The sequence below is a fragment of the Coregonus clupeaformis genome, chromosome 2, assembly GCF_020615455.1.
Source record: "Coregonus clupeaformis isolate EN_2021a chromosome 2, ASM2061545v1, whole genome shotgun sequence".
Taxonomy (NCBI): Eukaryota; Metazoa; Chordata; class Actinopteri; order Salmoniformes; family Salmonidae; genus Coregonus; species Coregonus clupeaformis.
The window spans coordinates 32463865-32535953 of NC_059193.1; the positions used below are offsets into that span (position 1 = coordinate 32463865).

General features: G+C 42.1%; 3 protein-coding genes across 7 annotated transcripts in view; all 3 read right to left on the reverse strand.

Annotated features, from left to right (window-relative positions):
* LOC121534266 (fibroblast growth factor 18-like) overlaps positions 1-1149 on the reverse strand; it is an 11934-nt gene extending 10785 nt beyond the window's left edge. The window contains exons 1-2 of the mRNA XM_041840886.1: positions 475-1149; positions 266-302 (exon numbers count right to left, since the gene is read on the reverse strand). Of these exons, the coding sequence (XP_041696820.1) occupies positions 266-302; positions 475-506 (69 nt within the window). The 5' untranslated portion in view covers positions 507-1149. The remainder of the gene's footprint in view (positions 1-265; positions 303-474) is intronic.
* Positions 1150-22482: 21333 nt separating this feature from the next.
* Positions 22483-50005, reverse strand: LOC121534256 (nucleophosmin). 2 transcript variants are annotated; one of them, XM_041840879.1, is made up of 11 exons: positions 49921-50005; positions 49526-49608; positions 48480-48599; positions 47064-47157; positions 46819-46910; positions 44866-44927; positions 44681-44759; positions 42627-42725; positions 26708-26818; positions 24328-24402; positions 22483-22955 (listed from the first exon to the last, which is right to left on the reverse strand). In XM_041840879.1, the coding sequence occupies exons 1-11, from the start codon at positions 49970-49972 to the stop codon at positions 22902-22904; spliced, it is 921 nt and encodes a 306-aa protein (XP_041696813.1). In that variant the 5' UTR covers positions 49973-50005; the 3' UTR covers positions 22483-22901. The 2 variants fall into 2 exon arrangements, with proteins under 2 accessions (XP_041696813.1, XP_045061103.1); XM_045205168.1 differs by having other exon boundaries at positions 44860-44927.
* A 3369-nt stretch (positions 50006-53374) lies between these two features.
* Positions 53375-71766, reverse strand: LOC121534232 (T-cell leukemia homeobox protein 3-like). 4 transcript variants are annotated; one of them, XM_045206227.1, is made up of 5 exons: positions 70626-71766; positions 63974-64192; positions 63278-63512; positions 53992-54172; positions 53375-53589 (listed from the first exon to the last, which is right to left on the reverse strand). In XM_045206227.1, the coding sequence occupies exons 1-5, from the start codon at positions 71140-71142 to the stop codon at positions 53521-53523; spliced, it is 1221 nt and encodes a 406-aa protein (XP_045062162.1). In that variant the 5' UTR covers positions 71143-71766; the 3' UTR covers positions 53375-53520. The 4 variants fall into 4 exon arrangements, with proteins under 4 accessions (XP_045062162.1, XP_045062163.1, XP_045062161.1 ...); XM_045206228.1 differs by having other exon boundaries at positions 53375-53444; positions 63278-63515; XM_045206226.1 differs by having other exon boundaries at positions 63278-63515.
* Between the last annotated feature and the right edge of the window lie 323 nt (positions 71767-72089).

Sequence of the window (72089 nt, forward strand, 5' to 3'; positions counted from 1 at the left end):
TATTTTTATTTAATGAACAATAAACATCGATCTTTAATTAGGGAATTGTGTTAATCTTATCTAATTAAAGTAACTGAAATCTGAGAAAAATAACCAGCGCGTCTAACCACCGTATGTTAAAGGTTGCCAAGTGCCCAGAAGCTAAAATAGTGTATAGTTACAGTATCCAATTGTATGAGTACGTGTTCATAATAAATCCAGAATGGGTGCTGCAAAATCACACACACACACAGTGTTCAAAATCAGAACAATCAAATCAACCTACCTGGAGCTGGAAATAGAGGACCAGAAAATGTAAACACCTGGAGAGAGAAAAGGGAGGAGGGGGTAAATCACAAGCAATTACATAAAATATAAACGGCTATAGCCATACCTGAATGTCAACCGTAGCAACTATGTAGCTTTTAGCGACTTCTATTGGTAAGAATGTACGTGTTTTGAGAAACGAAAGGAATAGAAAGATGGAATCCTTACAGGTATATGAACCTCGAAGGCACAACAGACATCTTGACTTGCTGAAATACACCTGTTTCCACAGTTTTAAAGCCCCGAGAGAAGTTGAGGATAGACCCGCCAGCGTCCTTACGCAAACAATCCCGGAGGTGTCTTTGAATCCCAGTGTAATGATAAATAACTGGAGTGCAAAAATGTCACTGAACGCAACATTAGGTGCTTCCTTGTTGTAAGAAAATGATCCAGAGGGAAAAGGTAGCGTATTGTTTCTTGTCCGCCTCCAAATCTCCTAGCTCCGCTCTCACGGTCCGTTTAGACAGCGGTATCTTCCAGGCGCGGAAATATTCAATTTGCAACCATTGCTTAGTAGATTTCCCCTTGTTTAAAAATCCATTGCGCGCACACTCTTTCCTCCCAAAGGTGCTGCTCCAAAGATCAGAGGTACTTCAGTTCCGTCCGTACCTGCGGGTGATATCTACGTTGCATGGATCATTTTTAATCTTCCGACTCCACAGTGGGAAAATGGCAAAAGTGCATAAAATCGAATAGGAAAATTGAAAAGATGTTAGGCAGAATACCTCGCGTTCTGATAAAAAGTCAGTGTTATCCAGAAGGTAGCTATAAATATGAAACCTGAATCTAACTCAGCGGCAGATCTTCGTTGCAGGGGCGATGGTGTAATGCCTGTCAGTGGAGTATCTGCGGCTAAGGATTTGGGCACAGTGAGGTTGTTCTGTTGGTGGTGGGTGGAAACTTGTCAGCGGTTTGCACCTGATAGGGTAATCTTTGAGAGACCATCAGTATGGAGAATGTTTTCCTCTAGTCAGAAATTATAGTGCTTGGGAGGTAGTTGGTACAAGGAGGAACACACGAATTGATGGACTTGTTTTTACCTTTTTTAGAGACTTTTGTATATAGGTTAATTTTATATTCGATATTACCTTAAATGCAGGTGTAGGCCTATTTCAAGTTCAAAATAGCTTACTTGGGCGAATACTGGATTCCCATTGGAAGCTATTTTTTCTTAAATCATATTTTGTATTATTCATAAAGGCTATTTTTTAAAACATTTGTTCTTCATTATTAGTATTATTAATATCGTAATTATTAATGTTATTATTATTAGTTTATTATTGCAGTTGTGTTTGTTGTATTACCTTTGTAATGAGAAATAATGTATCATGGAGGCCATGTATTTTCAGAACACAATATTACAAAATTGAGTGCGGAGTTGGTTAGGCAGCAGTCAAGACTACTCTTTCTCGGCTTCCCTTGTTTTCAGGTTATGTTGGAGGCCACTTCGTTTGTGGATTGGGCTTTACTCTCCCAGACAGCATTGAAATGCAGGTTGTTGTGGAACACGATTTTTCAATAATGTGCTATAACTTATCCTGCATTTAAATGAAAGAGAGGTGTGAATGTGTTTACGAGGCCCTCTGAACTCGCAGTGGCCTCCCGCCACTTAGGACCATTGTGTGATTCCCCTTTATTGTCCTATTACAACGGGAATTACAGCATTCCATCCTCATTGCATTTAAAATGAAATTTCAAATTTTTCCCATAGGGTTAGTGGTAACCATTTAAACTATAGTTGATTGCACTTTGAATAGCCGGCAAGAATGAGGATGGCTGTGTGAATCAGTATAATGTCACAATATTATCCCCCAAATTGTGCAATTCTGTGCCTATGTAAAATACATATGTATTACCAGAATTCAAAACTCCTAGTTCCTCCATTGACAACATAAAAAACAAAAAACGAATTGCACAAAATATAATAATTTATGATAGGAACAGTTGAATAAACACAAGGTGTGCATGCCTGATGATTAGATTGACCTGGGGCTTCCATTTGGTGTACATCCAAAATACTTACAATCAACAAAATACAATATGTTTGAGGCATTGGCTGGCAGTCCAAAATGAAGCTTTTTGAAAAGTGATTAAAACCACAGGCATAATGAACAATAATTATGATACTGCACAAAGGAGCCAGCATTGAGTAGTCACTCATCACCTCCAAAGCACAGGCTGGTGACAATACCTTGAAGTATAAACCAGGAGCTATGGAACAGAGTGAACAGGGCTGTGTCTTTATTGTGCTGCTCACCTGTGTGACACTTGTGACAAGCTTTAAAAGCAGAAGCTCCTGCATACTGCTTACCTGCACATTTTCACTTTTTAATTTGAAGTTAACAGTTTTTCTACTGGCCTTGCCAGATGTCGAAAAGCTTGGTGGCACTTTGAAACAAATGATGAAGACTTGTAAAAATAAAAAGTCCTCGTTCACTGTTTTATGGCATTTATATGGTATCTACCCTTCTGGTAGAACCACGTTACAGCAGGTATAACACATTGAGAAACTTTTCCATTCCATAGTTTATTCTAGGATGGAGGATACATTAACCATGGACTCTAATCAGTCACATTAAGCCACAGGAACTACGGCTTATGTCAGATTTATTCTTAGAAACATTTACATTTAGCATGTAGACTAAGTGGCTATGAAGGTTGGTCAGAATTGTGATCAACAATTGAGAATTTTCTTGGGTGGAAAGTTGAGCCTACTGGTTGACAATGACTATAGTTGAGGTTTATGAATGGAGAGCTGTCTCAGTCCTTCTGAGGAGGGGGAGGTGGGCAGGTAAGCCAGCAACTCAAGAGTTAGGATTAGGTTACCCACAAAGTTTACCCACAGCGACTGACTGAGTGAAGAAAAGAACAAGCAAGTAAGCTAATGGTCTTGGGATAAACCCCACAGCTGCAAAATAAAGTTTGCTACAAAATGCACTGCGGCTTTCCACCATCATCGCTACCGGTAGATGTCTGAGACTGTGTCGTGACGGTCATTAGGAATGTGGAGAATATTTCATTGACGCTAGATAAAAAAAGGCGGGGGGGGAGCTATCCGAGGGCGGTCAGCCAGGGGTTCAAAGGGCCTAGCAGGCCTTTAAGCTTGACAAAAGAACTTGGAAGTTCTGTAAGTGAATTCCAATGCACTATATTAGTGTCAGGACCCCCCTGCCACCCTCCCCTCACTTCCCACTTTCATCTCTGACACGAACATATCGACTGGGGGGGTCGGGTGGAGAGTTTTGGGGGCATCTGCATCCTATTGAATTCTCAAGGTGAGGGGACGGCCGAGAAGGACCTAGTGGCTCGTATAAGCCGTCCAGACCCTTTTCACTCCAAGTCACAGCCCAACGAGTGTGTGAAGAGGCGGGGATAGCCTCTTCCTCTCATCTCCCAGGAATCAACCCAACCCCATTAGTATATTGGCGCCCCTTTCACACTGTTGGCTTAGCTCTTTGGCCCTGGGCCCCCGGAGTCCCGTGGCGTAATGTGGGCTAGTCAGGAGCAGGTCACCGCGGGGTCGCGACACCTCGGTGTGCAATAGGGTGACGGAGAGAGTGCTCAGAAGAGTGTCGCTGAGAGAGAGAGGGCGAGAGAGCCTTGGAGAAAAGCCGGGAAGCATTTTGTAATTTGTCCCCCATCACATGTTGTTTGCTTGGAGTCATTTTGGGCATCTTTGCCTTGAAGTTTGGGGCCACAGTGTGTGTGGGTGTGTGTGCCTTGAAGTTGGGGGCCACAGTATGTGTGTGTGAGAGAGAAAGAAAGAGGCCATGTGAGTGTGGGGTCATAATTAAATTGTTGCTCCTCGACAAATCATCTCGGAGCACCGCGATACATGCAGAACCTATTGACAAATCCATTAGCTTCAGTACCCAGCATGACACTAATGATGATATTTCCCCCTCTCAGTTCAACAGAGGTCCTAAGTACACACACAAAAAACAAACACACAATATGGCTCCCTCGCCGCTAGTTTCTAACATATGATATCATTTCATGATGTATTTGCACGCCTCACTAAACTCCTCTTACAATTACTCTCAGGCTCCAGGTTAATGGATGGTGAAAAACGCAACTGCCAAAAAGTGTCATGATGTAGTAAAAACAATCGTTTCATTACACTGATCAATGAGCCACATACCTCTAGTTTTCTGGTCCATTTTGTATCTTTGGCAGAATATGAAGAGTCACTTGGATAGCAGAGGCTAATGTTGGGGGCTCATTTATGCTTTCAAACCAATGCTGAATTATATGAGTTATGCGTTAACGACATAATAACTGCTAAGAATTGGGTGGACTGGTGAAAGACGTTTCAGGGAGCAAAATGACGTAAGTGGTTTGTTGTCAGCTGTTGAAGTTTTTCTGCATCGAAATGACCCCCTAATTGTTTGTTGGATTGCTGTAATTACCAATTTAAGGAGCTGGTTGTTGGTAATGTGGCATAAAATTGCTGCAAGACTTGGAGAACCTGGTCAGAATGCTTGACTCAATCCATACTCCCATCGTTCAGTTTTGAAGACTGGAAAGTGTAGAAAAAAGTTATACAGCTGTACATACACAACCATATATTTGAAAGAAGTGTCTGTGTCTAAATGCGTAACCATTTTGTAACTTCAACAACAAATTAAAAACACCTACAAAAAGAGGCTTCTATGAGATTGTACCCGTGTCGTCGCCACAGCCCTCCAACCTCATGACCTAGTCAACCCACCTAAGGCGGTAAATACTTTGATTTGAAGTCATTACCTTCAAGTCAGCGGGCGAGAAGTATTTAGTGAGTGTTTAAAGGTAAAAACCTGTCAACAGAATGGATCAACCCATCTAATTGCTATTAAACTGTGGGGTGGGCGAGTATACTTCCTCAGGTAGTGGTGGGCCCTGAGAATGTAGTCCCATTTCACTCCTAGAGGTCAGCTGTGTGGCTAGGGTTCGATACAATGCCCCTTCTGATGGACTGCCAGTAAGCCATGTAGCTTCTTAGCGATAGCAGCAGCCGCAGTAGGTAGGAGGAGCCCCCTCAGCGCAGGAGGGTACCCCTGCAGCTAGCCTCAACCTGCAACTCCACTCAGCCTAATGGTTGAGCCCAATCCATTCCCCTGTCTAGCACCTCTTTAGAGCCTCCTCACCCCTTTGTTCTGACAATACACAAATGGCCATTCAAATGAAGGGACTCTGTAATCAGTGAAATACTAGCCTCTGGGCTTTGTAGAGAGGAAAAAAGAGAGAAGAAGAGAGAGAGAAGGAGAAGGAGAGAGGGTGGGGGGTGGGGGGAATCCATCCATGACCAATCAGCTCTAACTACCTGTCTGGGCTTTTAGCTGCAGATGTTATTTGCAGATGGAAAAAAATGTGCCCGTTCCAGATGTAGATTTGAAGATTAAAAAGGTGAGCAGACTGATACCTCCACCCACTTTAGAACACTGAATTAGTCGACACCCTTGGAGTTTCTGTTGTTGTTGCTTGAGTGTCTTCATTTTTGAGGAGGGGAAACACTATGTTATAGACTACATTTTTGCTGTGAAATCTGCATCAATGAATTTCCTTTATGATAACTCACTAAACACTAGTTATTGACATCATGATATTCACTGCGGTGATGGATGAAGTGATGCATGTCAAGATTCATGCACAACACTGTTGCAAAAAAAAAGATCAATTCACTTTGCACAAATAGGCCGAGTCAAATAACACCTGGGTGTTTTGCATTGTCAGTTATAAATCAATTCTTCTCCGCACACCCCTTGAATAAAATTGTACATTTTCTTTGCAAGAAGACCTGTATATTCTCCTACCTTAGCAAAATGTGCAGGGGCGGACGTTAAGTGGGGCCAAACAGCAACTGATCCCTCTGCTAGATGAGTTGTCTTGGAATCATTGTTTTATGAGTGTTCAGAGTACATAGAGAAGACAGTATTTTCTTTTGTCAAAGAAAATGCTACATGTGCGCTACAATTTGTTCATGTTCTGTCCAAAAACCGCATTTGAAGCCTGGTGTGTGTCTTGTGTGCAAAATAAACAGATATGAAATGAGTTCTGAGGTGCACATTGACAATTAAGCTTATGGACGGGAGTGTAAACTGTGTGTCTATAACAATATACAATAGGGTGTTTAACATACAAAACAATCAATAATACTCTGAATATGTAGCAATTTAGATAAAAGTGTATCCCAAAATAGATATCAGAAGAATAATTTAAAAAGCACTGTACAAGTCCCCTGTAGCTCAGTTGGTAGAGCATGGTGCTTGCAACGCAAGGGTTGTGGGTTCGTTTCCCACGGGGGGCCAGTTTGAAAGTGTATGCACTCACTCTGGATAAGAGCATCTGCTAAATGACTAAAATTTAAATATACACATATACATATCCTTTAAAAAATATATTTCCCTTTATTACTTTCCAACCTCACCACCCCTTCCCTAATTGGAGTAAACTAGTGAACAACAATGCTTAGGCCTCTACTTCCAGCTTATACATACTATATACATTTTATGGACACAGTCAATTTTAGACTTTTATTCAAGTAGTATTTTTGTTGGTGACTTTCACTTTTACTTGAGTCATTTCCTATTAAGGTATCTTTACTTTCACTCAAGTATGGCAATTGGGTACTTTTTCCACCACTGTAAACTACATAGGTTGTGCGTTGACAGACAGATGTACCTTACACAATATATGCAGAACCAATCACATTGGCACAGAGTGAGGCAGCAAATCATAGCGCTTGTCACACACCATTTAGCTGTAAATGGGTTCAACTCATCTTGATAAGAGCTTCCAGAGGAGATACGCTTTAGCTGAAAAAAAGCTACCATCATTCTTTGAATACTGAAGGTTCCCCCATTACAGTTAAGTGAGAGAACATCTGAAGTACTAAATGCCCTCACACCTCGGGGGCTACACTCACAGATATAATCATATTTTTGGAAGTGTTTGGGGACTGACAAATTGCTTTATTCAACTCCACTGTTGTGAGTGAGGCATGTTAGCCAAATGTCTGCTTAAATAACCTACAGCCCAAGGCTTGTGCTGGGGTTGGACTGAAATGGAGGGAAGCAACAGAACACCTTTATGAGGAAAATGAGGGCTCTCAATTGGGAGTATTTTCGAGACAGCATATCTCACCTTTGCCTGTGTTTACTCTAATTGGAGTTATTGCATTAGAAAACAGTGACACTAAATAACCACATGAAGAGTGTGGTTACGATAAAATGTCCTCAAATGGGCTGTTGTAGGGCACTTCTGAACACTCACAACATGATATTACTTATTATGGGTTCGCTAATAGCTTTTGTCGTCCAACTCTAACAATTTGCATGAATTCACAGGCACAAAATGACCAATAGAAGGGTCACTCATTCAAGAGCCAAGGTCTACAGAGCGGACATGTTGGGGTATGTGTCACTACTAATGGTGAATCACAACACTAATTGATTGTTTAAAGGCCCAATGCAGCTGTTTTTATATCAATATCAAATAATTTCTGGGTAACAATTAAGTACCTTACTTTAATAGATTTGTAAAAGACTCTAGCTATCATTTTTCTAAGACTGTCTGGTAGTGGTCTGAGTGGGGAAGGGGAAACTGAAAACTAGCGGTTATTGGCAGAGAGGTTTGGAACTCTCTTTGTTATTGGTCTATTAAAGGCCCAGTGCAGTGTTTTATATATATTTCCACATTATGAGGTTTTAGTGTAAGAGCTGTTTGAAAAGACAGTCTAAAATATTTTGGTTGGATGGAGTTTTGGCCGCCTGGTGACACAGTAAATTAATTAATAGATTAATAAGAAAGAGTTCCAAAACCTCTCTGCCGATAAAAGTTGGTTTTCAGTTTTCCTCTCCCCACTTAGACCACTCCCAGACAGTCCAAGCAAAATCCTTGCTTGAGAAATTGCTCTTTGCTAAGAAGCTATTTTAGTTTCTTTTTTACCATTATAATTGAAAACAATCACAGTAAGGTACTTAATTGTTACCAAGAAAATGATTTGATATTGAGATAAAAACGGCTGCATTGGACCTTTAACCAATTTACCACATGGTGAGGTCACCATGAAAAGCCGAAACTCCCGTCCATGCAAACCTGCTGATTAGAAGGTCCTGCGTATCTTGTATTTTCAACCAGCAATTATTAGGAAATAACACTCTAATCTTTTCACACTTTTACAGTGTTAGTTTCATCAGCAGTTGTACAATATAATACAAAACATGAAAACCTAATATTGACTGCACTGGGCCTTTGATACAGGGGTGGCCAAGCCTCCTCCTGCAACCCTACTGGGTGTGCAGGCTTTTGTTCCAGCCCTACTCTAACACACCTGATTCAGGACCTTTATAAGCGGAATCAGGTGTGTTAGAGCAGCAGGGCTGGAGCAAAAGCTGATGAAAGACAGAGTGTGCATGCTAAAGGTTAACGTGTCCATCACACACATGCACTTCTATCCAGGCTCCAAAGAGGTGAAACACATAAGTTAGCAGCACAGACGCTACTGAACAAGTCCACAACAAATCCACATGAACTCACTATCTTGCTCTAAAGTGAGACATCTCCCAACTACTGTTACTGCCTCTGCTCTGTTGGTTAGAAAAAAGCCTGGGTTTGTGGGCAGAGGAATGCAGCTCACATCTTTGCCATAGCCAGCCGTGGAGGTAATGCTCTCGCGTGTTGGCGCTTGTCGAGCAAAGCGCACCTCCCCTCGTATTAATAACCGCGGCCTATTCCTGTACCCAACACTGTATTTTACTGGTCCGGGACACTTATGGGAATATCTGATGAACCCCCCCCCCTGACCCCCCCCACATCCTCTATCCCACCCACCTCCTCCAGACGATCTCTTCCTAACGTCTGTTTTGGGAAGTTGTTCTAGCAAGGTCCCCCATCCTTGGATAACCCCTACTCCCAAATAACTCCTTGCAATGTAATTGGCCTAGAACTAGCCGTCGAAAAGAAGACCTGAAAATTAATTTAGCCTGCTTTCTGTCTATAAAGATGTACATATGTGTGGAAGTAAAACGTATATCCAAGGAATTGTTGTCAAGAGACAGTAGACTGTCAAAGTGGTTACTGTGAAAATAAATCCCTTACAATGGCGGCTTCCTTTCTGTCTAATATAAACATACCATCATGATCACTTTTTCCCCTGAGGCCAACTCATTGTTCCAGTTCCATTTTAAAAGCTCTCCATGAATGCTTAAAATGTTCCCTCTTTTTTTTCTTCTTGTTCATTTAATTGGCTGTATCTAGGTGGTGTAAACCTGTCACTTACTGGCATATAGATAATTGTTTCCTCAAAGAAAGGTCACAATATTTGAAAGGGGGTGGGAGTGAGGTAGACCCCACACTCAGCCCATTGATATGCCCCTAACGTGAGGAAACAGATCTATGGTCAACAACGTGCACACATTCAAATCTGTCAGTCATGAAAATGTCCACACCTTGGCTGTATGCTTGACAGCAGAGCTATAAGACTCTATGCACCCCTAACGCTACACTAACGTTGTTGCAGCACTGGATATGTTTGAAGTAACGTTGTCAGAGCGTTGTGATTATAGTCAGGGGTCCCTATGATAATTGATGTCCAATTCGATATCAGGTGGCTGGGAGAGAAGGCTACTGCTAGCATGTCTCTGAGAGCGAGTCAGCATGAGTAGAATATGCAGCCATTACGAATTGGTAAGGGCTGAAATGTAAGCTATGTCGGTCGGTCCGGGTACAGTTGTCTGCTAAGTACGGAAATAACAATACTTCTAAAAGAAGAGATCTCGGGGAGATTTGACACGGTCAAGACACTAGTCTACCTCAGCTATCCATAAGGCCCTCGGCTGCAGTACGTGTCTCTGTAGTCTGCCAGAGGTGGCTGCAGTACGTGTCTCTGTAGTCTGCCAGAGGTGGCTGCAGTACGTGTCTCTGTAGTCTGCCAGAGGTGGCTGCAGTACGTGTCTCTGTAGTCTGCCAGAGGTGGCTGCAGTACGTGTCTCTGTAGTCTGCCAGAGATGGCTGCAGTACGTGTCTCTGCAGTCTGCCAGAGGTGGCTGCAGTACGTGTCTCTGCAGTCTGCCAGAGGTGGCTGCAGTACGTGTCTCTGTAGTCTATCAGAGGTGGCTGCAGTACGTGTCTCTGCAGTCTGCCAGAGGTGGCTGCAGTACGTGTCTCTGCAGTCTGCCAGAGGTGGCTGCATTACGTGTCTCTGCAGTCTGCCAGAGGTGGCTGCAGTACGTGTCTCTGTAGTCTGCCAGAGGTGGCTGCAGTACGTGTCTCTGTAGTCTGCCAGAGGTGGCTGCAGTACGTGTCTCTGTAGTCTGCCAGAGGTGGCTGCAGTACATGTCTCTGTAGTCTGCCAGAGGTGGCTGCAGTACATGTCTCTGTAGTTTGCCAGAGGTGAGGTCAATTCGATTCCATTTCAGTTTAACTAGGTGTAAGCATTTGTACTAACACACAATTCAACTAATCTAATGATCAAAAAAGCCATTGATTGCTTGAAGGAGCATTAGTACAAGGCTGGGTTGTAGGTCCAAACGATCAAGATGTAACAACATTGGTAAAACAATGAGATCTGAGATCAGCCTAAGGACAGGTGGCTGAGGACCACTCAGTACTGTACTGTTCTGCAGAATCTACACATCCTCTGCACCCCTACTCTACCACAACCAGTCCATCCAGTAGAGCGGAAGAACACACTGACCAACAACAATAAGAACATATCTCAAATGTGAACAGTGATGTTCAGTGCTGTTCAGATGCCCATGATAACCATTCACAGGTTGTCACAAATCTGGCCAGTAATGTCATGTTCCATAACATACAGGGAGAGAGTGAGCGGTAAAGGGCGACATTTCCCTATGCGTCGTTTAGTCTCACTGGCATGGACAGACAGATCTCAGACCTAACACACGTACACACCCCTTCTCCTAGCCTTCCCTTCCCTCTTTCCCTCCCTCCGTCTATCTCCCATACCTCCAGGCTACATTGAAGTCAAACCCTGGCCTGGAATTCAAGTCAAGCACAGCAGGGGGATTTCCACGTGCCTGCCAGTCGTCTCCAAGGACCATAAAGTGATGTGTCATCGTGCTGCTTACATCCTCTAGCGTGTCTCACTTCCTACGAGCTACAGGGCAAACTCACTGACTTGGGGGAACGATTCTCATAGCTCATGGATGGAAGATCTGAGCTATAGTACAGGTGAAGGGCAATCAATTCATACTGAGGTGAAGCATGCTTTGAAGTAAACCATGGACATTACTGCCACCAAGTGGTGACTGGTCCTAAGTGATTAATTGGAATCATAATTCATAATTAATATGGATATTTATGCCTAGATAAGAATGGGTAAGACCATGTCTCAGGTCAGATGAGCTCACTTTTTGAGTTTGTTCTCTAGTCTAGATAAGAGTGGTCCATAAATGTCATATTTATGTGTTAACAATGCCACAAAATCATTTTTAAATCACCTTCTGATGCGGCATGGCAAACGCATTGGCAATGAAACCTCGTCCCTGCAGAGCCAGACTTCTCCTTTTGAAAGGACTTGGCTTCCCGCTGTTGCCAGAGTTGGTGTGATCCCAGCATTATACATAACCCATGCTAATATATGATGCAATTAAGGTGGCTAAAAGGGTAATATATTCTATGTAATGTGAAGTAGTCAAACATGAAGTATGTTGTATTAGCTTGACTTGAATGATGCAAGGTAGTGTGCATTCAGTTATGAGCATTAGAGAGCAATCCACCCTTCAATTACGATCCATCTTAATGTTGCCTAAAATAAGTAATTCAACCACTAGACTACAGTATTTATTTAGTGAAAGGAACCAGTGTGAGAGCCAGGTGTTGACGGCTGTCTGATTACTCGACTAAAAGTGAAGCTCTTTTACAAATACCTCAGGGTTAGGTTTTGTTTATTCTGATAATAGGGGGGGAAAAACATACATAAAAATGGACGGATATGTTGATCTCAACAAGCCATAAATAAACAACCACTATGAACCGTCATGCGTCGTACGTATCAAGAATCTTTGAAATATCAGATGAAAATACAAGTAGTCTTTTGAACTTGCCCAATGCCTGCCATCCTTCCTCCTGTCGTGTTTCCCGCCATGCAACTGTCAAATGGGTGTACAAAACATTATGAACACCTGCTCTTTCCATGACATAGACTGACCATGTGAATCCAGGTGAAAGCTATGATCCCTTATTGATGTCACTTGTTTAATCCAGTTCAATCAGTGTAGATGAAGGGGAGGCGACAGGTTAAATATGGATTTTGAAGCCTTGAGACAATTGAGACATTGATTGTGTTTGTGTGCCATTCAGAGGGTGAATGTAGTAGGTGCCAGGCGTACCGGTTTGTGTCAAGAACTGCAATGCTGCTGGGTTTTTCACACTCAATAGTTTCCCATGTATCAAAAATGGTCACCCACCCAAAGGACATCCAGCCAACTTGACACAAATGTGGGAAGCATTGGAGTCAACATGGGCCAGCATCCCAGTGGAACGCTTTCGACACCTTGTAGAGTCCATGCCCTGACGAATTGAGGCTGTTCTATTAGGAAGGTGTTCTTAATGTTTTGTACACTCAGCATATATATACAGTTGAAGTCAAAAGCTTACATACACCTTAGCCAAATACATTTAAACTCAGTTTTTCACAATTCCTGACATTTAATCCTAGTAAAAATTCCCTGTCTTACGTCAGTTAGGATCACCACTTTATTTTAAGAATACGAAATGTAAGAATAATAGTAGCGAGAATGATTTATTTCAGCTTTTATTTCTTTCATCACATTCCCAGTGGTTCAGAAGTTTACATACACTCAATTAGTATTTGGTAGCATTGCCTTTAAATTGTTTAACTTGGGTCAAGCCTTCCACAAGCTTCCCACAATAAGTTGGGTGAATTTTGGCCCATTCCTCCTGACAGAGCTGGTGTAACTGAGTCAGGTTTGCAGGCCTCCTTGCTCGCACACGCTTTTTCAGTTCTGCCCACACATTTTCTATAGGATTGAGGTCAGGGCTTGGTGATGGCCACTCCAATACCTTGACTTTGTTGTCCTGAAGCCACTTTGGAAGTATGCTTGTGGTCATTGTCCATTTGGAAGACCCATTTGCGACCAAGCTTTAACTTCCTGACTGATGTCTTGAATATATCCACATAATTTTCCTTCCTCATGATGCCATCTATTTTGTGAAGTGCACCAGTCCCTCCTGCAGCAAAGCACCCCCACAGCATGATGCTGCCACCCCCATGCTTCACGGTTGGAATGGTGTTCTTCGGCTTGCAAGCCACCCCCTTTTTCCTCCAAACATAACGATGGTCATTATGGCCAAACAGTTCTATTTTTGTTTCATCAGACCAGAGGACATTTCTCAAAAAAGTACAATCTTTGTCCGCATGTGCAGTTGCAAACCGTAGTCTGGCTTTTTTATGCCGGTTTTGGAGCAGTGGCTTCTTCCTTGCTGAGCGGCCTTTCAGGTTATGTCGATATAGGACTTGTTTTACTGTGGATATAGATACTTTTGTATCTGTTTCCTCCAGCATCTTCACAAGGTCCTTTGCTGTTGTTCTGGGATGATTTGCACTTTTCGCACCAAAGTACGTTCATCTCTAGGAGACAGAGCGCGTCTCCTTCCTGAGCGTTATGACGGCTGCGTGGTCCCATGGTGTTTATACTTGCGTATTATTGTTTGTACAGATGAACGTTGTACCTTCAGGCTTTTGGAAATTGCTCCCAAGGATGAACTAGACTTGTGGAGGTCTACAATTCTTTTTTTCTGAGGTCTTGGCATATGTATTTTGATTTTCCCATGATGTCAAGCAAAGAGGCACTGAGTTTGAAGGTATGCCTTGAAATACATCCACAGGTACACCTCCAATTGACTCAAATGATGTCAATTGTCCTATCAGAAGCTTCTAAAGCCATGACATCATTTTCTGGAATTTTCCAAGCTGTTTAAAGGTACAGTCAACTTAGTGTATGTAAACTTCTGACCCACTGGAATTGTGATACAGTGAATTATAAGTGAAATAATCTGTCTGTAAACAATTGTTGGAAAGATGACTTGTGTCATGCACAAAGTAGATGTCCTAACCGACTTGTTTGTTAAAAAGAAATTTGTGGAGTGGTTGAAAAACAAGTTTTAATGACTCCAACCTAAGTGTATGTAAACCTCCGACTTCAACTGTATATACAGTATCTCACAAAAGTGAGTACACCCCTCACATTTTTGTAGATATTTGAGTATATCTTTTCATGTGACAACACTGAAGAAATTACACTTTGCTACAATGTAAAGTGGTGAGTGTACAACTTGTATAACAGTGTAAATTTGCTGTCCCCTCAAAATAACTCAACACACAGCCATTAATGTCTAAACCGCTGGCAACAAAAGTGAGTACACCCCTAAGTGAAAATGTTCAAATTGGGCCCAAAGTGTCAATATTTTGTGTTGGCACCATCATTTTCCAGCACTGCCTTAACCCTCTTGGGCATGGAGTTCACCAGAGCTTCACAGGTTGCCACTGGACTCTTCCACTCCTCCATGACGATATAACGGAGCTGGTGGATGTTAGAGACCTTGCACTCCTCCACCTTCCGTTTGAGGATGCCCCACAGATGCTCAATAGGGTTTAGGTCTGGAGACATGCTTGGCCAGTCCATCACCTTTACCCTCAGCTTCTTTAGCAAGGCAGTGGTCGTCTTGGAGGTGTGTTTGGGGTCGTTATCATGTTGGAATACTGCCCTGCGGCCCAGTCTCCGAAGGGAGGGGATCATGCTCTGCTTCAGTATGTCACAGTACATGTTGGCATTCATGGTTCCCTCAATTAACTGTAGCTCCTCAGTGCTGGCAGCACTCATGCAGCCCCAGACCATGACACTCCCACCACCATGCTTGACTGTAGGCAAGACACACTTGTCTTTGTACTCCTAACCTGGTTGCCGCCACACACGCTTGACACCATCTGAACCAAATACATGTATCTTGGTCTCATCAGACCACAGGACATGGTTCCAGTAATCCATGTCCTTAGTCTGCTTGTCTACAGCAAACTGTTTGCGGGCTTTCTTGTGCATTGTCTTTAGAAGAGGCTTCCTTCTGGGACGACAGCCATGCAGACCAATTTGATGCAGTGTGCTGCGTATGGTCTGAGCACTGACAGGGTGACCCCCCACCCCTTCAACCTCTGCAGCAATGCTGGCAGCACTCACACGTCTATTTCCCAAAGACAACCTCTGGATATGACGCTGAGCACGTGCACTCAACTTCTTTGGTCGACCATGGCGAGGCTTGTTCTGAGTGGAACCTGTCCTGTTAAACTGCTGTATGGTCTTGGCCACCGTGCTGCAGCTCAGTTTCAGGGTCTTGGCAATCTTCTTATAGCCCAGGCCATCTTTATGTAGAGCAACAATTCTTTTTTTCAGATCCTCAGAGAGTTCTTTGCCATCAGGTGCCATGTTGAACTTCCAGTGACCAGTATGAGGGAGTGTGAGAGCGATGACACCAAATTTAACACACCTGCTCCTCATTCACACCTGAGACCTTGTAACACTAACAAGTCACATGACACCGGGGAGGGAAAATGGCTAATTGGACCCAATTTGGACATTTTCACTTAGGGGTGTACTCACTTTTGTTGCCAGCGGTTTAGACATTAATGGCTGTGTGTTGAGTTATTTTGAGGGGACAGCAAATTTACACTGTTATACAAGCTGTACACTCACTACTTTACATTGTAGCAAAGTGTAATTTCTTCAGTGTTGTCACATGAAAAGATATACTCAAATATTTACAAAAAATATTTATAATACGTTTGTGAGATACTGTATATATAATGTAATGTAAGCTCCAATTGGCTAGGACCATAAAATCCAATTGTGGTCAATGGAGTGTGGTTCATTGATAGTTTTGCTCAATGAGTGATGCAATCTCTTCAATAAACATTTGCCATTCTCCTGACGTTTTACTCGCAAAGGGGTACATCAAAATAAGCAATCTAAGACAAATAAAAAAACTTTCCATAAAGGGCAAATAACAATCTCTTATCATTCCACAGTCACAACAACAACACTTGAAGACAAGCTAACAAAATTCCCACTGGGCACAGACGTCAGTTCAACGTCTAGGATTGACTTACATTTGGTTGAGTTGTCAACTAACGTGAATTCAACAAGAAATCAACAACAACAAAAATCACCAATGTTGATGACTTTTGGCAAATCCAAGTAGTTTTCCACGTTGATTCAACGTCATCACATTGGGGGTTGAAATGATGTAGAAACAACATTGATTCAACCAGTTTTTGCCCAGTGGGTTATCAAGACACACCAAAATGAAGAGGGCTAGGAAACCATTTCTTGACTAGCAGTACATTTTCCAGTACAATATTAACAACATTCAGCTAACTTACCTCGCTAAAGATCATAACATAATGTGTTACAGTATACAAAAGTGTAAAGAAAACAAAACTCAATGCAAAATTAGAGAGCAATGTTAAAACGAACATTAAAAACTAAATTGCACAAGCCAGAAGCAGAGGAGTTTGTTTGAATAACCAATCTAAAGTATTTTGAAGCCGCCATAACAGCGCCTTAAATTGTACGGGCTATTTACAAATAACAATGTCTTCATTAAAGGTACAGTTAACAAAGTACATGATAAAAACACATCATTTCCCACTTACTGTAACGATCCCGGCTGTCTGAGTCGGGTCCTGTCTGGTGACTAGTTTTTCCTGTTCGTTATCTCCAGTTTCCCGAGGGTTCGGGAACGCTCCGGGGAGCGCTCTGGTTTTCCGCACCTGCATCCCATCAGCAATCTGCACACCTGGTCCTGATCATCACCCTTCTTAGGCTCTGGCCGAACATCCAGTTCCTGCCGGATCGTTAGCCATGAACAGTATGTTGTCAGCGTATCAGCCTTGAGTTCTAGCGTTAGTTTTGTTGTTTTGCACCTTGTTGTTTTGCTGTGTACTCACCTCCGTTTTGTTCTGTCTGCAGTCTCTCACCCGGAACCTTCACCCAACCTCTGCCTGATGGTCGGCGGCTGCCGAGCCATGTCTGGACCTACCACTGCACCCTCAACAACCCATCCACGCCACCCGCTCTGTCCCTGGATTATTCAGCCTCACTCGGGAGTCAATTAATAAACACTCACCTTTTCTCTAAGTACCTTGTCCTGGTCTGCTTCTGGGTTCTGGCGTAGTAAACCGTGACAGAACGATCCGGCCAGTAATGAACCCAGCGGACCTGGACTCTGTTCGCCATGCCATTACCCATCAGGAGAAGATGTTGGGCCTTCATAGCACGGTACTACAGGAGATCGCGTTGTCAGTTCGGAACCTTTCTACCGGTCTGACGGAGGTCCAGAACCAACGCAAGTTTCCGGTGGAGGATCCACTACCGGTTTCACCCATCTCGCCTGCCGCTTCGGGAGCTGTGTCCTTCCGTGAGCCCGAGGTTCCGACGCCGGATAGATATGAGGGGGAGCTGGGAAGATGCCGTTCCTTCCTTATGCAGTGTGGATTAGTGTTCGATCTACAGCCCTACTCTTATGCCACAGACAAGGCTAGGATAGCCTTTGTGATTGCGTTGCTGCGTGGTCGAGCGCTGGAGTGGGCTTCAGCCGTTTGGGAACGACAAGACCCCTGCATGGCTTCATACCAGGGGTTCACGGCCGAGATGAGGAAGCTCTTCGACCATTCCGTCCGAGGGAGGGACGCAGCTAGGCGCCTGTTTTCGCTTCACCAAGGAACTCGCAGCGTGGCCGACTTCGTGATCGAGTTCAAGACGTTGGCTGTGGAGAGTGGGTGGAACGAGGAGTCTCTGCAAGCGGCCTTTTACCAGGGTCTGTCGGAGCAGCTCAAGGATGAGTTGATCTCCTATCCGGAGCCTAGTGACCTGGACAGCTTGGTAGCCTTGTCTATTCGGGTGGATAATCGAGTCCGAGAGCGAAGGAGGGAGAAGCAATGGGGTCCGTCCAATCGATCAGCTTCTCAGTTCCCAGTCGGGTCGGGTGGTGGACCAGAACACGTCGATCATTCTCCACCACAATGGATTAGTGGAGAGGTCCTCTCTCCCGATTCTGAACCCATGCAAGTGGGGCGGCACGGGTTAACCAAGGAGGAGCGTCAACATAGACGTCAGACCAACTGCTGCCTCTACTGTGGTAGCTCGGGACATTACATCTCCACCTGTTCCCGGCGGTCGTCAAACTGCCCGGCTCGCTAAAGTTGGGAGGACTTTTTAGCGAGCCAGTTTCAACCTCTCAGTACCTCTGTCAGACCCCGTTTCCGGCTACCCTTGTGAACAGGAATCAGAGCTTAGCGCTTAACGCTTTATCGATTCAGGTGCCGATGGAAGCTTTCTTGATGCCGAGTTGGTGGAACAGCTGGGGCTTTCCAAGGAGCAATTGCCGGAAGCCATTGAAGCGACCACTCTGAACGGCAGTAGTCTGGCACGTATCACGATGAGGACTGAACCGGTTAAGATGCGGTTGTCGGGGAATCATTCTGAGATGATTTCATTCTTCATTCTGCCGTCTTCCCATGTTCCTCTGGTCCTTGGATACCCCTGGCTGAAGGAACACAATCCCACGTTCGATTGGGTGACGGGCAAGGTAACGAGTTGGAGCCTTGATTGTCATGCTAACTGTCTCAAGACTGCCTGCCCCCATTCGGTTCCCAGTCAGGTGATTGAGGCTAAACCCCCAGATTTGTCCCTGGTTCCCGAGACATATCACGATTTGGGGAAGTTTTCAGTAAGCAGAAGGCTCTGTCACTCCCTCCCCACCGACCATATGATTGTGCCATCAACCTGGTCCCTGGAGCTGTCTACCCCAAGGGAAGGTTATACAGTATCTCCCGACCTGAACGTGAGGCGTTGGAGACCTACATCAAGGAGTCCCTAGCTGCTGGTCTCGTTCGTCCCTCGTCATCACCCCCTGGGGGCAGGATTCTTCTTTGTGGGTAAGAAGGATGGCTCTCTTCGACCGTGTATTGATTATCGGGGGGTTGAATGACATCACGGTCAAGAACAAGTATCCCCTGCCCTTGATGAGTTCTGCCTTCGACTCCTTACAGGGTGCTACGGTGTTCACCAAGCTAGACCTACGCAATGCGTATCACCTGGTCCGGATCAGAGAGGGGGACGAGTGGTTGACGGGTTTCAATACACCGATGGGTCACTTCGAGTATCAGGTGATGCCGTTTGGACTGACCAATGCTCCAGCGGTATTCCAGAGTATGGTGAACGACGTCCTGAGAGATATGATCGGTCTCTTTGTGTTTGTTTACCTGGATGACATTCTGATCTTCTCGAAGGAACCTTCCGACCACGTCCAGCATGTCCGGCAGGTTCTGCAGCGATTGTTGGAGAATCGCCTGTTCGTGAAGGCCGAGAAGTGCGAGTTTCACGCCCACACGACATCCTTTCTCGGGTACATCATCTCCAGGGGAGAGATTAGGATGGACCAGGAGAAGGTTAGAGCGGTTCTGGAATGGGCCCAGCCCGGTACGAGATTGCAGCTCCAGAGATTTTTGGGGTTTGCGAATTTCTACCGCAGATTCATCCGGGATTACAGCCGTGTGGCCGCTCCGTTAACTGCCTTGACTTCCAGTATCAGGACCTTCAAGTGGAATCCGGAGGCGGATCGAGCGTTTCTGGATTTGAAGAGGCGATTCACCAACGCACCGATTCTCTCTCAACCGGACACGGCCCGTCAGTTCGTCGTTGAAGTGGACGCGTCTGATGTGGGAGTTGGCGCCATCCTGTCGCAGCGATGCTCCACGGACAGTAAACTCCATCCCTGCGCCTACTACCTCGTCGCCTTTCGCCTGCGGAGAGGAATTACGATGTGGGTAACCGGGAGCTTCTCGCGGTGAAACTTGCCTTGGAGGAGTGGCGCCACTGGTTGGAGGGGGCGGAGCAACCGTTTATTGTCTGGACTGACCACAAGAATCTTGCTTACGTGCAATCGGCTAAACGCTCTCAACTCCCGTCAGGCCAGGTGGGCGTTGTTTTTCGGACGATTCAAGTTTGCCCTGACGTTCCGACCTGGATCTAAGAACGGCAAGGCGGACGCCTTGTCCCGGATGTTCTCCAAGACGGAGGAGAGTGGGTCCAAGACCGAGACAATTCTCCCCCGGAACTGCGTCGTGGGAGCAGTTATGTGGAAGATTGAGGAGGAGGTGCTGGCGGCCCTTCGGACTCAGCCCGGTCCCGGTAACGGTCCACCCGGTCGGTTGTTTGTGCCTGAGTCGGTTCGTCCGGCTGTCCTCAAATGGTCCCACGCCAGCAAGATGGCTTGTCACCCTGGCGTGGCTCGGACAATGGCGTTTCTTCGCAGACGTTTTTGGTGGCCTGCCATGGCCGAGGATACTCGGGGTTTGTTGCTGCCTGTCCAGTGTGTGCGCAGAATAAGAGTACCAATCGGCCCAGCTCTGGACTACTTCACCCCCTTCCTATTCCCCGGCGACCATGGTCGCATCTGGCCCTGGACTTCGTCACTGGGTTGCCCGCTTCTGAGGGGAACACGGTCGTTCTGACTATCGTGGACAGATTCAGCAAGTTCGCCCACTTTGTGCCTATTGCCAAACTTCCTCTGCCTCGGAGACGTCCGAGATCCTGGTTAGGGAGGTTTTCAGGGTCCACGGTTTGCCCAGTGATATCGTTTCCGACCGTGGCCCTCAGTTTACCTCTGCTGTCTGGAAGTCCTTCTGTTTGGCCATTGGAGCTACAGTCAGTCTCACATCTGGTTTTCACCCCCAATCCAATGGTCAGGCGGAGAGAGCCAACCAGAAGATGGAATCCACGCTACGCTGTCTGGTCTCTTCCAACCCCACCTCCTGGGTCTCTCAGTTGCCTTGGGTTGAGTATGCCCACAATACTCTTCCTACATCTGCCACTGGGATGTCTCCCTTCCAGTGCCTGTATGGCTACCAACCTCCCCTGTTTCCTTCTCAGGAGAAGGAGCTCTCAGTGCCTTCTGTTCAGGCCCATATTCGCGTTGCCACCGGACCTGGCATCGGGCCAGAAAGGCACTCCTTAGAGTTTCGGACCGGTATCAGCTCCAGGCGAATCGTCGCCGGATCCCCGCTCCCACCTATACCATCGGAGATAGGGTTTGGTTGGCCACACGGGATCTTCCGTTACGGACTGAGTCTAGGAAGTTGTTACCGAAGTTCATTGGTCCGTTTGTGGTGGAGAAGGTGATCAATCCAGTGGCAGTTCGACTCAAACTACCGAGGACGCTCAGAGTCCATCCCACCTTTCATGTCTCCTGCCTCAAGCCTGTCTTCCTCAGTCCTCTGTTGCCTCCTCCGCCTCCTCCTCCTCCTCCTCGGATGATCGGAGGTGGTCCTGCCTACACGGTGCGTCGCATCATGGATTCCAGACGGCGGGGCCGGGGTTTCCAGTATCTCGTGGACTGGGAGGGGTATGGTCCTGAGGAGAGGAGTTGGATTCCGCGGCGACAGGTCCTTGATGCGGACCTCATCAGTGACTTCTACCGCCTCCATCCTGGCGCTCCGGGAGTCCGCCCGGTGGCGTTTCGGTCGGAGGGGGGGTACTGTAACGATCCCGGCTGTCTGAGTCGGGTCCTGTCTGGTGACTAGTTTTTCCTGTTCGTTATCTCCAGTTTCCCGAGGGTTCGGGAACGCTCCGGGGAGCGCTCTGGTTTTCCGCACCTGCATCCCATCAGCAATCTGCACACCTGGTCCTGATCATCACCCTTCTTAGGCTCTGGCCGAACATCCAGTTCCTGCCGGATCGTTAGCCATGAACAGTATGTTGTCAGCGTATCAGCCTTGAGTTCTAGCGTTAGTTTTGTTGTTTTGCACCTTGTTGTTTTGCTGTGTACTCACCTCCGTTTTGTTCTGTCTGCAGTCTCTCACCCGGAACCTTCACCCAACCTCTGCCTGATGGTCGGCGGCTGCCGAGCCATGTCTGGACCTACCACTGCACCCTCAACAACCCATCCACGCCACCCGCTCTGTCCCTGGATTATTCAGCCTCACTCGGGAGTCAATTAATAAACACTCACCTTTTCTCTAAGTACCTTGTCCTGGTCTGCTTCTGGGTTCTGGCGTAGTAAACCGTGACACTTACCTAGGTTTTCGTTGAGCAACCCAGTTATTTTACAAAGCAACGGTAATGAAATCATTCACTTAATTACTAATGATCATCTCTGGAATGATATGGTCACTTTGGTATGTTTATTCTAGCATTGCCACAATTGATGCCAATGGACATGCTAAGAATACTAACATTCTGAGCTAACCAGATGCTGGTGAAAATGACTAAATAACCCACAAATGCACCTAAAACTGGGTCGATCGACAACAACCTACGTAATTAGAAAATCCTGTATGAACTATTCCTTTAATAAGAAGGGACTGATTGAACATATAAAACAGTTTGCAAAACATCACCATCGTGAAAGGCCTATGGCTCAGTAGGCTAACACTGTTTCTTTAGCAGGGGGGACATAGTTACACAGGCATTCCCTGATGCTCTTAGTAATGGGTTAAAACATTAGAGCTTCAATGTTCTTGGGGAAAGCATAGAGGAGAAAACTAATAAATCTAACATAACTGTAAGAAATGCAATGGCTTATTTCTTCTCTGTTTTCAATGTTTGTACAAAGTTCCAGAGGTCTTTAACCACCTGTATGAGAAAGAGAGAGATAGAAACTAATTATAATGCATGCAAATTACATGCTGCATAGCAGAGAGCTATGATTTCTTACTACAGAATGTCTAGTGCGCCTTGCCTGGGGAACAATGAATTGAGACAGCATGTAGGGGTACAAAGGGTTGGGTGGGGGGAAATAGAACATACCAGAAAGAATGACTAGGTGCTCGAGTCTGACACATCCCAGAGTCTTTGGCTTCGGAACAAAATCGCTTCCACAGATGTTTTCTAAACACTGGGATCAAGCCTCCCCTGACCACACCTTGCAGTCTAAATACTTTTGACCTGCACAACAACTGCCGATGATGACAGCATGTTCTTAACGGAGGCCTTAATATGTCAGGCTGTGGGATTCATCTCAAAGGATTCCTCATCAATAAAAAGACAACCTGGTCTGTAACCTGACCTATCCTAGCGCACACACACTCTTGCACACACGCACGCACGCACACACACTTGCACATACACCCGCAAACGCACGCATGCACGCACACACTCTCAACCACACACACAACCATTTAAGAGTTATTTTTCTTGTTTGACACAAACATTCCAATTCCAGTTGTAATAGTTTCCCAGAAACTAAACTGGAATAAAATGGTCATTAGTGAATGCAGTGTCATCACCATCTTGGCCCCATGTGGTCAAGATAAAAGGATCATTTACTTCAATACGCCAAATAAAATACTGCAAGGGTGCTGTGTAGCTCAGTTGGTAGAGCATGGCGTTGCAACGCCAGGGTTGTCGGTTTGATTCCCACGGGGGGCCAGTATGATTTTTTTAAATTTATGCACTCACTAACTGTAAGTTGCTCTGGATAAGAGCGTCTGCTAAATGACTAAAATGTAAATGTAAAATGTGCTGCATCAACATGAGTAAAAACAATCTTCAATGTACATAAAATCCCTACATTTCTGCATTACGTACAGTAGCCCTAGATTCATCTAGAGGAATATTCCTTCAGTTGGTCAAAGACCTTGAACATGACAGAGACTGGTACCATTCACAAACCTCAAATCCCTTCATTAGGGATACAAAATACATACTTGTGAGAGAACTACAGCAGTAAATCAATGGGGAAGACTTTGCCATGGCAGGTCTACTCCCATTACATCCCAAAAGAGAGTGCGGACCCAAGACAAACATATTTCACTGCACACACTCAGCAACAAAACTATCTGAAATAACTGGGACATTTTTTGTTTGTAAGTTGTGTGTTATACATTTCAATGTTTCAGATGTTTTATTCAGCGATTAATGTCAATAGTCTATAATAACTACAAACATACTACAATGCTGACCCTACAGCAAATACTTTCACTATCAAGACAACAAGAATACTTACTTTTCTATCTGACATCCTGAAAGCACTTTTGGCATAATTTTCAAACTTCTGCTCGGTCTTCGGAAGAGGTTTTCCCTGATTGAAAAGAACCAGAAAATATGTTTTTAATTAGTTTTAAATCAAACTAATGTTTAATCAAACTAGAGGGAAAAACAACATTATTACAGTGTAATAACAAATTCTGTATTATTCACGAGGCAAATATGAGGTGGGCCTTGTACAGTTGAGGGTGCCACAAGTGTGGCCAATCCAGTTGGAAGTGACACAAGAGGTTACTGTAAGAGAGGAAGAGGAAGAAAGAAGCGAATCCCTCTGTATAATGTCATGGCTGTGTGAGCGCCAGTGGTCAGTAACCCCACCTCAGGCCTGGTGGCAACTGGCGAGGTCAGAGGTTATTCACACACAACTCTGGAGGATGTGTTTCATGTGTTCTACTGAGGCTTCGCTGCAGCCCTTTTAGAAGGGAATCAGTGGGAAAAATGTGGATTATCTTCAGAGAACACCTTTGATGCAAGCAGACATTGGTGTTTATGGCATGTTATGTATGGAAACATGCAGAGGGAGAGATCAACATTAGTAAAAATAACCCGTGGACTTTTGTAAAGACTTGGAGCTCTAAGCTCTAACTTAGAAGCATGAAAATGACTTACGGCTGGGCAATATGACCAAAATATGATATCACAATATCTTTCAAATTTTTGACGGTATTGAATGTTTTTGAATAATACGTTCTAAATTTGCTTTATGAGTTGTGCATTGCCCTAGGGTGGCAACACATAAATTCCAAATATTGCAATTGCGATTTGACTTTAGATCAAAACACTTGGGTAAACTGTTGAAAATAGAATGATTATTCTAATTCTATAGTTAGAATATAATAGTGGGCACTTTGAATACACTGTTTGACATGACAACGAATGAAAAAAACAGGGAGGTGTTTATAGAATTAGGAATTAGAATACTAATATGATCTCTATGGAGGCGATATTGTGACAAGGTAGGAACAATGTTTCCCAGGGGAGTGGGACCCTATAGTCTTTGGCTACATTAAATGTTTTCTCTTATTTCATAGCTAACATATTCATGCTTCGCTTATTCCTCTGATTTAGAAGATACTGTTGCACAAACAACATGCTGATTTACGGCTACTCCAGCACTGGTATCAGGCTGTATTAGCTAACTACGTTTGCTCTGACTGAGTACATTTATTAGCTAGCTAGCTAGCTAGGTAACTAGCGATTAGCATTAGCGGCTAACACAATTTATTTTAGTCACAACTTGCTAAGAAAAGACAAACTAGCTGTTTGTAGACAGTAAGATACACAAACGAATAGTGTAATTATAAAACGCTTGTGGAAACGCTTGTGGATTTATATTAACCCAATGAGGCCCACCGTATCGCTGGCGCGTTTTGGACTTCTAACCCCTTTTAAACATAGTGTGTTTGAGCTAAAGGCTTCCAGGTTGTACTATTGGATTTGTCTATTTCTTCTGCATCCATAGATACCAACAATTGGTATGTGTGATTAATGGGGGCTGAGCTAGAGTGGTGTTTGTGAGACAAGGGCGGATCCCGAAGGGGCCCGGGGCTTGGTATTTTATACAAAAACATCTGTAGAGTCCGAATGGTTTGAGCTACATGTTTCGCTCTGTTTCGCTCACAAGCCACACAAGAGTCATTAGAGGTAAGGGTCTATAATACTGTAATAAGCTCACATAGTTGCTGTCACAAACTCCACACAAACTCCCAGTGAGCAAAAAAATTATAAAATAAAAATACATACAATTCTGTACTTACAGCATACATTCATTTTTTATCAGGTTTTTGCTTTGGCTGACCTTATTTCTTTATTGACATTTGTCAAGAAAACTCATGAATGCAACTGTTCATGTCAAATTGTTTTGTGTTCTACTTGTAGCCCTGGTTGTCCTGAAAAGAAAATGGTAAAACACTTAATTGTGAGGCTAAATATAAGGGCTGGACATGCAGATAAATGAAAGAGATAAATGAAAAGCAGATTTTTGCTGGGGTCTCGGGACTGATAGCGTTAAGAAGCAAAGTAGAAAGCAGCATCGTTGTCATCAACATATTGTTGCATTGACCATGCAGACTGAAGAGTGAACGGTCGGAAAGTGACGTCGTGGTCGAGCAACAACAACTATGCTCCTTGAGTGACGGGGGGGGTCTTGGTGAGAGCGGGAGAGAGACAATTCAAGAAGAGGAGTAAACTTTACAAACAGAGTGATGTATCACATTTAACAAGACAAACATTGAAATACAGTTATAGAAGGTAAAGTAAAAACCCAAACCGGTCCGTGCATCAATACCGGTATATAGTAAAATAGGGTATACCGCCCAGCCCTAAAATTAACGTGTTACCTCTTTGGCTGCCGACGCTAGCTTGCTCTTGATTTCAGGCACGGTGAGAGCATTGGATGGGCCAGCTCCAGACTTTTCCTTCTGACTCTTGTCTTTTCCTCCCACTAGTGTCTGCAAGTCAAACAAGATCAACATCATTCACAGTATCATTCAGTGGTGTGCTTGTTCCAGTAACTAACTAGCCTAACTGAAAAGTTTAAACTTAGGCTTTGTCTAGATTGCCGTCAATCATCAATAGTTTCTATGTAGGCTACATAGGTCTTTAGTGTTTTCCTCCTCCCAACATGACAACATAAGAAAACCACTGTCCATTGGCCAAAACACTTCATGTACATCCCATCAATGTATCTGTGAGTGGCATCTAGGCCATTCGCCCATTCTCAACTGTCCCATAACCATGCGATTGGTGGTAGCTAGTGAATTGGCCTTGTGAGCCCAAGACCAGCCCAGCCTGTGCTTAGTATGCTGGCTACAGCCCCTATCCTGACCTATTTAGTGTGACTGAGAGAGGGACAGCATGAGCAACCAGCTGGAAGGGAATTCAAGCAAACGGACACCAAATTCTACCCTAATTACAGCACCTTTTGACAATTATGGTGGGTAAAAATGATCATTTTATTGCTTCCAAGCAGAAGAGGGCAAACCCAGACTTTAGCATTGAGCAACAGAGCTAAGGGGAAGTTGTTTGCCAGGAGGAGCGGAAAAATATGAGTTTTTCAGTGGCGGGTTAACTCCCCCAGACTGACACTGTGAAAGGGGTCATTCTACCATGGGAAACGCAGCGGCCGCTTGCTCACGTTTCGCACTACGAATAAGAGTGAAAAGCTACCAACAAACACTTCGAGAAGTAATATTGAGTAATATTTTCAACCCAGAGGCCCTATATAGTGGTGAGAGACTTTTCCCCTTCATAGCAGTTATGTAAGCTGACAACGTTTGAGTTCCATCTTCATTGTTTTCCTTTACAACACAGAGGCCCTTTGTTTGTTTGTGTGTGTGTGTGCATGCAGGCATTATGTGTGTGTTAGCCTCAGAGAGCCCTCTGCGAACATGGCGTTAACAGGGCTACAGGTGTGTCCAGAGCTGGGCGGACAAGGCCCCAGATGTCATCAATTAGGAGTGTGTGAGTGTGACACAATTTGACACGCCATATGCCGTGGCTGCACGTTATACAAGCAGGGAGCCTGTTCCTACATGCAGGCCCGGCTGGAATCCACTGTGATTGCAGGGTTTCATTGATGGACAGAGCTGTGTTTGAAACGAGGGGAGAGGGACCTTCTTGGAGAGACTTTCTGTCAGGCGACTGAGGAACTAACATAAGAAAGCGTTCTGTTTTTTATGACTAAGGAGCGATATTTTTGCTCCTAGCGAACACTTGACACTTGCCTTAAAATAATGACCCGCCCGCGACCCAAATCCGCCAGTCAAAAATACTTGTGTGCAACATTTGTGAAAAGCATCATATTAAGTCTCCAGTTGTGCGTATTAGTGTTTTGACGTTTCAGTGTTAATGATGGTGCATGATGTCAAAAGGTTTTTAGACGATCTTCGCTGTTTTGAAAGTTAAATATCAACATACAATAACTGATGTAAAGATAGCAGCATCTACACTAAAGAGGTGATGGGAGCAAATGAAGATAGTATATTCAAAGTTGGTATATTCAAATGGCGTGTCACTCAGAATCCGGACAGTGAGAATAGAATAGGCTTGTCGCTAATTCAAAGCACTGTATTTGAAACATATTGAAAGTAGATGCGTTCCATTGTATTTGGAACATATTAAAAGTTGTGTAAACTGATCATTACCCGAAATAATAACAGAGACTAGATATCTTGATTGTGGGATGGACAAAGGAACTTCTTTATTTGGCCTCCGTCCAAAAGTAAAGAATGGTTTAAGAAATAGATTGAACGGTTAAAACAGTCTTTTTTTTCTTCGTTTTGAAGAATGCAATAATCTTCTCATTCCTCATCAGAAATCAGCATCCATTGCACAGATTAAAAGTATCAAATAAGAAGGCAAAAACAAATGCGCGCACGCACATAAACACACATATGCACACACATCCTCACACCTCCGACTCGAAAAATCCCACATGCCACTGGCTCCTGGCCAAGAAATGGCCGACGTATTTATTATTTGGGGGGCGGCTCTCCACTTCCAAAGGACAGCTGTGGAACTGAAACAGCTGATAAACAGAGAGCAGAGCAAGCTGTTTAATCTGCGCCAGACACTGATTACAGATGCCACAGGACATGTGACTTAATCACTTGCACACTATCGTTTGATGTAATCGCTCGTCTCCGATTTGCTCGTCTTCGCTACGAACACATGGTCATGATGACACTTCTGCCGGCTAAGTCTGACTGACTGAGGTAGTATTTGTTCCTTTGGTGTCTTGTAGGAGGGCTTTGGGGCCAGGTAAGGAGCCAAAAGACGTTTAGCTGAGAAACTTCCACTTTCAAGACTAGGACAAAAAAAGTCATGTTTTTATTGATAAAACAATCGATCTCAACTTAATGAAAATAGAACAATGCAGAACCATTGAAAAATCGGGCAAATTTGCGATGGGATTAAAACAATCGTGAACAGGTAGGCAAGACAGAGGTGCTCATTAGGGATGTGTCAAATGGACCATGTTTAAACAGCAAATTTTGTAATCAGTTTTCTGTTAAAACATTTTTTTTTTTATCATACAAATCCACGTGAATTCACAATGCTGCTGCCCGCAACGGTATGGGTCTCACGGTGTGTCCCTTTCAGATTGTTAAACATTGCACCTCTACTACCATTAGTGTACCTCAATTCTCCTTCGCAAAGTTAGCATTTCCTTCTCATTTAACTTCTCAAAGTATTGCCATACAGGACTTCACTGCGGTCGCTTGCCTTTCTCTGCCATTTTTCCAACTGTTAACGACGATGAAGTAGTGTTGGAGAGTCGACTCAAAAATAATTGATTCCTTGACGTAGGGCTGGGCGGTACACCCACCGTATTTTACGATATACTGGTATCCATGCACGGACCATGCACGGACCGGTTCAGGTTTTTACTTTACCTTCTATAACTGTATTTCAATGTTTTGTTTGTTAAATGTGATACGCCGTGTGTAACGTCCATTTTTATAATTGACTTGGTAACACTTTACTTGACACCCAGCGTCATAACACGCTATGACACGATCATAATCATGTCATAATATGTCATAACAGCAGACATAACTTGTCATAACCTGTAATAATATGGTCATAACACTGTCATGACACATATATTTACACCTGTTGCGACATATATTGTGTTATTTTATGGGTTTTGACACATAAGAGTGTCAAAACCCACAAAACAAGGCAAAACATTCGATTACACCATAGCCTATGTGTCAACAGTATGTTAAAAAAAAAAAATACAATTATTGACCATATTACATATCCATTGTAATTGCGTACACATTGATGTCAGACATGCACCTACCCCAATGCTCTGTTGCTGATGACTGGTACTGCAGGAGCAGATTTCAGGAGCAGGACAAGACACCCTCTTTTTGACTGATGACTGACATAAGGGCATGTATGTGATAGGCCTATCTGGCTTATATGATTATGATGGTCATAATGAATCTTGACAGTGTCATAAAGTGTATTTTCTTAGTCCAAGTAAAGTGAACCAGAATGGTCATAATGGTTCATGACAGTGTCATAAAGTGTATTTTCTACAAGTTATTTAAATGTTGATGAAAAGAACATGACTGTAAATAATTAATTACAACAACAACAAAGGATTTATGAAACAAGCATTCAAATATAAAGGAAACTTCTTGGCAGGGAAAAAACTAATTTGAATAAATGTGGGTTTTGACACTCTTATGTAGGTGTCATAACCAGCCATAAAATAATGCAATATATGTCACAACAGGTGTAAATATATTGGTCATGACAGTGTTATAACCATATTAAGACAGGTTATGACATTAACCTTTACGGACCAAATAATGATCATCCACACTTCTTTGACAATATATATAATAAATTATCAACCCTGCAAGCAATACAAGACTCTATTATTATGGTGGGAGATTATAATACCATTGTAAATAGCTCAATGGACCGTAAAGGAAATCACACTACAAACTATCACACTCATGCTCTTATGGAAATCGTGAATGTCATGGATACTTTAGAACTAGTAGATATATGGAGGCTTAAATATCCTGATCTAGTGAGATATACATGGCGGAGACTCAATCAAGCTAGTCGTCTTGGCTTCTTTCTTATGTCATTCTCGTTGGCAAGTGTTGATAGGGGACAGAATACGGTCAGACCATCATATAATTGGCCTATACATTACTCTTACTGAATTTCCACGTGGGCGAGGATATTGGAAATTTAATCAAAGCCTATTGGATGATAACTTGTTTTTAACTAGGACAGAGGAATTTATAACTGATTTTTTCCGACATAACATAGGTACAGCAAATCCCCTTATTGTATAGGACACCTTTAAATGTGCCTTTAGAAGCCATGCAATTCAGTACTCATCTCAAAAACAAAAGCAATTTAGGTAAAAAGAGTCCATACTAACAAAGGAAATAGAAGGTCTAACAGAACAGATAGATAGCAATAAAAACTGTAACATAGAGGCTCAGAATAAATTAGAGGAAAAACAAAAAGAAATGGAGAAACTTATTCAAGAAAGATCAAGTGTAATATATTATTAAAATAAAGCAAACTGGATGGAATATGGGGAAAAATGCACCAACATAGAAATGCTACCAGAATTGACTGAAACTGGTTACAAATGACGGAGTCACCCATGATTCACCTAATTATATTTTGAAGGAGGAAACAAAGTACTTTAAGCATATGTTTTCATTTCAGTCGCCTCCATCTCCTCTAACTGAAGCTAATTGTATCGATTTTTTTTCTATTGATAATGTAAAATTAACAGCCATACAGAAAGACACATGTGAAGGTGAAATTACAGAGGAGGAACTTCTGGATGCAATTAAAGACTTTAAGTCCGGGAAAACTCCAGGGTTGGATGGCATACCAGTCGAGGTATACCAAACCTTTTTTGGTATACTCAGAGGACCGCTATTAGCATTTTTTAACCACTCCTATGTAAATGGTAGATTATCAGACACTCAAGAAGAAGGTCTGAGTTCATTATTACTGAAACAGGATACAAGTGGAAAATATAAACATCCAGTCCATAAAAAAAAGTGGAGGCCCCTGTACATGTATAACGCATAGAATTAAAAAGGTATTGTCGGACATTATTCATTCTAATCAGACAGGTTTTTTACATGGACGATACATTGGAGATAATATAAGGCAAATACTGGAAACAATAGAACACTATGAAAAATCTGGGAAACCAGGCCTGCTGTTCATAGCAGACTTTGAAAAGGCATTTGATACAAGTACGACTGGGGTTTATATATAAATGCCTGGAGCATTTCAATTTTGGAGAATCTCTTATAAATTGGGTTAAAATCATGTATAGTAACCCTAGGTGTAAAAAAGTAAATAATGGCTATTTCTCTGAAAGTTTTAAACTGTCAAGAGGACTGAAACAAGGTTGTCCAGTATCGGCATATATATTTATTATGGCCATCGAGATGTTAGCTATTAAAATCAGATCCAACAATAATATCAAGGGATTAGAAATCCAGGGCTTAAAAACAAAGGTGTCATTGTATGCTGATGATTCATGTTTTCTTTTAAATCCACAACTTGAATCCCTCCACGGCCTCATAGAGGATCTAGATAAATTTTCTAAACTCTCTGGATTACAACCAAATTATGATAAATGTACTATACTACGTATTGTATCACTAAAAAATGCAATTTTTACAATACCATGTAGTTTACCAATAAAATGGTCTGATGGTAATGTGGATATACTCTGAATACATATCCCAAATGAAATACATGATCTCACTCCAATTAATTCTAATCGAAAGTTAGCAAAAACTTGCTAACATGGAAAGGAAAATACCTGTCAATTGGTGGAAAAATCACCCTGATTAACTCTTTAGTATTATCCCAGTTTACCTATTTGCTTATTTTATTTGGAACGGCAAGCCAGACAAAATTAAACGGGCCTATTTACAGTTGAAGTCGGAAGTTTACAAACACTTAGGTTGGAGTCATTAAAACTTGTTTTTCAACCACTCCAAAAATGTCTTGTTAACAAACTGTAGTTTTGGCAAGTCAGTTATGACATCTACTTTGTGCATGACACAAGTAATTTTTCAAACAATTGTTTACAAACAGATTATTTCATTTATAATTCACCGTATCACAATTCCAGTGGGTCAGAGTATACATACAGTGGGGAAAAAAAGTATTTAGTCAGCCACCAATTGTGCAAGTTCTCCCACTTAAAAAGATGAGAGAGGCCTGTAATTTTCATCATAGGTACACGTCAACTATGACAGACAAATTGAGGAAAAAAATTCCAGAAAATCACATTGTAAGAATTTTTATGAATTTATTTGCAAATTATGGTGGAAAATAAGTATTTGGTCAATAACAAAAGTTTCTCAATACTTTGTTATATACCCTTTGTTGGCAATGACACAGGTCAAACGTTTTCTGTAAGTCTTCACAAGGTTTTCACACACTGTTGCTGGTATTTTGGCCCATTCCTCCATGCAGATCTCCTCTAGAGCAGTAATGTTTTGGGGCTGTCGCTGGGCAACACGGACTTTCAACTCCCTCCAAAGATTTTCTATGGGGTTGAGATCTGGAGACTGGCTAGGCCACTCCAGGACCTTGAAATGCTTCTTACGAAGCCACTCCTTCATTGCCCAGGCGGTGTGTTTGGGATCATTGTCATGCTGAAAGACCCAGCCACGTTTCATCTTCAATGCCCTTGCTGATGGAAGGAGGTTTTCACTCAAAATCTCATGATACATGGCCCCATTCATTCTTTTCTTTACATGGATCAGTCGTCCTGGTCCCTTTGCAGAAAAACAGCCCCAAAGCATGATGTTTCCACCCCCATGCTTCACAGTAGGTATGGTGTTCTTTGGATGCAACTCAGCATTCTTTGTCCTCCAAACACGACGAGTTGAGTTTTTACCAAAAAGTTATATTTTGGTTTCATCTGACCATATGACATTCTCCCAATCCTCTTCTGGATCATCCAAATGCACTCTAGCAAACTTCAGACGGGCCTGGACATGTACTGGCTTAAGCAGGGGGGACACTGCAGGATTTGAGTCCCTGGCGGCGTAGTGTGTTACTGATGGTAGGCTTTGTTACTTTGGTCCCAGCTCTCTGCAGGTCATTCACTAGGTCCCCCGTGTGGTTCTGGGATTTTTGCTCACCGTTCTTGTGATCATTTTGACCCCACGGGGTGAGATCTTGCGTGGAGCCCCAGATCGAGGGAGATTATCAGTGGTCTTGTATGTCTTCCATTTCCTAATAATTGCTCCCACAGTTGATTTCTTCAAACCAAGCTGCTTACCTATTGCAGATTCAGTCTTCCCAGCCTGGTGCAGGTCTACCATTTTGTTTCTGGTGTCCTTTGACAGCTCTTTGGTCTTGGCCATAGTGGAGTTTGGAGTGTGACTGTTTGAGGTTGTGGACAGGTGTCTTTTATACTGATAACAAGTTCAAACAGGTGCCATTAATACAGGTAACAGTGGAGGACAGAGGAGCCTCTTAAAGAAGAAGTTACAGGTCTGTGAGAGCCAGAAATCTTGCTTGTTTGTAGGTGACCAAATACTTATTTTCCACCATAATTTGCAAATAAATTCATAAAAAATCCTACAATGTGATTTTCTGGAATTTTTTCCCTCAATTTGTCTGTCATAGTTGACGTGTACCTATGATGAAAATTACAGGCCTCTCTCATCTTTTTAAGTGGGAGAACTTGCACAATTGGTGGCTGACTAAATACTTTTTTTCCCCACTGTACACTAAGTTGTCTGTGCCTTTAAACAGCTTGGAAAATTCCAGAAAATTATGTCATGGCTTTAGAAGCTTCTGATAGGCTAATTGACATCATTTGAGTCAATTGGAGGTGTACCTGTGGATGTATTTCAAGGCCTACCTTCAAACTCAGTGCCTCTTTGCTTGACATCATGGAAAATCAAAAGAAATCAGCCAAGACCTCAGAAATAAAATTGTAGACCTCCACAAGTCTGGTTCATCCTTGGGAGCAATTTCCAAACGCCTGAAGGTACCACGTTCATCTGTACAAACAATAGTACGCAAGTATAAACACCATGGGACCACGCAGCTGTCATACCGCTCAGGAAGGAGACGCGTTCTGTCTCCTAGAGATGAACGTACTTTGGTGCGAAAAGTGCAAATCAATCCCAGAACAACAGCAAAGGACCTTGTGAAGTTGCTGGAGGAAACAGATACAAAAGTATCTATATCCACAGTAAAACAAGTCCTATGTCGACATAACCTGAAAGGCCGCTCTGCAAGGAAGAAGCCACTGCTCCAAAACCGCCATAAAATGGCCAGACTACGGTTTGCAGCTGCACATGGGGACAAAGATCGTACTTTTTGGAGAAATGTCCTCTGGTCTGACGAAACAAAAACTGTTTGGCCATAATAACCATCGTTATGTTTGGAGGAAAAAGGGGGTAACTTTCAAGCCGAAGAACACCATCCCAACCGTGAAGCCATCACAAAGCCCTGACCTCAATCCTATAGAACATTTGTTGGCAGAACTGAAAAAGCGTGTGCGAGCAAGGAGGCCTGCAAACCTGACTCAGTTACACCAGCTCTGTCAGGAGGAATGGGCCAAAATTCACCCAACTTATAGTGGGAAGCTTGTGGAAGGCTACCCGAAACGTTTGACCCAAGTTAAACAATTTAAAGGCAATGCTACCAAATACTAATTGAGTGTATGTAAACTTCTGACCCACTGGGAATGTGATGAAAGAAATAAAAGCTGAAATAAATCATTCTCTCTACAATTATTCTGACATTTCACGTTCTTAAAATAAAGTGGTGATTCTAACTGACCTAAGACAGGGAATTTTACTAGGATTAAATGTCAGGAATTGTGAAAAACTGAGTTTAAATGTATTCGGCTAAAGTGTATGTAAACTTCCGACTTCAACTGTAGATTGCAAAATAGTTGGGAAGAGATTTTTGACGTACCGATTCCATGGCATAGTGTTTATGAACTGATATGCAAAACGACGCCTATTTCAAAACTTTTTCTATTTAAACAAACAAAATATAATTATTATAAAATTGACTGTCTCCATGAAATGTATATAGTATGTATAAGCTGGAAGTAGAGGCCTAAGCATTGTTGTTCACTAGTTTACTCCAATTAGGGAAGGGGTGGTGGGGTTGGAAAGTAATAAAGGGAAATATATTTAAAAAAAGAAGATGTACATTGGGGGAAAAAAGTATTTAGTCAGCCACCAATTGTGCAAGTTCTCCCACTTAAAAAGATGAGAGAGGCCTGTAATTTTCATCATAGGTACACGTCAACTATGACATACAAAATGAGAAAAAAAAGTGTGTGAATTAATTTATTTGCAAATTATGGTGGAAAATAAGTATTTGGTCACCTACAAACAAGCAAGATTTCTGGCTCTCACAGACCTGTAACTTCTTCTTTAAGAGGCTCCTCTGTCCTCCACTCGTTACCTGTATTAATGGCACCTGTTTGAACTTGTTATCAGTATAAAAGACACCTGTCTACAACCTCAAACAGTCACACTCCAAACTCCACTATGGCCAAGACCAAAGAGCTGTCAAAGGACACCAGAAACACAATTGTACACCTGCACCAGGCTGGGAAGACTGAATCTGCAATAGGTAAGCAGCTTGGTTTTAAGAAATCAACTGTGGGAGCAATTATTAGGAAATGAAAGACATACAAGACCACTGATAATCTCCCTCGATCTGGGGCTCCACGCAAGATTTCACCCCGTGGGGTCAAAACGATCACAAGAACGGTGAGCAAAAATCCCAGAACCACACGGGGGGACCTAGTGACTGACCTGCAGAGAGCTGGGACCAAAGTAACAAAGCCTACCATCAGTAACACACTACGCCGCCAGGGACTCAAATCCTGCAGTGCCAGACGTGTCCCCCTGCTTAAGCCAGTACATGTCCAGGCCCGTCTGAAGTTTGCTAGAGTGCATTTGGATGATCCAGAAGAGGATTGGGAGAATGTCATATGGTCAGATGAAACCAAAATAGAACTTTTTGGTAAAAACTCAACTCGTCGTGTTTGGAGGACAAAGAATGCTGAGTTGCATCCAAAGAACTCCATACCTACTGTGAAGCATGGGGGTGGAAACATCATGCTTTGGGGCTGTTTTTCTGCAAAGGGACCAGGACGACTGATCCGTGTAAAGGAAAGAATGAATGGGGCCATGTATCGTGAGATTTTGAGTGAAAACCTCCTTCCATCAGCAAGGGCATTGAAGATGAAACGTGGCTGGGTCTTTCAGCATGACAATGATCCCAAACACACCGCCCGGGCAACGCAGGAGTGGCTTCGTAAGAAGCATTTCAAGGTCCTGGAGTGGCCTAGCCAGTCTCCAGATCTCAACCCCATAGAAAATCTTTGGAGGGAGTTGAAAGTCCGTGTTGCCCAGCGACAGCCCCAAAACATCACTGCTCTAGAGGAGATCTGCATGGAGGAATGGGCCAAAATACCAGCAACAGTGTGTGAAAACCTTGTGAAGACTTACAGAAAACGTTTGACCTGTGTAATTGCCAACAAAGGGTATATAACAAAGTATTGAGACACTTTTGTTATTGACCAAATACTTATTTTCCACCATAATTTGCAAATAAATTCATAAAATTAAATAAAAAAAATACAATATTATTATTATTAAAATAAAAAATCCTAAAAAGTATTTGATCCCCTGCTGATTTTGTACGTTTGCCCACTGACAAAGAAATGATCAGTCTATAATGTTAATGGTAGGTTTATTTGAACAGTGAGAGACAGAATAACAACAACAAAATCCAGAAAAACGCATGTCAAAAATGTTATACATTTGCATTTTAATGAGGGAAATAAGTATTTGACCCCTCTGCAAAACATGACTTAGTACTTGGTGGCAAAACCCTTGTTGGCAATCACAGAGGTCAGACGTTTCTTGTAGGTGGCCACCAGGTTTGCACACATCTCAGGAGTGATTTTGTCCCACTCCTCTTTGCAGATCTTCTCCAAGTCATTAAGGTTTCGAGGCTGACGTTTGGCAACTCGAACCTTCAGCTCCCTCCACAGATTTTCTATGGGATTAAGGTCTGGAGACTGGCTAGGCCACTCCTGGACCTTAATGCGCTTCTTCTTGAGCCACTCCTTTGTTGCCTTGGCCGTGTGTTTTGGGTTATTGTCATGCTGGAATACCCATCCACGACCCATTTTCAATGCCCTGACTGAGGGAAGGAGGTTCTCACCCAAGATTTGACGGTACATGGCCCCGTCCATCGTCCCTTTGATGCGGTGAAGTTGTCCTGTCCCCTTAGCAGAAAAACACCCCCAAAGCATAATGTTTCCACCTCCATGTTTGACGGTGGGGATGGTGTTCTTGGGGTCATAGGAAGCATTCCTCCTCCTCCAAACACGGCGAGTTGAGTTGATGCCAAAGAGCTCCATTTTGGTCTCATCTGACCACAACACTTTCACCCAGATCTCCTCTGAATCATTCAGATGTTCATTGGCAAACTTCAGACGGCCCTGTATATGTTCTTTCTTGAGCAGGGGGACCTTGCGGGCGCTGCAGGATTTCAGTCCTTCACGGCGTAGTGTGTTACCAATTGTTTTCTTGGTGACTATGGTCCCAGCTGCCTTGAGATCATTGACAAGATCCTCACGTGTAGTTCTGGGCTGATTCCTCACCGTTCTCATGATCATTGCAACTCCAAGAGGTGAGATCTTGCATGAAGTCCCAGGCCGAGGGAGATTGACAGTTCTTTTGTGTTTCTTCCATTTGCGAATAATCGCACCAACTGTTGTCACCTTCTCACCAAGCTGCTTGGCGATGGTCTTGTAGCCCATTCCAGCCTTGTGTAGGTCTACAATCTTGTCCCTGATATCCTTGGAGAGCTCTTTGGTCTTGGCCATGGTAGAGAGTTTGGAATCTGATTGATCGATTGCTTCTGTGGACATGTGTCTTTTATACAGGTAACAAGCTGAGATTAGGAGCACTCCCTTTAAGAGTCTGCTCCTAATCTCAGCTCGTTACCTGTATAAAAGACACCTGGGAGCCAGAAATGTTTCTGATTGAGAGGGGGTCAAATACTTATTTCCCTCATTAAAATGCAAATCAATTTATAACATTTTTGACATGCGTTTTTCTGGATTTTGTTGTTGTTATTCTGTCTCTCACTGTTCAAATAAACCTACCATTAAAATTATAGACTGATTATTTCTTTGTCAGTGGGCAAACGTACAAAATCAGCAGGGGATCAAATACTTTTTTCCCTCACTGTATATATATACACTCCTCAAAAAAATAAAGGGAACACTTAAACAACTCATCCTAGATCTGAATGAATGAAATAATCTTATTAAATACTTTTTTCTTTACATAGTTGAATGTGCTGACAACAAAATCACACAAAAAGTATCAATGGAAATCAAATTTATCAACCCATGGAGGTCTGGATTTGGAGTCACCCTCAAAATTAAAGTGGAAAACCACACTACAGGCTGATCCAACTTTGATGTAATGTCCTTAAAACAAGTCAAAATGAGGCTCAGTAGTGTGTGGCCTCCATGTGCCTGTATGACCTCCCTACAACGCCTGGGCATGCTCCTGATGAGGTGGCGGATGGTCTCCCTGAGGGATCTCCTCCCAGACCTGGACTAAAGCATCCGCCAACTCATGGACAGTCTGTGGTGCAACGTGGTGTTGGTGGATGGAGCGAGACATGATGTCCCAGATGTGCTCAATTGGATTCAGGTCTGGGGAACGGGCGGGCCAGTCCATAGCATCAATGCCTTCCTCTTGCAGGAACTGCTGACACACTCCAGCCACATGAGGTCTAGCATTGTCTTGCATTAGGAGGAACCCGCACCAGCATATGGTCTCACAAGGGGTCTGAGGATCTCATCTCGGTACCTAATGGCAGTCAGGCTACCTCTGGCGAGCACATAGAGGGCTGTGCGGCCCCCCAAAGAAATGCCACCCCACACCATGACTGACCCACCGCCAAACCGGTCATGCTGGAGGATGTTGCAGGCAGCAGAACGTTCTCCACGGCATCTCCAGACTCTGTCACGTCTGTCACATGTGCTCAGTGTGAACCTGCTTTCATCTGTGAAGAGCACAGGGCGCAAGTGGCGAATTTGCCAATCTTGGTGTTCTCTGGCAAATGCCAAACATCCTGCACGGTGTTGGGCTGTAAGCACAACCCCCACCTGTGGATGTCGGGCCCTCATACCACCCTCATGGAGTCTGTTTCTGACCGTTTGAGCAGACACATGCACATTTGTGGCCTGCTGGAGGTCATTTTGCAGGGCTCTGGCAGTGCTCCTGCTGCTCCTCCTTGCACAAAGGCGGAGGTAGCGGTCCTGCTGCTGGGTTGTTGCCCTCCTACGGCCTCCTCCACGTCTCCTGATGTACTGGCCTGTCTCCTGGTAGCGCCTCCATGCTCTGGACACTACGCTGACAGACACAGCAAACCTTCTTGCCACAGCTCGCATTGATGTGCCATCCTGGATGAGCTGCACTACCTGAGCCACTTGTGTGGGTTGTAGACTCCGTCTCATGCTACCACTAGAGTGAAAGCACCGCCAGGATTCAAAAGTGACCAAAACATCAGCCAGGAAGCATAGGAACTGAGAAGTGGTCTGTGGTCACCACCTGCAGAACCACTTCTTTATTGGGGGTGTCTTGCTAATTGCCTATAATTTCCACCTGTTGTCTATTCCATTTGCACAACAGCATGTGACATTTATTGTCAATCAGTGTTGCTTCCTAAGTGGACAGTTTGATTTCACAGAAGTGTGATTGACTTGGAGTTACATTGTGTTGTTTAAGTGTTCCCTTAATTTTTTTGAGCAGTGTATTTTAGGGATTTTTCTTAATGTTAAGGTTCACACCCCTAGTACACATTGAACTGGGTGTCCGTCAGTCGCCAAAAGTGAAGATTTACATCTTCAAAGGAGGATCCCAGGCAGAGCATCTTACAGCTTTACGACCGTGGCGCCTGCTCAGAGGCATCATCACAGAGCAGGCAGCCTGCTTCCACTTCCATCAATCAAAAAGCACTAACACACTATAGACTATAAAATTCAGACGGACAAACTCGAATGGCAGTCATATTGACCCATTTCCCTCTACCAAAAAACGTAGACGACGGGACAAAGAGTTTAGAAATATGGTGAGAGAGGCACTGGCAAAGGATCTGATGAGCCACCCTAATGACCAGTCACCTGCACTAAGAAAACGCCTGCTTCCTCCAACCTCAGGGGCATCTGGGAGCAACCTGCCTGTTGCCCTAGACATCAAACACCCGTAATGAGAGCAATTGGGAGAAGGTGTGTACAGGAAGCGAGGGGTGTGAGGAGGCTGTTGGAGAGGGAGGGAGGGAGGGGTGGCTGAGGGGGGGTCGGGGGTTAGGATTAGGTAGGGCGGGACTTGGGAGTTAAACTGGCAGGTTTCAGCAGTTAGACTGCTGGTTAATCCCCACTAGCACTTTAACAACGGCTGTCGTGACGTGCTGAACAGCGGCCATTACAGAATTAAATAGATTAGCCAGCGCGCTCTACCACACACCGCACACTGCCCTGAGGGCTACGCAACGCCCCGGGTGATTAGCATAGCAAGTCTCACCTCATTGTGCATTAGCGTCTGACATCACACACAAAGGATACAGTTTTCAATCCGAAACAATGTTCTAGGAGGATTTTGATCATTTCTTGTCATGACATGAAGTGTTTTAGGCGTTTTACCTTACATATTGTTCGAGAGAAAAGGGGATTGAGACACTGCTATGAAAAACGAAATAAGAGGTTCTCATTCATGGTGAGAAGGTTGCAAAGGTGGGAGGTGGGGGGAGGGACATTTTGGCATCAAAGTGGTCTTCAACCCAAAACGGTAGGTCAGGCCGAGGGGTCGTGGTCTTAAACCCCATCCTGGGAAACGTGTTCAGGGGTCAGATGTGTTTGTTTAACACTGAGAGAGTTCAATCCTCGGGTTTGTAAGGCTGTCGTCCAAGACATTCCACCTGAGAAATTAAGTACCAGTCTTGAGCTAATTGCTACTTGGATTCAACACGTTCTTTGCTGTGCTTTGATTCCATGCAGCTTGCTGAGAGTCTGGCAAGTACCTCTGGGACAGTGGTCTTATAAGCAGACAAGTCTTATAAATATTTGTCTTACCATGAACATTCAAATGTAACTACTATGAAAATATATAGGTATTAATAAGCTTTATTTACATTTTAAAAATGTAATCTAGTCTCGTGACAGACTGGTAACAGAAATGTCTCTAGTGCACGCAGGATTTTCTACACTGTCCCGCATGAACAATTTCATGGAAGGAAACAGCTGATGTGTATGTTCGCTACACATCACAACTCCTACATGGCGAAAGACATCTGCCATTTTTCATGTTCAGCAGCATAATGCCGACCTTAAGATTCTTCTCTCTAAACTGGCTGGCAAAGAACATGTGTTTTCCAGGAGTTTGTTTTGAAGCCCAGACCACAAACGCCCCCTTAAACTGGCTGCTTTGGGATTGCCTAACCACAAACAACTCCTTGGAAACTCTCATTGCCTCCTCAGCTCTAGGCCTATTTTGGAATCACATGACCTTTTCCCATAGATTGAAAACTCTACGATTGATCTGCTAAATGAAAAGACCACTTTTGGGAGCAGCCAACAGTGCTTCATTTGGATGTGCGTAATTGCTCTGGCTTCATGTTGGCCTAAAGAGGCCTAAACAGATGTAAAAGTGTACCTACCTTGGTTTGAGGTTTAGCCAATGGTCCCCCTTGTTTCCCTGGTGAGCCATTCTGCGCCCATGTCACACTTTTAGGCTTCTGCCCCAAAGGCTCCGGGCTCTAAGAGACAACATAATTAGTTGGGAGACATGCAGGAAGCACTATACACAACCGAAAATCAAATTCCAGTAATCGTTTCATTTAGGATGACATGTTGACACTGCAAAAAAAGTGTTGCTGTTGTCAAAATAGACCACAGCACTTTTAATACTCTTCAGTTTGAACAGCATTTATCTCACTGTCTGTCTGCCTGTCTGTCTGCTTTTCTGTCTGTCTATACACTACTACAGTCAGATCAGTAAAGGAGGTCGTTGGGGAGTAAAGGAGGGCAATTAGTATGCTTTCTGTCCTCTGGGTTTCAACCCAGGAAGCATATTAATATCCATGCTGTCACTGCTCATCACTATAATACAGTATGAGCATGACAAAGAGATAGAGAGCAAAGAAAAGAAGAGGAAGTAGAAGAAATATAAATAATTAACGGAGGAGGGGAGCTGTGTGTGGAGCAGAATAAATCAACAGGTGACAGAAATGCTCAGCTGTCGTCTGGCTCTGGGGCTAGAATCAGTGCTCATGTCGCAGGTATGTGCATCTGCCCCGCTTTGATCTCTCTCGGTCTGGCACAGTTAAGACTTGGACGCTGCCTTTAAAATCACAAACAGACACACACACACACACACACACACACAATGATACACACACACAGGCACACATGTACACGCGAACACACACACTGTTCAAAGACAAAGGCCAGGTGCAATGACGGACTGTTGAACAAGAGAAGGGGGTATCAGAGAGAAAGAGAGGATAAAGAGAGGAACGTAAGAGAAAGGTGGGAGGACTGAGGGACAGGACATGTAGGCCTAGGTGCCATATAGAGGGGGGGGGGGGGAGTCCCATGCCTTTCTTGAGTTGTCTTTACTACTATAGCATGCGTTTCGCTCTGCACAGTGCTGGTGAAACACAGAGTGCTCAGGTAGATTACAGAGGAGAAATCCGATCATTATACCCGGCAGACCCTGTGCTTTAGTCTCGAAAAACCAGATGGGTACGAGAGGGAACCAGATGAAAAAATGGCCGCAGGTCAACGGGTGCAGAAATGAAAGAGCTAAAAACATGTCTAGTTTACCAAACATGCAATAACTATAAAACATTTAAAAATTGTCGTTGACACTGATATGCAGTACACAAATAAGACTTGATGTAAGACCATAAAATATATATAAAATAAAATATGCCTACTATATGTCACAATCCCAGCTATCTAAGATGGTCCCGCGTGGCTCAGTTGGTAGAGCATGGCGCTTGCAACACCAGGGTTGTGGGTTCGATTCCCACGGGGGACCAGTATGAAAAGTACAAAAATTTATGCACTCACTACAGTAAGTCGCTCTTGTCTGCAAAATGTCAACATAGTAGTACTTGTTGGATCTAACTCTACCTACATGTACATATTACCTCAACTAACCGGTGCCCCCGCACATTGACTTGGTACCGATACCCCCTGTATATAGCCTCGCTATTGTTATTTTACTGCTGCTCTTTAATGATTTGTTACTTTTATTTCGTATTATTTTATATTGTATTTTTGTGTGTGATTTTTGTTGGTATTCTTTCTTAAAACTGCATTGTTGGTTAAGGGTTGTAAGTAAGCATTTCACTGTAAGGTCTACACCTGTTGTATTAGGCGCATGTGACAAATACAATTTTATTTGATCTAAGGCTGCGTTTAGACAGGCAGCCCAATTCTGATCTTTTTTTCACTAATTAGTCTTTTGACCAATCAGATCAGCTCTGAAAAAGATCTGATATGAAAAGACCTGATGTGATTGGTTTAAGACCAATTAGTGGGAAAAAGATCAGAATTGGGCTGCCTATGTGAATGCAGCCTATTGGCATGCTCTGCTACATGGACAAGTCCTTGTCTAACATGACACCTAGTGGACATATAAGGTACATCATCTATACCCAGTGTAATTTTTTTTTGTTGAGGCGAGAGAACAAAAAGGGCTTACTTTCTTTATAGTTGATTTCACTGGAACATTCTGTACTTTCACATCACCCTCATCTTCATCACTATCGTCGTCATCATCACTACAAAGAATAGAACACGAAAATGTATGTCAGGTTATCTAATGGTAGTTGAACAAAGATATATGATGCAACAAATCTAAAATACAAAAAAGATTCATACTCATCATCATCATCATCATCTTCATCGCTGTCATCATCATCATCATCTGACTCCATTTTCAGTTTCTTCTGCAAAGGGCCACAATATTTTCAAACTTTTGGTCATGAATAAGGACTGCTGAGGAATATGGTATGTACAGTCAGGTCCAAAATTATTGGCACCCTTGATAAAGATTAGCAAAAAAATACTATAAAATAAAGAATACAAATACTGAGCTATGTTGTGTGCTCCAAAAAATTGGGAAATTATATAATTTTATACAATTGCTCAGAGAATGAGATTTTGTTCAAAAAGTATTTTTTTTTTCTCTCAAAAAGAATGTGTTCAAAATTATTGGCACCTGTTTTCGATACCTTTCAATACCTCACCTTGTGAGGATAATGACACTGAGCCTTTTTCTAACATGTTTTATGAGATTGGAGAACACATTGGGAGGGATTTTAGACCATTCCTCCATACAGAATCTTTCCATATCCTTAATATCCTTTGTCTGCACTTATGGACTGCCCTCTTTAATTCAATGCAGTTCAAGTTCCATTATTGCTGGAAGATCCACTTGTGACCAAATTTCAGCCTCCTGGCAGAGGCAAACAGGTTTCTGGCAAAAAATGTCTTGGTATTGGGTAAAGTTCATGATGCCATTGGACCAGTGGAAGCAAAATAACATAATATCAAAGGTGCATCAAAGCTGGGACAGTGCTTCTATCTCAAGGCCATCAGACTGTTAAATAGCCATCACTAGCCGGCCTCCACCCAGTACCCTGCCCTGAACTTAGTCACTGTCACTAGCCGGCTACCACCTGGTTACTCATCCCTGCACATTAGAGGCTGCTGCCCTATGTACATAGACATCGAACACTGGTCACTTTAATAATGGAACACTGGTCCCTTTAATAATGTTTACATACTGTTTTACCCATTTCATATGTATATACTGTATTCTAGTCAAGGCCATCCTATTCAACTATTGCTGTACATATACTATTCTATCCACGTATTCTTCAGATATACGATATATCCTATCCACACTGTCCATCATGTCTATACATCCCATCACATATATACTGTATATATTTATACTCCGGACTTCGACATTGCTCGTCCTAATATTTGTATATTTCTTAATTCCATTCTTTTACTTTTAGATTTGTGTCTATTGTTGTGTATTGTTAGATATTACTGCACTGTTGGAGCTAGGAACACAAGCATTTCGCTACACCTGCAATAACATCTGCTAAACATGTGTATGCGAATAATGGAATTTGATTTGATGTAAACGTCTGGAGTTTGCTAAATGGCATTGACACTTGGATTGGAACCGGTGCTACGGTCAGATGACATGAAAATAGAGCTCTTTGGCCACGCACACCAGAGGTGGGTTTGGCGTTGAAAGAACGATGCATTTGCAGAAAAGAACCCCATACCTACTGTAAAATATGGTGGTGGATCTTTGATGTTATGGGGCTATTTTGCTTCCACTGGTCCTGGGGCCCTTCTTAAGGTCAACGGTATCATGAACTTAATCAAGGATCTGGAAAGATTTTGTGTGGAGGAATGCTCTAAGACTTTTCCAAATATGTTCTCCAATCTCATAAAACCTTTTAGAAAAAGTCTCAGTGATGTTATCCTCGCAAGGTGAAGTATCGAAAGGTATTGAAAACAGGGGTGCCAATAATTTTGACCACTATCATTAAAAATATATATATTATTTGTTGAACAAAATGTATTTCTCTGAGCATTAGTATAAAATAATATAATTTCCCTATTTTTTGTTGAATTTTTAAAGAATACTGTATTTGTATAGCTCAGTATTTGTATTCTTCATTTTATAGTATTTTTCTGCTCATCTTTATCAAGGGTGCAAATAATTTTGGACCTAACTGTATGCAGCTGAATCCAGTCCAATAATTAAGTTATGTCCCTCTTGTATGAGCGAAGTAAACAGCAAGAAAAACATACCGGAGCAGGACGCTTCCCCGAGGTCAAGCTTAACGGCCTCTTCACAGGTGATGAGTTGTTTTCCTCCTCTTCGTCATCAGAGTCCTTCACATCTACAAATTGAGATTAGGTTACACCTCTTTTGCAAAGTGGAAATAATTAATTCAGTGCTGCTGTCTTGTACTGTCAAAATGTCACCTTATATCTAGCCCAAAGAGAGTATACAAACAACTAAATCAGCAGACTGCAAATGAAAAGTCACTCACTGACAAAATGCTGTCCACTGATGTATACTGGTCCACAGCCAGACTGGAGGCGGAAGGTTACTGGAGGGGTGATCTCAAACCCTCCTAAACTCATCTGCCAAAATTAGGAATAAAATAAGCAAGTCAATATTTCAAACAATTGTTTCACATTCGATGAGAGGTTGACACCATCAAAACATTGGTTGGAAATGGCGGCAGGTAGCTTAGTGGTTAAGAGCGTTGTGCCAGTAACCGAAAGGTCACTGGTTCTAATCCCAGAGCCGACTAGGTGAAAAATCTGTCGATGTGCCCTTGAGCAAGGCACTTAACCCTAATTGCTCCTGTAAGTCGCTCTGGATAAGAGCGTCTGCTAAATGACTAAAATGTAAATGTAAAAAATTCAACCAAAACTCCATAGATGTTCAACGTCACAAATTACATTTACAGAATGTACATTCAACTTGGGGGAGGGAGGGTGGATCCCACAGACCTGCAAGCAAAGGTGTTGTATCAAATTATCTATTACTATCTTATCAAAATCAAAACATCTATTCACTTGTATCTGCTTGCTAAACATAAAAGAAGTGGGTGCTGCCAGACAGTTGTCAATGTGAATTCCTAACTGCCAGGCCATTGTTCTGGTTGCAATGGCAACCAAACAAAACACAGATGTATGTGTTAGAATAACTACTGTAAAAGTGTTCAGGTAGTGATAACTTCCATAAATAACACAATTATCCACTCACAGCTAGTGTTTTCAAGCCCTGAACCAGAACCAAAATACACACTAGCTTGTATCATTGGCCCGAGCTATGCAGAAGGCAACAAGCCAAGCATATTTAAACAATGGAGGTCATAAACAGAGACAATCAATCAATCAAATGTATTTTATAAAGCCCTTTTTACATCAGCAGTTGTCACAAAATTGCTTATACAGATACCCAGCCTAAATCCCCAAAGAGCAAGCAATGGTGACAGTGTTCTCTGGATCTCTGGATCAGGGCGGCAATCATATTTTCCATTTAATAGGTGGAAACTGGATTACTTTAGGAGCAACAAGCCTGACATCATGGAGACATAGCCGCTCATGGTCTGCTTCAGAGTCATTAACAAGCGTAAGTAGCTGTCTCTAGAGCCACCAATGTAGCGTGTGCAAAATCAAAGATGTGCAATACACTGGAAATGGGTTGTGTGGCTCATTGCATCCAGCCCAGTGTTGTGGCTTGGGTCATGGCCAAATATAGCTGTAGCATCTGTGTAGACCTGTGAATTAGTAACACTGTAATTACTATAGTAACAACACATGTTATTTGAGTAATTGCTTAGTAATTGCATGGTAATGGAGTTGAGTGTTTTCCACTATTACAAAAGTGGAATAAGGGACAGGGTTAAAATAAGCTTCAGGTGAGTAACTGCACATAATTCTAAAACACTCACAGAGGGCAGCACGGACGGCTTCAGCACAGCCAGTGGAATTTTGGTGGTCTTTCCGTCGTATGTGACGCCCTCGATCTCCACCGTGTGAAACTTATCCTCGGCCTCAGTGCCCAGGCACACCTGCAACACCAACACACACATCTGTTTCACAGATATGATACTGTATGTTTAGCCATGTTGGAACACGCCAACAACCTACCGTCTCCCTAATTTCTCTGTCAATCATCATCTCTACTTGGTGGCAAAAAGGGAGAGCGACTGAAAGAATGTTACAATGAGGATATCCATTTAGAGGATAGGGACTGAGTCATTTGCAATGGTAGGAAAAGGATCAGAAGGTTAGTATAAGAAAACACATTGTTGACTAAAATGTTATTCCTTTAAATATACTTCAAAGAACTGGGACTCATTTATAATGTTGACATAGGTGAACTTGGTATTGTGGCATGGCGTTACACAAACAAAAAAGTAAACATCAGGTGAAATAGAGACTGGATATGCAATGACATAAAATAGAAGTTGTCATTGTATTTGTCTTAAATGTTTCTCTAACAGGTGCACATTCTGCACAGGTGCAAAGATAAATATACTGCAGAAGGTGTACAAATAAAAGGAATTGATGAAGAATATATAAAAACATATAGCTATATCATTACAATTACAGAAACTCTCTCAATGTTGTTTAACTGAAATACATCAGTTGTCAGGACCTAATTCCGATGGACATTTTTATTGCATGCATCATTTGTCAGGACATTTTTATTGTTTTAAAACGAAATTATTAACCTTTGGCCAAGTACAATGTTATGATATTCTCTAGTCCTGGGTTTCTCAAACCCGGTCCTCGGGACCCCATGGGGTGCACGTTTTGTTTTTTGCCCTAGCACTACACAGCTGATTCGAATAATCGACTAATCATTAAGCTTTGATAGTTTGAATCAGCTGTGTAGTGTTAGGGCAAAAACCATAACGTGCACCGAGTTTGGGAAACGCTGCTCTTGTCTAACACAAGCTCGAGCTCAGAATTGGCATCGTGATGATCTTACTGCTTTGAGTGACAGCTGATGATCCGCATCATCGTCCTCCACCACAACTTTGAACTCCTTTCTGTCCGATTTGAGTGTACAACCTAAAGTTGACAACACATAGGTTAGCAAACTCTAAACAAATAGCTGTAGGCGTTCTACAATTGAAAACGTAAATATAACATTATCATTGATAACAAATTAATCTAGTTAGCCTGCTAGCTTGCTAAAAGGTAAACAAAAGAGGGGTTTGCTGAATTGGCGCGAGAAGCGCATTACCTAGCTTAACGTTAGCTAGCTAGATAAATGTGGTGTGTTTGGGACAGCTATAGCTAGCTAGCTATATAACGAAGGACAAATGTATGTTATTACTAATTGTGCACTAAAATTAAACTTGGCAGTACAGACGTGCTCACCAAATAAATACATTTGAGGGCTGGTTATTTCTTGGACGCTATCATCCGCCATTCTCCCCTGAATGTTATTGTTCTGTTCCGTAAATGCAAGTGACATTCAGTAAGCCAATGGGATAGCTGAAAGGAAGTTGTGAAAATCATATGACCAATCGAATCAAGGGGTGGGACAAAAGGGGGGAACCTGCACTTTGGTTTACGTCCGCTAGATGGAGTCATTGCAAATAACCTAGAAATAAGTCTGTGTGTGTGATACTTGCAGAGATTGGAAGATCTACTGTAGTATGATACTGCTGTTTTGTAATTTTTGTATTATTTTATTTATAATGGTGTGTAACACTTTACATTACATTAAATTGCGTTTATACCTGTGTAGTAACACTATCCACTACAATAGCGTTGCTACTTTTGTTATTGCACAGTAATGGAGTAGTGTTTGGAATAAGGAACTGTGCATATTTCTCTAATTACAGAAATCACTCAATGCCATGGCCATGCAAAACAAAAATACCATCTACAACATGTTAATTCAGTGTTGTTGTGTAAAAATAACAATGTCACTACTAGGTACAAGACCAACTTAATGTAAAGTGTTGAAGTGGGTCAAAAGAACAGGAGCACTTTTAGGGCTTCACATTAATGTATTCTTCATTCCTATTAAGGATTTGAAATGTTTGTTTCTTCTACATCAGTTAAATGTTTATTGTTGGTTTGTCAGCTGTCCTTCTCTTTTAAAAGTGATGGTGATGGTGATAATTAGTTTTTGCAACCTTATGCTGGTTCAAGTATTTTGCTAAGACTCCATAAAAACAGAGCACTCATTCAAGGAATGGCAGCTTTTCATGCATGTGGTTTGAAGTCTTGTTTGTACAGCAAAGTCTGCTCTGGCTTGTCTCAAGAACCCTTTGTACAGGTGATACATGGCCCATGCACTCAATCAACACTTTTTCTTCCAGGCACCCTCTGAATCATAAGAGTACTTGTGTCAGCACGATCAGGTAGCTCTGGGCTGATGCCACAAAAACAACTGTCGCTACCGCAAGGTGACTCCTCCATTCCACATGTCAGATTCCATTTTACGTCAAATATCATATAATACAGTAGGCTAGCTTGTCTTTGTGTGTTAAAAAACCCCCACTATAAGCCAATGCTACTTATTTCTCTGGGTTGGTGACAACAACATGCTCACTGCACACATGCCCTTAGAAGATAACTACACATACCTTTAGGACAGCCCCAACTTGTAATACTACAATAAATCAATTTTGTTTGATAAAAAAAAGAAAGATTTAGCATTATTGTGTGGCTATTCTTAATCATTTAGTTCAGGACAAGATAAAAGCCTAAAACATATTTCACAGATTATATCTGTTTAAAGGAAAACGATAAAGATCCCAATCTCCTGTGAGACCTATGGAATGGGTTTATCTTTGACGTGTGTTGACTTCTTCCCACCAAAGCAAATCTTCAGTGCAAAACATCCGTGCTTCATTCATAAGTATTTTGAAGTCATACATGCTACTAAAGACGCCGGATCCCATTGAGGGTTGAGGCAGAGGGCAAAAAAACGAAACTGTAACATAAGGTGTTGGGTTTTCTCACACGCTCAACAGATTGAGTGTTGTAACAATTTAGAAATGTAAAAGAGGTCTTCGATACTTCTCTCAGTGTGAACCACTTGTTTATGTATTTAACTATTAACAGGTTTCATTTAGACAAAGGCAGCTAAAGAGGTTGGGTGAATTCTGGTATGGTATCCAAAATAAGTATTTTATATAGGCCTTTTATTCTGAAAATGGATCCAAAATCACAACTGACCATGTAGTTTTTTGCTTACACTTTAAGAAACTGGAAAAGGAACATCTCTATTAATAGAAAATGGCACTTATAACATGTGATGTGTAGTAATATTTTGGTGCCCTGTTCCAAAACTTGTTCTTGTGTGGTGACATTTTCTTGGATACGGATAAGGCTCTTTGGCGGAGAGGTAAAACAATTAATGAACACTCAGCTTCTTTAAGCACCTGTAGCAAAACACAATGCACAGTTTGAAAACAGTAAGGATGAGGAATTGTAAAATGGGCCAAGTCACGTCTTCATGGCATCGGAGACAGCAGGATGAAAGAGGCCCATGGAAATGCAGAGGAAATGGGGGTTGAGTAGGCGTCACCTGGACAACTGCCTGCAATTGACAGGATCTCAACCAGGCGAGACGCCCTCGAAACTGAAAAAACACGCCATCTCTGTGCAGAAAGGGTGGCAGACAGTTGTTTTGAACTATGAAGATTCTCCAGATTCTCTTGATATCAATGACTGATGCCATTGATATCACAAAAAAAGGGTTGTGGCCTTGTGGTTGAACGTGCGATTTTACAAGGATTCTAACGTTGAGTTTCAAGAGCGTGGTATGGACTTTTTGTAAACAGTACAACATGGGAACACTGCACAATGGAAAAGTACTACTTCCTGGTGTGGGCAACCATCTGTGATCTATGTGAAGTAGAGAGTGAAGCCTCCTTTACAAACAAGAGAAATGCAGTTATATATGCCCAACCCTAGAGATCTATCTAGGTTAGCAGTGTTTTGTGCCTTCAGATAGGACATTTTAGTTTTGACTTGACATGGATGATATTGGATGTTGATAACTGTCCAGTTTATAGGTGGACATGGTTCACATACATCACTGACACTGTTCTACCCACAAGGTCTAGGGTTTTAGAACAAACTGTTCAGAAAACATCCCACCTGGGCCTTGTTTCCCAGAATATGTGTTGCGTTTAGTTAATCGTTACACCGATAGCATCCAAGCAGTCTCACAAAAACCATTGTTGCACTAAACTGTATATACTGTAGTAACAATCACTTTACTGGTAAGAGCCCTCTGGTGTTATGTGGAACATGACCTGCTGGTTTGGCTATGGAGAGGAAGTTGTCATAAAGGATGGAATATTGAAATGAAAGAGTAAAAATGAAAGATGCAAATAAGTGTGACATAATCAACAACATTAGGTTGATAGAGTAGAGGACATTCTTACTTTAGGAGGTGTGATTTTGTGAAATTATGCAGTTATCCTTTCTGGTGAACGAAACCACAAGACACAACAACAAAAGAGAGGCTTCCAATGTTGATAATCTTTTCAAAAAATCACAATATCATTTAATATAAAACACCTTTAAATGTAGTAAGTTATGAGGAATCCTCGAAGAGATATTCCACAATACTACTTGCAAACTGCAGTCAGGAAAGGGATCCACCTGGAAGGCTGGTGACTTCAACGGCAATTCCAAGTGCACACAGAAATATCGGAAACATGCATTACTACATTGTACAAAGCCAAACGCAAAGGAATCAGATCCAGTTAAAGGAATCAGATCCAATTAAAGGAATCAGATCCAGTTTTGTTGCCGTATGGTTGAGAGTCAGTGCTTCCCTGTTGGCAACAGGACAGTCTTGATGGTAGGCATCTACCGATGTGTCCGTTAGATTTCTGGTAGGATTTAGCTCCGTCCTCTGTTTAGACCGACAGCTGAAGGAAGAGTGAAAATCTAGTGTAAGGTAGGAAAATGACTTGACAGAAACAGGTCTGAAAAAACGTAGAAGACTCATTGATCATTGTCCATTTCAGTGGAACTAAATGTATGTCTGTCCACGCCAAGAAGTCCACATATGATCTATAAAAGAGAATACGTGGTTTATAAAGAAATACATAGAGAAAACGTAATATACTACAGGTTTCCTCCTTGTCCTTAATGTCGGTTGTTATGCACGTTAAATAACAAAACATATTACTGTACAATTCCACAATGCAACAGTCTGCATAAAATACATTTTAATGTGAATCCGTCTACTGTAGATATGTGGTCACTCCCCAACAAATGGCCCACCCACATTTCCCCTTAGAACAATCCTCAATATTACTATTATATTCTCATTATGAATTATACAGATGCACACACAGATGCACACACAGATGCACACACAGATGTACACACAGATGCACACACACAAACACACCACCAACACACACACACGGTCAGTCAGACCACAGATGCCAGGGAGGTGACGGAGGTCACCTTGTTGTCCTCCGCCCAGGGCTGTAGGTTCTGTAGGGCGTACAAGGAGGAGTTGTGCAGGCACAGAGGGTCCTGCTGCAGGGGCTGGCTCAGGGTCTTCTGAAAGGCCTCCTGTTGGAGCTGCAGCATTAGACGGTTGGCCTGCTGTCTCTCTGCCTCGCGCTCCTCGGCTGTCTGTCTCCTGGTTCCACAGTGGGAAGAAGGATTTATTTATTTTTTGTCAAAACAGTGCCTAAATATTCATATTCATATGTCCTCATAAATCCTACTTTCAAAAGCAAAAAGCCTGCCTGAAATATGTGTTCAATCCCCTCAAAAAGTGATATTGTTCAAAACAACTACTTTCTTTAAAAAATTAAATAAACCATGATTATTTTACTTAATTGTTTAATATTCACCCTTATTTATTTTAGATCATCATTATTTTGTTTGGATGAAAACAATGATGTATGCAGGGCCGTAACTACATATGAGGACACCGAGGTCAGGACCTACAGTGGGGAGAACAAGTATTTGATACACTGCCGATTTTGCAGGTTTTCCTACTTACAAAGCATGTAGAGGTCTGTAATTGTTATCATAGGTACACTTCAACTGTGAGAGACGGAATCCAGAAAATCACATTGTATGATTTTTAAGTAATTCATTTGCATTTTATTGCATGACATAAGTATTTGATCACCTACCAACCAGTAAGAATTCCGGCTCTCACAGACCTTTCGTTTTTCTTTAAGAAGCCCTCCTGTTCTCCACTCATTACCTGTATTAACTGCACCTGTTTGAACTCGTTACCTGTATAAAAGACACCTGTCCACACACTCAATCAAACAGACTCCAACCTCTCCATAATGGACAAGACCAGAGAGCTGTGTAAGGACATCAGGGATAAAATTGTAGAACTGCACAAGGCTGGGATGGGCTACAGGACAATAGGCAAGCAGCTTGGTGAGAAGGCAACAACTGTTGGCGCAATTATTAGAAAATGGAAGAAGTTCAAGATGACGGTCAATCACCCTCGGTCTGGGGCTCACCTCGTGGGGCATCAATGATCATAAGGAAGGTGAGGGATGAGCCCAGAACTACACGGCAGGACCCGGTCAATGGCCTGAAGAGAGCTGGGAACACAGTCTCAAAGAAAACCATTAGTAACACACTACGCCGTCATGGATTAAAATCCTGCAGCGCACACAAGGTCCCCCTGCTCAAGCCAGCGCATGTCCAGGCCCGTCTGAAGTTTGCCAATGACCATCTGGATGATCCAGAGGAGGAATGGGAGAAGGTCATGTGGTCTGATGAGACAAAAATAGAGCTTTTTGGTCTAAACTCCACTCGCCGTGTTTGGAGGAAGAAGAAGGATGAGTACAACCCCAAGAACACCATCCCAACCGTGAAGCATGGAGGTGGAAACATCATTCATTGGGGATGCTTTTCTGCAAAGACGACTGCACCGTATTGAGGAAGGATGGATGGGGCCATGTATCGCGAGATCTTGGCCAACAACCTCCTTCCCTCAGTAAGAGCATTGAAGATGGGTCGTGGCTGGGTCTTCCAGCATGACAACGACCCGAAACACACAGCCATGGCAACTAAGGAGTGGCTCCGTAAGAAGCATCTCAAGGTCCTGGAGTGGCCTAGCCAGTCTCCAGACCTGAACCTAATAGAAAATCTTTGGAGGGAGCTGAAAGTCTGTATTGCCCAGCGACAGCCCCGAAACCTGAAGGATCTGGAGAAGGTCTGTATGGAGGAGTGGGCCAAAATATCTGCTGCAGTGTGTGCAAACCTGGTCAAGACCTACAGGAAACGTATGATCTCTGTAATTGCAAACAAAGGTTTCTGTACCAGATATTAAGTTCTGCTTTTCTGATGTATCAAATACTTATGTCATGCAATCAAATGCAAATGAATTATTTAAAAATCATACAATGTGATTTTCTGGAGTTTTGTTTTAGATTCTCTCACAGTTGAAGTGTACCTATGATAAAAATTACAGACCTCTACATGCTTTGTAAGTAGGAAAACCTGCAAAATCGGCAGTGTATCAAATACTTGTTCTCCCCACTGTATGTAATATATATTTTTTAAATATTTTCTTTGGGGGGGGGGGGGGACTCAGTTGGGGTCTCAACTTACTGTTAAAAGTTCGAATAGTAGAATACACAAGCTGCTATTTCGAAACTTTGTTATGCATCAGCAGTTTTCCTCTTGTTATATGTCACTCACTGACAGTCACTCAATTAGCCCATGTCAATAAAAACATTTTTGATTGGTAAATTAGTCTAGTTAGTCTAGCCAGCTATCTAAACTTGTAGTAATCATGGCTGAATATTCCACTGGGCACGCAGGGCACATGCCCAGGGGCCCTGATCTCCAAGGGGCCCCCATTGATTTTGTTAGTCACTCTCGCACAGATATCATATTAACATTACATACAGTGCCTTCAGAAAGTATTGACACCCTTTAACTTTTTCCACATTGTTGTGTTACAGCCTGAATTTAAAATGGATCAAATTGAGATTTTTTGTGGGGTCACTGGCCTACACACAATACCCCATAATGTCAAAGTGGAATTATGTTTTTGCATTTTTTGTAAATGCAAAGCTGAAATTTCTTGAGTCAATAAGTATTCAACCCCTTTGTTATGGCAAGCCTAAATAAGTTCAGGAGTAAACATTTGCTTAACAAGTCACATAAAGAGTTGTATGGACTACATGATTTTTGAATGACTATCTCTTCTTTGTACCTTACACATACAATTATCTGTAAGGTCCCTCAGTCAAGCAATGAATTTCAAACACAGATTCAACCACAAAGACCAGGGAGGTTTTCCAATGCCTCACAAAGAAGGGCACCTATCGGCCTGGTCTCATAGACTAGACGTAACATAGTAAAATTAAATCCGGGACACTCAAATTAGTATAATATGTTACGTTTGGTATGGCTACATAATACAGATAATGCGAACATCTGGCAACCCAAAGGTTGCGAGTTCGCATCTCATCATGGACAACTTTAGCATTTTAACTAATTAGCAACTTTTCAACTACTTACTGCTTTTTAGCTACTTTGCAACTACTTAACATGTTAGCTAACCCTAATTCTAAACCTAACGTTAACCCTTTTAGCTAGCCCTTCCTCTAGCCCTAACCTTATCCCTTTTACCCCTAACCTTAACCCTTTAACCTAACTCCTAAACTTAACCCTAACCCCTAACCCCTAGCCTAGCTAACGTTAGCCACCTAGCTACAATTTGTAACATATCATACGTTTTGCAAATCCATAACATATTGAACCTTTAGCAAATTCGTAACATATAATACAAATTATAATTCGTAACATATCATACGAATGGGTAATGGACCTCCACAAATTAATACATACCATACAAAACATAACATATCATACTAAATTGAGTTTCTCGGATTTACGTACAGAATAATACAAAAAGCTCTGAGATTAGGTTGCACCTATTGGTAAAAAAAACTAACCAAAAAACAGACATTGAATATCCCTTTGTGCATTGTGAAGCTATTAATTACACTTTGGATGGTGCATCAATACACCATGTCACTACAAAGATACAGGCATCCTTCCTTACTCAGCTGTCGGAGAGGAAGGAAACCAATCAGGGATTTCACCATGAGGTCAATGGTGACTTTAAAACAGTTACAGATATTAATAGCTGTAATGGGAGAAAACTGAGGATGGATCAACAACATTGTGGTTACCCCACAGTACTAACCTAATTGATAGAGTGAAAAGAAGGAAGCCTGTACAGAATAAAAATATTCCAAAACATGCATCTTATTTGCGACAAGGAACTGAAGTAATAAAATGTGGCAAAGCAGTTAACTTTTTTTGTCCTGAATACAAAGTGTTACAGTGCATTCGGAAAGTACTCAGACACTTTGACTTTTTCCACATTTTCTTACCTTACAGACTTATTCTAAAATTGATTAAATTGTTTTTTCCCCCCTCATCAATCTACACACAATACCCCATAATGACAAAGCAAAAACAGGTTTTTAGACATTTTTGCAAATGTAATCATTTTACATTTACATTTTAGTCATTTAGCAGACGCTCTTGTCCAGAGCGACTTACAGGAGCAATTAGGGTTAAGTGCCTTGCTCAAGGGCACATTAACGTCATTTAGCAGACGCTCTTAGCCAGAGCGACTCACAAATTGGTGCGTTCACCCTATAGCCAGTGGGATAACCACTTTACAATAGATAAAAATGAAAAACGGCAATATTATATTTACATAAGTATTCAGACCCTTTACTCAGTACTTTGTTGAAGCATCCTTGGCAGCGATTACAGCCTCAAGTCTTCTTGGGTATGACGCTACAAGCTTGGCACACCTGTATTTGGGGAGTTTCTCCCAATCTTCTCTGCAGATTCTCTCAAGCGCTGTCAGGTTCGATGGGGAGCGTCGTTGCACAGCTATTTTCAGGTCTCTCCAGAGATGTTCTAATCGGGTTCAAGTCCAGGCTCTGGCTGTGCCACTCGAGGACATTAAGAGACTTGTCCTGACGCTAGTCCTGCATTTTCTTGGCTGTGTGATTAGGGTCGTTGTCATGTTGGAAGGTGAACCTTCGCCCCAGTCTGAGGTGCTGAGTGCTCTGGAGCAGGTTTTCATCAAGGATCTCGCTGTACTTTGCTCCATTCATCTTTCCCTCAATCCTGACTAGTCTCCCAGTCCCTGCCACTGCAAAACATCCCCACAGCATGATGCTGCCACCACCATGCGTCACCGTAGGGATGGTGCCAGGTTTCCTCTAGACGTGATGCTTGGCATTCAGGCTAATGAGTTCAATCTTGGTGTCATCAGACCAGAGAATCTTGTTTCTCATGGTCTGAGAGTCCTTTATGTGCCTTTTGGCAAACTCCAAGCGGGCTGTAATATGCCTTTTACTGAGGAGTGGCTTCCGTCTAGCCACTCTACCATAAAGGCCTGATTGGTGGAGTGCTGCAGAGATGGTCGTCCTTCTGGATGGTTCTCCCATCTCCACAGAGAAACTCTGGAGCTCTGTAAGAGTGATCATCGGGTTCTTGGTCACCTCCTCTCCCTATTGCTCAGTTTGGCCGGGTGGACAGCTCTAGGAAGCGTCTCAGTGGTTCCAAACTTCTTCCATTTAAGAATGATGGAGGCCACTGTGTCCTTGGGGACCTTCAATGCTGCAGACATTTTTTGGTACCCTTCCCCAGATCTGTGCCACGACACAATCCTGTCTCGGGGCTCTATGGACAATTCCTTCGACCTCATGGCTTGGTTTTTGCTCTGACATGCACTGTCAACTGTGGGACCGTATATAGAAAGATGTGTGCCTTTCGAAATCATGTCCAATCAATTGAATTTACTACAGGTGTTCTTCAATCAAGTTGTAGAAACATCTCAAGGATGATCAATGGAAACAGGATGCACCTAAGCTCAATTTCGAGTCTCATAGCAAAGGGTCTGAATACTTACGTAAATAAGTGTTTTTTATTTTTTATACATTTGCAAAATCAATTTTAGAATAATGCTGTAACGTAACAAAAAATTTTTTCAAGGGTTCTGAATACTTTCCGAACGTACTGTCAGTTTGGGACAAATCCAATACAACACATTACTGAGTACCACTCTCCATATTTTCAAGCATAATGGTGGCTCCATCATGTTATGGATATGCTTGTAATCGTTAAGGACTGGGGAGTTTTTCAGGATAAAAAATAAAATCCAATACAACACATTACTGAGTACCACTCTCCATATTTTCAAGCATAATGGTGGCTCCATCATGTTATGGATATGCTTGTAATCGTTAAGGACTGGGGAGTTTTTCAGGATAAAAAATAAAATCCAATACAACACATTACTGAGTACCACTCTTCATATTTTCAAGCATAGTGGTGGCTGCATCATGTTATGGATATGCTTGTAATTGTTAAGGACTGGGACATTTTTCAGGATAAAAAATAAATGGAATGGAGCTAAGCACAGGAAAAATCTTAGAGGAAAATCTGGTTCTGTCTGCTTTCCACTAGACATGGGGAGATTAATTCAACTTTCAGCAGGACAATAACCTAAAACACAAGGCCAAATCTACATTGGAGTTGCTTACCAAGAAGACAGTGAATGTTCCTGAGTAGCCGAGTTACAGTTTTGACTTAAATTTACTTGAAAATCTATGGCAAGACCTGAAAATGGTTGTCTAGCAATGATCAACAACCAATTTGGCAGAGCTTGAAGAATTTTGAAAAGTTTAATGGACAAATGTTGCACAATCCAGGTGTGGAAAGCTCTTAGAAACTTACCCAGAAAGACTCATAGCTGTAATCGCTGCCAAAGGTGCTTCTACAAAGTATTGACTCAGGGGTGTGAATACTTATGTAAATGAGATTTCTCAAAACATGTTTTCACTTTGTCATTATGGGTTATTGTGTGTAGATGGGTAGGATTTTTTTTGTTTAAATCGCTTTTGAATTCAGGCTGTAACATAACAAAATGTGGAATAAGTCAAGGGGTATGAATACTTTCTGAAAGAACGGCAAAATGTGTAGAATTGCAGGAAATTTGCAACAACAAAATTAATCTGTAAAGCAAACTCATTTATTTCACTTTTTGTTAATAAAATATTTTTTCTGCTAACAGATCCCTTTGTGCATATTAAATTGTACTTTTTAATCCCGGTGCTGAATTAATGTCAGTTAATATGTAGCGGCTAATTGTATAGCTAGTAGGCTATATGTTTGTAGATCGACTGAGGTGAATGAAGCTACAGCAACCAATGTGATAATGGCTGGGGTCATTTTTGCTTGTTTTTGCTGTTCTCCAAATAACATTTTAGAGTTTCTAAATTGTATAGAAATGCAGTAAATGAGCTTCAACTTTATTAAAATGTATTGGAAGGAGGACCTCACTAAAACTCAGACCCTGGTTACGGCCCTGGATGTATGTCATTCTTACATGGATATTATGCTGTCTGTACAAGAATGTGAACACCTGCTCGTCGAACATCCCATTCCAAAATCATGGGCATTAATATGGAGTTGGTCCCCCCTTTGCTGCTATAACAGCTGCGGGGACTTGCTTTCATTCAGCCACAAGAGCATTAGTGAGGTCGGGCACTGATGTTGGGCGATTAGGCCTGGCTCGCAGTCGGCGTTCCAATTCATCCCAAAGGTGTTCGATGTGGTTGAGGTCAGGGCTCTGTGCAGGCCAGTCAAGTTCTTCCACACCGATCTCGACAAACCATTTCTGTATGGACTTCACTTTGTGCATGGGGGCATTGTCATGCTGAAACAGGAAAGGGCCTTCCCCAAACTGTTGCCCCAAAGTTGGAAGCACAGAATCGTCTAGAATGTAATTGTATGCTGTAGTGTTTAGATTTCCCTTCACTGGAACTAAGGGTCCTAGCCCAAACCATGAAAATCAGCTCCAGACCATTATTACTCCTCAAACAAGCTTTACAGTTGCTCCAGAGTCCAATGGTGGCGAGCTTTACACCACTCCAGCTGACGCATTGCGCATGGTGATCTTAGGCTTGTGTGTGGCTGCTCGGCCAAGGAAACCCATTTAATGAAGCTCCCGACGAACAGTTATTGTGCTGTTGTTGCTTCCAGAGGCAGTTTGGAACTCGATAGTGAGTGTTGCAACCGAGGACAGACGATTTTTACGGGCTACGCGCTTCAGCGCTCGGCGGTCCTGTTCTGTAAGCTTGTGTGGCCTACCACTTTGCGGCTGAGCCGTTGTTGCTCCTAGACGTTTCCACTTCACAATAACAGCACTTACAGTTGACCGGGGCAGCTCTAGCAGGGCAGAAATTTGACAAACTGACTTGTTGGAAAGGTGGCATCCACGTTGAAAGTCACTGAGCTCTTCAGTAAGGCCATTATACTGCCAATGTTTGTTTATGGAGATTGCATGGCAGTGTGCTCGATTTTATACACCTGTCAGCAACGGTTGTGGCTGAAATAGCCAAATCCACTAATATGAAGGGGTGTCCACATACTTTTGTATATATAGTGTATTTCCATGTGACGGTTAGGCCTGCATGTGCAACACGGTCAGAACAACACCTTTAAAATATTGTTTCATAAATACCATCCTCCTTCCATTAGCCACACGTTATTGTTAACTACATTATCCTAATCCGATTTCGCTGCTGTTCATTTGATCATTTGCTTGTTACTAGTGTAGCCGTGGCACAAATACATCCTTCATGCACATCCTATCAACACACTATGGGGAAATATAAAAAATCACATCAAAACTAGCTTGGAAATCAGGAAAGTGAGTTAGCCAATTCCCTGGTTATACATTATATGCAATTTAGCCATTATTTGTTCATGTTTCCGTCGAAAACATGGCCCTGTGTTGACACCTGGCATATAAATACCTATTGAAATAGGATCCCAGGCTTTACTTTTACACCTGGTATTGAAATGCATCCTGTGCCAGCTTTTCAAAGTTTGTATTTATTAATTTTATTGAACCTTTATTTAAGTAGGCAAATCAGTTAAGAACAAATTCTTATTTACAATGACGGCACATCACACCTCCAATTATTGCTATTGGATTTCCTACGATATTTAATGACCTTCGACCCCATGTGTTGTTCACAATATGGATAACAACAAAACATCCTTGTCCATATCAGGTGATGGTCAGCCAGATCAGTTGGATCTCACTGAATGACCATTATCTGATCACAGAGTATATGATACAAGATGACTCATATATACAGGAACAACTACTACAGTACATGCATTCCCTTTAATTCCTTGTTTGTCATCAAAGGTTAAATAAAGGTAAGGCATTATAATTTGAATGTCCACTCATTTATTTCAAATGACCATAAACAACCATTTGAGTGAATTAGGGGGAAGAGTTTCTGCCATCGACAGTGCACTCAATTATTCAGACTAGTTGGTCAATATAATAAGTAGGAGCTAAGCTAAGCAAAAAAGGTGTTTCACTGTGCCTTGGGCACATTATCTACCACAGAAATATATAGTATATTCCTTTAAAACATCACAAAAGCTTGCTCACCTCAAGCAAAGCAATTCACATACCATACTCTAATTTAAACAGCTGCCTAGTTGTTACTTTGTGACACTTCCTGTATCAATCTGATGTATCAAAATGCATAAAACATCAGGCAGCAAGAACAATGGAAAGCAGTTTTGGGGGGGGGGGGAATTGACAGTTAAAAAACATTAACACTGAGAGTGTAAATACCGAGAGTGTTAAAGGATGTCTAGAAGTGTGTTGCTGTAATGCGCTGCTGTAATGGGCCCCTACCGCCATTTTGTCCTTCTGTTCTGGAACCAGGTTTTGACCTGTGCATCTGTCATCTTCAGGGCCTTGGCCAGGGTGGCGCGCTCCGCCGACGCCAGGTACTTCTGTCGGTGAAAGCGTTTCTCCAGTTCGCAGATCTGCACACGGCTGAACGAGGTGCGGGGCTTTTTTCTTTTGGGTGGCGTCCGGTTCTGATAGGGGTGGCCGATGCGCCGGGTCACAGAGAAGGGAGAAAGGGCTGCTGAGAGAGAGAGAGCGAGAGAGAGAGAGAGACTAAGTTTGTTTTTCCAGAGATTAACCTTGGTCAAGTGAGAACCTTCTCTGACATATTATACCATTCTTTGCCATATATTTAGCTTGCATGATCACTCATGTTATAAGGTTGATTCTGTTGTCCATCCCTAACTCAATTCAATATTTAATCATCTATCTTTTTATTTATTTTTACCAGGAATTAGCCAACATTTAATGACTAATCACTGGCTATTGCCCCTTGTAATATGATTACAAGGTTAAAACAGTCCTATATTCATGTGTTTTTCTCTTATCTAATGCATACAGTTTTTCAGTACATACAGTTTTGTCCTATGGACCTAGCTATGCATTTTGGTACTTTAACACCCCTGATGGGAACCAGGAGAAGACAAACCAGGTCAAGATAAAGGACACATGTAAAAGAAGACCAGGGAAGTGACTCACCTGGACAAGTACCCTTTCGAAAGGGATAGTCTGCAAGTGGGCCAGTGTCTCGCAGGTGAGCGAGTTCGGGGTAATAGTGTTTGGCTAATGTCTCCATAGAGCTCCAGGTAGGGACCCTGCTGATGTCCCCCTTGGGGAGAGGGCAGAGGCCTGGCAGGGCCGGGAGGGCTCCTGGCCTCCCATTGGGGTCTCCTGCTTGTCTGTCCTCTGCCTGCTCCGCTAAAGAAAGGGAGACACAGTCAGGGACCCACATGGAGCTGTTGGGGAAGGTACTCTGGAAGTACCTCTCATTGCTATTTTGTCAAGATGGGGATTTGTTACATTTGTCTTTTTTTTTGTCATTTAGTACGATTTGTAACAAATGCCATTTAGCAGACGCTTTTTTTCCAAAGCAACTTACAGTCATGTGTGCATACATTTCACTTTTGGGTAGCCCTGGGAATTGAACCCACAACCCTGGCATTGCTAATCCCATGCTTTACCAACAGAACCATACAGGACCATTCCACTGATTGGTTAGGCCAAAAGTATCACATTTGGTTTGATGCCGAATCATTAAAGTTAGCTTTTTAACCTATCCAGTCAAACATAGTAACTTAGGCGATATGTGCACGCTACAGTTCTTAACATGTCCCCCCGCCCCCCCTGTCCCTAGCCTCAGGCATGAGTAAACAGAACATTCATAAATGTAATATAATATGTTTGGATATAGATCCTTTCTAAAGCCTTATTGTCATAGATCCATTACCTGTAAAACAGACTTTTCTGTCGAAGGGATCGGGAGCAGGCTTCCCTGTTCCTCACAAGCTGTCTGCCTGTTGTCTTACAGTATGTTTATGTGTCTGCTTCTGTCAGAGAGCTCACCAGGAGCCAAAATGCATATGAAAACATCTCCATATGTGTCCTGGGGGACCACTGGTACTGTGTTGAGAATTTAGCAACCTGAATTCAGTGTGAGCAATCAAAATTCATTTTCCACTGAGGCACTTTGGAAATGAGATAAAATACAAATGAAACACAAGCCACATAATGCACTCAACAATCATTTCAAATCACTCCCAACCTCTCTAATTAGTTATAAACCTAAATGGCAGAATAAATAATTAACACATTATTTTTTTTAAATACATTAAAAATGTAAATTGGGTACATTTGCAATAAAATTGCAGTGACTGTAAGTGCTGTGTTAAAACATATTTTTTTATCTAGAGAGGGTCCAACCCTTCATTGCCTGAGGATAGAAATGAATAGGTCACACATTTGGAGCAAGCATGTCTGCTCCAGGCTCAAAATGCAGGTCTGGGTACAGATAATACCACATTAGACTTCTATTTCAGGCCATCTGTGGACCAGCTAATGGACCAGGCACATTCAAGCACGTTCATATGCAACCCAAGAGTAACAAGCAAACAGACTGCCATCCAGTCGAACATGCTAAAGGGAACCTTCAACCTAACTCTAATTCTATTCCAAGTAAACAGTTGAAACATTTGAAATGTAACAATATTAATATGGATGATGATTGACTAATTAGTGTGACAATAGAACAAAAGACATTAGACAAAAGGTCTAGACATTGTAAAATAGGTTTTTGTTTTACTTTGTCTGTGATGTTGCTATTTTTGACCAGCTTCCAAAATAAAGAGCCGAGTGTGTTGTAGTATTCCACTAAATGCAGCAGTGTGCCGAGAGCCCAGAACACACCTGTCTGTTATCAAAACCTGCAGACATTTATGGAACAAGGCAGTTAGTTAAATTTAGCCCTCAGCCTCTTTACAGTAACAGTCTTTATAATTTGATGTGATTGCTTTTAATTACAGCCCATATTGCAAGAAGTTGTTGTCAGAGTGTTTACACACAGACAATTACCACAATTATTTTATTCATTGAAGAAAATACTGTTTCCCATAACTGAGTAAGACCAAATATGGGCACAGAGGCTATAGTACATTTCACTTGACTACCACATCTCCATTAAATTCCCAAGATCAATGTATTTCTTAAAGGAGATAAAATGGAATATGGTCAAAAGTGTTAAGTGTTATACATTTGATTTCATTCAATGGTCTTATTTAATTTTTATTTGAAAGGTGGGTATCTTGTTTTCAAGAAAACATTGCATGAATTGATCTGTGAGAATATATTTTTTCTAAGGGACGACAAAGGAAATGATGGAGAATACTAAATCTGATGCCTGGGTAATATGATTTAGCATAAGCATATCAAAATATAAAATTCTACCGTAGAGATGTAATAAAACCACTTATACTTAATAACACCTTTCTGTGACAGCGCCTCTCTTACCCACTGCGGATATTACGCGTGTAGCAATCTAATACATATGTTCGTAAAGGATTCTAACGGGGATATTGAAATATAACATGAACATATATTGCTATTTATTACCCTGTGAGGCAAAACAGAGCCACTTGCCCCTGCCACACTGGCTGAGAATAGAAGCAACTTCTAGAGAAAACAGTACGGCTTTCCCCATTAATATCCCATTACTGTAGCCATCATTAAATTAATATATTTGTGAGGAAAGTCATTATTTCTAACTAAGATTGAACACTACTATATGAACACAATTAGATTTACTCTACGCATTAACATAAAGCATGCTCTAACCTCACTGGCCATTATGGGACATTGCACAGGTACAACAAGCAGGTACAATGTAATCGCAGTACACATTACATAGTACTTACAACTGGTCTTCTGTAGCTCAGCTGGTAGAGCACGGCGCTTGTAACGCAAAGGTAGTGGGTTCGATCCCCGAGACCGCCCATACACAAAAAAATGTATGCACGCATGACTGTAAGTCGCGTTGGATAAAAGTGTCTGCTAAATGGCATATTATATCTGTTAGTGGTTTGTGTAATTATATGTTATTTTAAGGTATTTATAGCTCTCTAAATAATCATAACCACTTATCAACTCTCCTAATGCTGAAATCTCATCAAAAAACATTGGTTATAGGGGTATAGATTGGTATTCTTTGTTACCTCACTTCAAGATTATAGTGTAATACAGTATGGATATAATGTTTTTGTGGTAATACATGCAGATATTGTAAAAGTTTAAATGGCTCTGGTGCTATGCCACCAACAACAGACCAAGGGCCTACATTTCTATTTGAATTAGCCAATTTCCACAGAACCTATAGAGCCATAAGAACAACTCTGTTTGTTGACTTGAAGGGACAAATCTGTTTATGCAGTTCTCTGCTTTTTGAAACTTGCAAACTGCCAAGAAGTCAATTAACAAAAAAACATGTGTTCTTCCCTTTCAGCGCCTCCCAATCTGTCCGGTCTGTTGTGAATATCACATCTCCAATGTTAGGCCTGTTCGCTGTTTCACTTGCTTTGACACTTGCGGTGAAATGCAGCGCTGCAATTCAATATCATAGGGAATAATTTATTTAAAAAAGGATATGTCTATTTCACGTATCCAGAGAAACGCTTTAAGGTTTGAGATATTCATGTAAGCTAGGTCAACCGAAAAGACTGGTGCTGAATGCTGAAATAAGCCCACCCAGCAACTAAAACTAATTTCCTATATTTTGGAGCCGAGTAGGCCTATCAGGGTTCCCGAAATAAATGTATTTGTGATTATTAAAAGTGGAAATACAATTTGGCCCCTATGATATTATCAAAAATGATTAACTCAAATGAAAATCGATGGCAAAAACATCCGAATATTAGCCTACGATGTGTGATTAAAACAAGTAATGTCTCAAACAATGTTGACAAATGGCTACACTGTAAATACTTCAAACACTTTCAATAAATCTCAAGATAGGCCTTTTTCTCAAATGTTAATCACAAATGATAACAAAAAGTGATCACTTAAAATAAACGTTAGCCTAATAGAATAGTAGGCTAGTTTTGTTGGTGGGTGATAATGATGCTACATAACCAACACCAAAGATAAACCAAATTAAACGAGAGGCCCTTTGTGACTATGAACACAATTGATACGCATATTTACACAATATATTTTACAGTTTACATATCTGTTCTCTGGTTTAAATAATTAATGAGGAAAGCACAGCGCTATAGCATTGTTAATAATTAATGCGGGCCAATCCATGATGTTCTTCATTTTCAGCTTCATGGTGGTGACGTCATGCCAGAATATCTCCTCTCTCGGCGGTGTGGGAGCTGAGGTTATGGTCATTGTAAAATGTACAGTCCAAAAGCTGGCCATCGAATTACGATTTCATTTTCACGGCAGTAATAAGTTACTACCCCTTTCTTCTCTTTCCATAATCTTTAAAATAAATGTTCCTCGAATTAGAAAATATTAAACTGTAGGCCTATAGGCCTATAATGACCCATGCAACCTTTAGTGTTGTGCCTTTTTCTAGGCTAATCGAAAACACCAGAGCCTGCGTGAAAAATGATTTTGAACCAAATGCCACTTCCCAATTTCCCAAAATGCTAGAAAAGCGTTGGTCAAATGATTCAGGACCTGTAGGCATTGATATACAGTATGGCCTAGGTCCTATTCACAATCCCAGCCACAATACTTTGATTCATTAATTATTCTTCTACAGATTAAATGCCTGAACTGTATCGGCCTATTATACGCAATAATAGGGTCTTATGATAGCTTAAACTAAAAGCGCGTGAAGATAAGAGAAATCTGAACTTGAGTAAGATAAATAATGCCATTTCATTTGTGCTTAGGCCTACAGCAAAAATCATTTATTTTTGTGAACGATACTAGATAGATAATGCATTACACCAGCCAGTGTCACATATATAGGCCAATACATTTGGTGAAACCTGAAGCGTTCGCAATGTCATCTAATTTACCTTGACACCCCAATGGTGAAGATAAATGTAAATTCAAAGGTTTATGGAGGAAATAAACAATCGGGCCATACGCTAAATGTTTAAATGCCATGCTTCAAAGTTTGTAGAGAATTTGTCACAATTATGTTCCCTTTTTATTTATTTCAATGGTTCAATTAGTCTGGACATAGCTGGATAATTGTTCCACACTGTGTTGAAGATAGTTACATTCAAATAAGACAGCATTTAAGACAGCTTGTATGTGTGGTCCTCTGTAGCGCAGCTGGTACAGCACGGCGCTTATAACGCCAGGGTAGTGGGTTCGATTCCCGAGACCACCTATACACAAAAATGTATGCACGCATGACTGTAAGTCGCTTTGGATAAAAGCGTCTGCTAAATGGCATATTATTTATTTATTCAAGGACTACACGAATAGAATAATTGGCCCAGCACAATTGGCACAGCACAATTGGCCCAGCGTCGTCCGGGTTTGGCCGGTGTAGGCCGTCATTGTAAATAAGAATTTGTTCTTAACTGACTTGCCTAGTTAAATAAAGGTGAAATAATAAATAAATAAATTATAGATTTGTATTTATTATCATGACATTCAATGTGGAAAAGGAAATGCCAAAAAAGCCTGTCTATGCTAAACACGAAAAATAACAATTTTGTCCGTTGTTAGTGACAGTGTCGCGATCTTCTCTCTATTTAGTCGTCTGTATACTCAACTATAGCCCTAAATAGTGACTTAGTGAATAGGCCAGTAGAGCCCAGACACAATTATTTACATAACCCACCTACAGGAGTGCGTCATCAATGCCTGCCTTGCAGTAGACTGACTCGCTAGTTTATGACCTATTCTGTATTGGAGCAAGAGTAGGCCTATTTGCCACAACTACAAAGCTTAGCTACTATATGCCTCAAAAAGTAAATGTATCATAGTCCTAATAATGAGAATAATAAGCTAGAAAACTGTTGGTTTTTCTTGTTGTTATTATAGCAAATTGTTATATTGTTATTAGGCTGCTACAATAAGCAATAATAGTAATAATAATAATAATAGCCTAATAGCCTAACAACAGCAATACTCACAAAAAGGCTATTATATTATTATTAGGGTATTATTATTATTATTATTACTATTATTGCATTAACCTATTAACTTTATTATAGCATATTGATAATGATGTTGTTATTATTAAAATATATCAGATGGTGTTGGACGGTACATTTTATATTCAGAAATAAATCTGTTCTATTTGAAAGTGAGAAATCTCTTCAAATCATGTCATCCATTTTGTAGGCTATGGAGAGCTATCATTTTGATTAGGGTGCCAGTGATTTATCACATTTTCCCCTCCTATTAAATGGGAAAGACAATCTTAACGGTTGACATTATACCCATATAATTATACAAATGTACACAACATATATTCATAACAATACCTGCAAGTATTTACTTGCCTTTTAAATGAACTAATATGATACATACAGACAGGCCTTGGTGTAAAATCGAATTCCTCATGCCATATGCCCAGTCGCACATATGATTTGATAAATGAGTCTGTCACAGACAGCGTCAAGATGATACAATGTTTTGCTTAGGAAGATGATACAATGTTTTGCTTAGGCATATGCCCTGCTTGTAAGGATGTGGTTTAAACTGAAAAAACAACAAATCAATCTGAACTTTTTAACGAATTCTATTGAAGTTTGAACCTCTTTTCCACTGGAAAGGATATATCAGATATGATAGGCCTATGGGGAAATCCACGAAGCAATGTTCCCATTTTGTGACATAATTTTTGTCTACAGAAACATACATTTTCAGAAGTTTAGGTGAATCTTACCAGTGAGTCTGTCCTTTGCGAACCTTCGACTGCTCTCCATCCACGGGAAGGTAAAGTTTGCCGCATTTCCCATACTTGGCATTGAAGTCACTGAGGGGATGCCAGCCGCGAGGCCAGGTGGATGAGTAGTCGGGGACTGATGTGGATTCGGTGGCATGGGTCTGTGAGCCGGCACCCTGATAACACCACCGGCGTTCCCACCGTTAACGTTAACGTTCATGTTCATGCTGACATTCATGTTCATATTCACGTTATAGGAACCTGCGAGTCCAGCCGCCATGGAGCAGGCCGGGTTATAGACGCTGTTATAGCCATTGGTGTAAACGTTTGGGGCAAGCGTGTAATCCGTGTCGCTGGTTCGGTTGGGTAGCATGCAGCTGCTCGACTGGTCCGTGCTGTTCAGAATCTGGTCTATTCCAAAGCTGATGGGCTCGTGCTGCTGGTGTGTCTGGTTTACCTCTTCAATTCCAGTGTGCTCCATTGTTGTATTCATTATTAGCGTCTCAAAACGTCTCATATGTTGATGAAAAGTATGCTATTTGTTTTCCTTATTGTCGCAGTATCGGACGCAGAAATGATGTCCCCGTCTGTGCTCAGATCTTTTAGCCTAAAGATACTTCCTTGAGCAGTGCGCGACCAACACCGTCCGAAGCGTTTCCATTATCTGTCCAGAAGACATGTAGAAATGGGGTAGGCTAAAATGCACTGTTAATAATCCATCGGGATAGATTCTGTGGGAGTCTTAAAATGCATATCCATCACCTTGTAGCATGATCTTTAACATATTTACTTGCACATTAATCGATAGAGATGAATAGCCTATTGGTAATGTAAAATAGTTAGCCAGACTACTTACAGCCAAAGCCGCAATTTGAGGAGTTCCCAAGTTCCTGTGAAGGGGATACTGGCGCTCTTCTCTGGCATTGTTATTACAACATCTACAAAGGCAGAGGCCATTGGCGACTCCACCTCATCGTATCAAAAGATGTAACAAAATGAAGTGCTAACTGTGCTAAACATGAATATTATTTGGAAAAGATAGCTCGGTTCCAGTGCGTCTGAAGTGATTTCAGCAGCTGTCGAGACACCCCTTCTGCCTAACTCTTGCCATTCGGTCATCTATTGGCCCCGGCATTTCAATGTTTTGCAGCATGCTCCCTTCTCTTAAAGAACCCGCAGCCAGTTGCAGTCCCAGTTGTATTGTGCTGTATAATGTGACATGCAGTGTATGTCAGAATAGAACTGAGTTTAATCACATAGGCTATCACCAACCTTAATCCCACTATAAAAATATATGACATGAACAACTAGCTAATAGATATGGACTATCATGCATGAAACTATGTTTAATTGCTATGTAACTATGGGTTTTATTTGATATTATACATCCCTGTTTATTGCCCTTTCATTGTAGACCTGATAACAGCCAAATAGCCTAACTCCGATAATCTAGCCATGAGAATT

Bases quoted from the DNA above. Each gene is read 5' to 3' on its own strand.
- LOC121534232 (XM_045206226.1), bottom strand. From the start codon at position 71,142: ATGAGACGTTTTGAGACGCTAATAATGAATACAACAATGGAGCACACT. The intron at 63,516-63,973 runs GTGAGTCACTTC...TCTCTCTCTCAG, and splicing joins TCGAAAGGGTACTTGTCCAG to CAGCCCTTTCTCCCTTCTCT. The intron at 53,590-53,991 runs GTGACCTCCGTC...TCTCTTTTATAG, and splicing joins CCTGGGCGGAGGACAACAAG to ATCATATGTGGACTTCTTGG.
- LOC121534256 (XM_045205168.1), bottom strand. From the start codon at position 49,972: ATGGCGGATGATAGCGTCCAAGAAATAACCAGCCCTCAAATGTATTTA. The intron at 47,158-48,479 runs GTGAGTGTTTTA...TAATTTTGGCAG, and splicing joins AGCCGTCCGTGCTGCCCTCT to ATGAGTTTAGGAGGGTTTGA. The intron at 26,819-42,626 runs GTAGGTACACTT...TTTGACTTGCAG, and splicing joins TGGCTAAACCTCAAACCAAG to ACACTAGTGGGAGGAAAAGA.